General features: G+C 32.2%; 3 protein-coding genes and 1 long non-coding RNA gene across 5 annotated transcripts; 3 read left to right on the top strand and 1 right to left on the bottom strand.

The window, feature by feature from the left end:
- The first annotated feature begins 8,161 nt into the window (after window positions 1-8,161).
- Window positions 8,162-9,618, top strand: LOC148212441 (uncharacterized). Its single transcript, XM_088121425.1, has 2 exons — window positions 8,162-8,388; window positions 8,478-9,618. The coding sequence occupies exons 1-2, from the start codon at window positions 8,362-8,364 to the stop codon at window positions 9,366-9,368; spliced, it is 918 nt and encodes a 305-aa protein (XP_087977551.1). The 5' UTR covers window positions 8,162-8,361; the 3' UTR covers window positions 9,369-9,618.
- A 12,700-nt stretch (window positions 9,619-22,318) lies between these two features.
- On the bottom strand, window positions 22,319-29,618 carry LOC111020495 (interactor of constitutive active ROPs 3). The gene is made up of 4 exons (XM_022297177.2): window positions 29,390-29,618; window positions 27,597-27,701; window positions 26,099-26,270; window positions 22,319-24,073 (listed from the first exon to the last, which is right to left on the bottom strand). The coding sequence occupies exons 2-4, from the start codon at window positions 27,614-27,616 to the stop codon at window positions 22,427-22,429; spliced, it is 1,839 nt and encodes a 612-aa protein (XP_022152869.1). The 5' UTR covers window positions 27,617-27,701; window positions 29,390-29,618; the 3' UTR covers window positions 22,319-22,426.
- A 29,394-nt stretch (window positions 29,619-59,012) lies between these two features.
- On the top strand, window positions 59,013-63,599 carry LOC111020460 (tetraspanin-3-like). The gene is made up of 2 exons (XM_088121359.1): window positions 59,013-59,553; window positions 63,070-63,599. Exons 1-2 carry the CDS (start codon window positions 59,041-59,043, stop codon window positions 63,412-63,414), a joined length of 858 nt encoding a protein of 285 aa, XP_087977485.1. The 5' UTR covers window positions 59,013-59,040; the 3' UTR covers window positions 63,415-63,599.
- A 1,803-nt stretch (window positions 63,600-65,402) lies between these two features.
- LOC148212440 (uncharacterized) lies at window positions 65,403-69,953 on the top strand. 2 transcript variants are annotated; one of them, XR_015789808.1, is made up of 2 exons: window positions 65,403-69,528; window positions 69,698-69,953. It is a non-coding gene; the product is annotated as an uncharacterized LOC148212440 (long non-coding RNA). The 2 variants fall into 2 exon arrangements; XR_015789807.1 differs by having other exon boundaries at window positions 65,403-69,559.
- Window positions 69,954-72,089: the final 2,136 nt, after the last annotated feature.

Raw genomic sequence — 72,089 nt, 5'->3', positions numbered from 1 at the left:
TTGAGAAAAAATTGATATGGTCAGTACCTATACGAATAAGAAAAAATTGATATGGTCAGTACCTATACGAATAAGATGCACCTTCATTTTCGATAACTCAATTGTAACAGCTCTAAAATTAAGTGTGCATGAGTTGGAGCAATCTTCAACTAAGTGACCTCTTAGCGAGTTGCCTTGCTAAGAAGCATGTGAGTAATTAAGGACAAAACATGCTGAAAGCATTCATGTTGATATGTAGGGGAAGGATCCTCCAATTCAATAGGCAGCTGCTTCGCCAAGGAGCTTTTTGCGCAATGATATTTGCTAGGTAAGGAATCATCCACCATTTTCTTCACACTAGCTAGCCAAATGAAGATCATCATATAAACGCGTCCAGAAGGCCACGTATTTAAATTTGTAATCTGACGATTTTATCATGTTGAGAAGTCCCCAGAGACCAAGAATGGATTTGTCCAAAGCCCATGACCCAAACTTCATAATTTTATTGCATGCATCCTTAGAGCCAAACAAGAATAAAAATATTTTTATTTTTGTAAGCAACTTCTTCTCTAGTTTCCAAACTGGTTGAAGAAAGTTACCCAACATCGCGTAGGAAGTAATCGGATTGAAAATGAGTTTTCCTGGTAGACGTCGTCCTATTTGTTCCAATGGACAAAATATCAATATCTTCCATAATCTCATCTTTGAAGAAGGTAGGACTAAATTTGTTTCATTCTTCCAACAGCCTTATATTAGAGAAGTTGAGAAAAATGACAAAAAAAAAATCATAATCAAACAAATTCGAGGAACAACAATTATCGACCGAGGAAAGCTCTCATAATCGAGGCAGAAAAAAACTTTCTTAATAAAACATTTGTCTATTTAGGATATTTAGTAAATGTTTACAACTTAGTTACAATGTTTTCTCAAAAATATAGCTCTATAAATTAGGCAGATACAGAAATTTAAACTTTCTAACATGTAAAAGGACTTGATAATTGAACGAATGACACTCATTATAAATAAATAAATAATTAATAATATATATTGAATGTAATTAAAATGATTAAAAATTAATTGAGAGATGTTGAGATATTTCGGAAATAGATAATTGTTTCAAAATCGTACAATAAATAATTAATTAACGAAAGTATGTGCACCGCAACAGCAATCCCACAACATGCATTTATCACGTTATGTTTATCCAAACGAATTTTGCAGCCGACTGACGTGCGAAACGACACCGTTACGAAATTGCGTAAAGAACAAACCCCGTCACGGGATCACGCGAAAAGAATTCCAGTGCCGTTCCGTTTCGAAGAAACTGTGTAAGACGGGACCCACAGAGTGGCATGACGTGGAATATTGGTCGGGACACGTGGCGAGAGGGAGGGGGGCCCAGGATGTTGGTTTCCTCGTAAAGTGAAATATTCGTGAGGCGGAGTTGAGGTGCCACGTAATCAGTGTTGGATGCTACTGTTAAGCATCTTAGGCGGGGCGGGGGCGGGTCCCATCCCTCACCGACCACTCATCCAGACCTTGTCCCCACCTGGTTTCCATCCTCGTTCTTCCCGCCTTCCAAATTTTTAATTTTTTCAAAAAAAAAAAAACATTTTGATTCTTATATTTTAAAATTAGTTACGATTTATTAATTCCCATCGTAGTCTAAACATAGATGTTAAGTAGGATGCATGTGTACAAATTAAAGAGTCATCGCACCATCACATCAGTACAAATCAATTCAATCTTAATTCAGTTTAGATTATTTCTCTTTAAACGGAAGGATAGTTGATTATATTCCATTCCAATCACATATTTCTTGTCACATGGAAGAATAACAATCAAATTTTTGTTTTGAATAAAACCACCAAATAATTTTATTTTAAGACAAATTTATCAAGTTTACTTCTTGGGAAATTTCAGATATGATTATGGTAATCTAAACATAGCTCAATTAGTTAAAGATATTTATTTATGACTAAAATGTGGTGAGTTCGCATCTCCATCCTTAGATATTGTACTAAGCAATTTTTGGAAATTTAGGCTCAAGTAATTCAAGCTTCGTCTAACTACGACACTACTAATGTTGTGTTACTCTAGTAGCTTAACAAACTTTAAATTTTGTTAATGATATGAATGATCTCAAAACTAATTGATAATGAGAAAAATAACACAGGTTTATTATAAACCTTTATAAAGTCCCTTTTAAAATCCTATTTTTAGATCCATTTGAATTTTTTGAAGTCTAATAACATACTAATATTCATGAGATTTAACTTCAAAACTAATTTATAAATTGATAATGAGAAGAATAAGTAGACTGTGTATTATAAATATTTGTAGGGTGTGTTTTTAAGGTTGGATTTTGGACGGTGAAATTTGACTGGTTGAGCAAATTTAGGAAAGGAGAGATTGTGATGGTCCAAGTAGAAATGGAAATGGGAAAGAAATAAATGAAAAAGCAAAATGCGTCTGTGGAAGAGATGGCAGAAGGAAGCAGATTTCTCGGAATCCAAACAAACAGACGCCAAAAAATCTTCTAAAATTTTGTTTTCTGGTTCCAAAACTCTTTCTTCCCAAAACAAACAACAGATAGACGAAGTTGCTTTTGGCTCTAGTTTTGTCAGATTAAACAAAATTAAAAAAAAAAAAAAAAGAAAATTAAAATCGGCAGATGCGTGTGTCTCCTACGCACACTTCCCCATCATTTTTTACCCCTTCACTTTTTTCTCTTTTTTCTTCTTCGGCATCGGCCCCTCTTTCTCTCTCTCTCTTTGACTGCAAAACTTGTTGACCAGTCAACCCTCCTCTCTCTCTCTTTTTCTTCCTCTAGGCCCCACCGCCACATCCTATCCATTTTCCTTTCCCTTTTCCTTTTTGTTTGTTTCTACACAACCAAGAAAAAAAAAAAAAAAGCCCTCCATTTTTCCCTCACCAATTTACACCATATTTATATATATATGATAAATTTCGTATGGTAGCCCGAATTTAATTACATTCACTTTCCAAAGTATTAACTATTTGGAATATCGAGAAGGTTAAACGGCTTGTGATTGAAGTTAGAGCGTCCACAATTCAACATTTTAGAAGATAATGGCAACAGAACTGCACATGAGCTCGCATGGTGGACTTCGAGAAGGAAACCTCGAATACCAGAGTCATTGGCTTCTTTTAATGGGTTTTGTTAATTCATGTCCTTCTATAAAAAAAAAATTATAATAATATTTAATGATAATGAACAAAATATAGCTTTTAAATATTGCTCATGAACATAGACTCAACGGTTAAAAACGAAAATTTTTAAATACATAAAATTTAAAACAAGATAAGGACAAAATTTGAAAGACTATAATAGGATTATTTAAAGCAATGATAATAGGTATGAAGTTCTATTTAAGCCATTCTTTTTTTCTTTTCCTTGAAGATTTAAAATAATAATGATTCGAGTGAAGAAACTTAGTTTAGTTAACTCAAATATTTCATCCACGTAAAACAATAATAAAATAAAATAGTGTAGACTAGTCTAGACACCAAGTCTAAATTTTATTTATTTATTTATTTTTGTAAAACCAAGGAGAATCTTCACTCAAAAACATATAAACATGCACTCTCACCTCAAAACCCATGATTATCTATTCATAGAAGAAAATATCACAAAAATTAAAAAAAGAAAAAAAAGAGTTAAAATTACATGTGGGAATAGAAATGGATGGATAAAAAAACAACTGATATTAAATTTAAATATTATTTTGGTTAGTTTTTGTTCATTTTAATTTTCTACTTGATTATATCGATCTCTTTATTTTTATTTGATTACAATTTTAACATGAAACTTTTGCTTATTAATTTTTTTTTAATTGTTAGCACAGATTTTAATTATGTTAAAACTTTGTAAAATAGATACAAACATAGTTACCTTTTAAGATTACATGAATCAAAATGAACATTTTTAAAGTATAGAAAAATTGAAACAAAAAAGAGTTGAAGTGTAAATATGAGAATAAACTAAAATCGAAAATGCACGAGTAAAATAATATTTAAACCTTAATATTAATTAAAATGATGGAGATTGAAATGGTAACGACAGCCAAAGTTGGATCCTTCATGATTGCAAGTGTTATTTGGCGATGAAACGACAGCCTTAGAAATATTGTTGGTAAATGGTAATACCCAAATCCAATTCCTTGTTTTTCCCGCTTTGCCCCTCCCCGACATTCTCGGTCTTAGATATTAATATTATTCAATTGTTTTATTTTAAATCATTATATATTAATTAATCTATAATTTCTTTTTTGATTAAACAATGATGAGACAAAGAGCTCTATAATTATAAAGCAACCTCATTATTCACTCTACTCTAAATATTTTTTTTTTTTTGGCCCTGAAACAAGTGCGTAGGTTTATGGATTAAGTTTGAGTAATCCAAAGTTATTATATTGAGCCTATAAATATCGGGGTTTGTTTAATTCAAAGTTTCATGAACGTAGTTTAGCGATAAATGATATCGACTCTTTTTTTTAGTACAACATGTGGGAGTGGGGGATCGAATTTACAATCTCTTTATTGGAGATATATGTATAAATTACCACTGTGCTATACTTGCTTTGACATGATATCGACTCTTATTTCAAAGGAAAACTTCAAATTCTCATACCCTACACTCCTAAACGAGTCCAACACAATTAGATTATATATAAAAAATCAAAATTTTTATAATATATTTATGTGAACGACTGGCACAGAGACTGTCCAAATCTAGACTTTTCATCCACCTATTAAAATCTCACGATAACTATCGCTAAATATTCAAAATTCAAGAGTTATGTCGGTAAATCTTTATCTTTCAACTATATTTCATTTCAACCCTATTATGATAATTAATTATATAACATAATATAATTAATTTGACCAATAAAGTTAAAATATCATTTAATTAAACTCATTTCACATTTGAATATATTATCAAATTTCTCTCCACTATTCTTCTAACTTGTCATATTCAAAATAAACAAGAATAGAACGCCTCAAAATAAATAATTAGTTGTATTTTAATGGTAAAAATTGTGAGACTCTATCAATAATAAAAATAATTTTGTAATTTTATATAAGAGATTCTTATCTATAATTTAGGGTTTGTGGAAATATTTGCCTTTTCTATCTTGTTGATGGGTGCAAAATAGAAACTGAGGGACCTAATTAATGAATTAATGGAATTCTTTTTTTTCTTCTTCTTCTTCTTTTAAATTTTATCTCAAAGTACTGATCATATGGAACCTAAATATGTACAAAGTACAACCCATTTCCCCGTTTAAGTGATTCCCAAAGTAATTGTACTTTTTCTCTCTCACATTTTGAAATTTAATTTTCCGAGAAAATTCCTTCTATATATGATGTGTCGATATATAATAACACATAGGAAATTTAAACGTAAAGAGATCAACAAGAATATATTCTCTCCATTATACGACTTTCTTTCGGATCTTATCTAGAGACTATAGCAAATATATATATATATATATATATATATATATATATATATATATTGTGCTAAGACTCTAAGAGAAAACTTTATTTTATTCCATCGTAGATTCTCATTCATATTTTCAACAACTTCAAATCTCATGACGAGAAGATACTGATAGGAGCAAAAAGTACATCCAGCACTCTTTGACAAAACCATGCATGCCTATATATATAATTTTATTTAATAAATTAATGTAAGTTATATTGGTAGTTTGTTGTACATTTTGGACTATGGTGTAAGCATTTAATTGTTTATGAAGGCATGCTTGAAGATGTACACATTTTGGTACTTGTTTGAAACCCTTAGGTCATTGTTTATATGACAAAAGTTAAAAAAAAAATTAAAATTAAAAAAAATGAATATAAATCTATTTGCTCCCACCACAAAACTCCATGTGTAGAATAAATTGAAAAAAGAAATGTGAGAATGACAACTCATTCAAACTTGTTGGAATTTGGGGACCCCTTTCCTTCCCCATAACCAAAGCAATTTCAATTGTATATATAAAAAAAAACAATTGGGTTACTTTTTTATTATTATTATTATTATTAAAATGGATTTTTTAATGGAAATAGATATGTTTTGATTCTACAATCATTATATATTGAATTTTTTCAAACATATATATATCTTCATATTGTTTATCGCCGTCCTTTTATTTATTTATTTATTTCAGTATATGTATGTTGAAATGTTCTTTTTTTAATGTTTTTTTTAATTAGATCACCAAACATCAAACTTGAGACTTGTGGATTAAAGCATCATTACATGCTACAAAAACGTTTTTCTTTTTTAACTGCGATACCACTGAGATAAAAATTTTATGGAAAGTTATAGTTCAAATCAAAATATTTGATACCATAAGAATCAAAGTTCGGAAATTGAATGAGAGTTTAAATTAATAATAATGAAAAATAGTTTTAAGTACAATCAAATTAGTTTCTTTGTATATATTGAAATGATATTGTATATCTATCGACGTATATATATTATTTTCTCATCAACAACCTACGATTTTTCTGGTCGATGATATATGTCTTTGATGATGCTGATTTCTACTAAAGTGTCGAGGGTGGATGCAAATTGTACTCTAATGAGCTGCTGAAGAGCGAGCTGGAGAAGGAAAATCTACAAAAGCAAGTAGAGCACTTTGACGTTCAACTGTTTGAGTTTGAGTTGGACAATTCAGCTTTAGACAGAAATGTCAACCGTAAACTGTTTCCTAGGTAGGTGAGCTATTTCTAATTACCATTGACAGTACCTAGTGACGTTAGAGCTCATATATGAATTGTCTTCAAGGGAGTTAAGTCTACTACGCTGACTTAAGAGCTCGTTGAAGATTCCAACCACTGAACTCGTTCCACGTGGCTCGTGGCTTCACCTTCCAACAATTTTAATCAGTTGAGTCATGTTTAGGTTAGCTTACGATATTATTTTCAATTATATATATATGAAATTCCTAATCGAATTAAGTCGGCTCGATTTTTAATGCAAGAAGGGCGAGAAAAAAAAAGAAGGAAGAGATGGGGAAGTTGAAAGGAGGGATAGAAATCCATTTTTTGAGATGATAGAGAGAGCGTTTGGCTGCTTTGTCTTTTAACCCCCCACATCCATCGGCCACGTCATCGATTTCAACTAACAAAACAAAACAAAACAAAACAGCAAACAAACTATCGCATTTGCCTCTCCCATCATCAAAATGCCGTGGGGCCCACCCCACCAAAATAATATTAATATATTTATTTATTTATTATTATTATTATTATTATATTCTTACAAATAAAATCCTTCCTTCCTTCCAGTTGGCTTCCTGGAGCCAGAATGTGCGTGATCTTCTTGTCTCCTTTTTTTTTCTGTAAAAAAAAATAAAAGAAAGAAGAGTGGAAAAGTGGGGACCAGAGGGCGGTGGGTCCCACGTATTTAGATTAGTTGCATCCAATCGAGAGAGAGAGGGTGGGACCCACAAGCGACAAAGATTGAAGCGGTTCTTTGGTTTGGTTTTGGGTCCGTATGAAACCGTTGCACAGAAGAAAACTGACATCACCATTCACCACACACATATTAAAAATATAAATAATAATAAAATAAAAAGCAAACTACAAAGCAATATTTTCCAAATTTGTCACTAGCAAGAATTTATCCGCAATCCCTTCTCTCAAATGTTTGACAATTAAGAAAGAAAAATGTAAAAATAAAATTAACTTAAAAATAGTTCAGTTAATCAAAACACATATTTATCAATATTCATAAGATTCCATCTCAAAATCAATTGACTAACTACGAGGGAGTTGTCTACATATATTATTAACATGTATTCTCAAACCCTGAAGATCATGGTTGTTTCATAGCACCGATCTTGGTAATATCTCATTTTTTAGCCAGATGCTAGTTTGAGCGTTCTGCTTTGATACTATCTCAAAACTAATTAACTATGAGAGTGATAGTCATGTTTAACCTTTGTTAGGTCTCTAATCCTTTCAACCTGAGATCCTTAACAATATTCTTATCCTACCTTTTTTTTTTTTCCTTAAGAATAATGAACTCAACTGGCAATTTTAATTTAGATCACAATTGGGTTCTCACCTGTTAAGATCTAAAGTATTGTTTTATAGGCAATAAGAGCACTGCACAAACCCCAAGGCATCATCCTCTTCCCATCATTATTACTCTTCTAATTAATTTCTCCCTCCTCTCTTCAGTTTTCCCTTTGCTTATTTGTATTGGGATTGCTTTATATATTTCCATCCCCCTCCATCCCCTCTCCTCTATCTTCCCCTTCTCTCTCTCTATCTTCATAACCAAAACCCAAATCTTTCTCTCTCTCTGTTAATTTGCTGCTGTTTCTTCAAACCTCAACCATGGATCACCCCACTGCCCAACACCAGGTAAATAAATATCCCAAACAATCTAATTAATTACCATTTTGTTTCAAAAATTGGAACTATTTGTGTTGAATTGTGCAATAATTTTGTAGGAACTTATTGAAACGGATCAGAACATGATGGTGGTGTGTCCAAATAATTCAAAAGCAGATCAAAGAAAGGCGAGGCCACAGCCAGAGCATGCCCTGAAATGCCCAAGATGCGACTCCACAAACACCAAATTCTGCTACTACAACAACTACAGCCTCTCCCAGCCCAGATACTTCTGCAAGTCCTGCCGCCGCTACTGGACCCAAGGCGGCACCCTCCGCAACGTCCCCGTCGGCGGGGGCTGCCGCAAGAACAAACGCTCCTCTTCCTCCTCCTCCTCGTCCTGTAGGAAGTCCCAGGACCACCACTCCTTCCCTGGCGGCCCCTTGTCGACGACCTACGACCACGATCTCAGCCTCGCCTTCGCCAGGCTCCACAAGAACACTAGTTCATGTGGCCCTGCTGCCGCCGCGTTCAACGACTTCGACTTCTCCATACTGGGAATGCCGAACGCGGACGTTATAAACGGCGGCGGCTTCGGCTATAATAACAACAATAGCTCTCAGACTGCCGCCGTGTATTATGCGAACGACGACAACAACAACGTGGGAGGGATCGAACAGAGTAGTCTGATGACGCCGTACGAGTATCAGTACAGCAACAACAGCAGCAGCAACAACAACAGCAATGCGACGACGACGGCAGTGACGGTGACGACGATGAAGCAAGAACTGTTTGGGTGCGGTGGTGACAGAGAAAGCAACGAAAGCAGCAGTAGAATCCTCTGGGGGTACCCGAATTGGCAGATGAATAATAACATTAATAATAATGCAGTTTTAGATTCTTCCAATATGGGGGATTTGGATTTCGATTCTGCAGCTGCTCGACAAAGCTGGAATTCCTTCAATGCTTCTTCTTCTTGGCATGGCCTTCTCAATAGCCCTCTCATGTAGAACCATTGCCAAAATTGGGTGTTCAAATTTCATTTTTTTTTTCCTTTTTTTTTTTTTTTTACTTCAGAAACTAAGAAACCCTTAAACCCCCCATATAATTTTCTTACGTTTTTCCAGGTTACATTTCAAAAAGACCCAAAAAAAAAAGAAGGAAAAAAATATTGGGCTTTTCTAGTTTTTCTTTTCTTTTTTTTTTTTTTGAAATTGTCTCATGTTATTAGTTAATTTAATTTTTGTTCTTCCTCCTTAATTATTGAGAGTTTTTTTTTTCTTTTTTTAGAATGGAAATTTGAATATGTTCCATTTTAAAACGTTTTTATATTGGTTTGGCTATGATTGAAGATGGAATTATGGCCGTCGGATTAATCTGGATGGGAGTGAGACAATGAGAGTATTATTTTATCTGTTTGTTTCGTCAGAAGAGTATCTCTGTGAAGTATCAAATCTGTGTGTGTTTTGTTGCTTATTTAATTCTCCATGCACATAAATGAGAGAAAAAGGGGTTAAATGTGTTTTTTTATTTTTATTTTAATTCCAATATGAGGGGGATGAAAATTCGAACTTATGACCTTTTGGTCAGGGATAAGTGTCTTAACCAGCTATACTTGTTTGACATGTTTTTATCTCGATGGTTACAGTTTTCTTCTCTATTTTTGTTTTTTTCCAATCTTAATTACATTATTTTGAGTAGCGTGGATATATTTTTAAAGATAACAAAAACACAGCTACACTTATATATTATTGTATCTTTTTTCGGTAGGAAATTAAAATTTTAAGTCGATTTGAGTTAAGACATATCTTCAATCAAAAAATTGGATATTTGAATATGTTGTTAAGTTCGATAAAAAGAATGGAAAATTTTAAAAGATCCAACGGGAAAGTAAGTAAAATTTTGAGGGGTAAAAAACCAAACCCTTTTTTAGAAGTTTAAAGGGTAAAATATGTAGAATCATGAAAAATAAAAAGACTAACTCACCCCATACATTTAAACTTTTAAACTTAGTTTCGAGTTGCCTATTTTAATTGTTAAATTAAAAAAAATTATATATATATTACGGCCTCTACTACATTCTACAGCCGTTTTTATCCTACTCGATATCAATTTTTCTTAACCGGTTTGTAGCTTCAATGCATGTCCACATTTGCATGTTAAATATACATATTCAATCCTAGGATGGAACGAGGACCGTAGTAATTGAAATGTATATACAAAATATTTAAGATTGTGTTATTTATTTATTTTTTAATTTGCCAATTCCAAATTTTTAGAATAATTCACGGAAAAATAAAAAGCAAATACTAAAACAATGAAAATGGGTTTATTTTATTTCTAGTTTTGTGTTAGGAAATGGCATGCATTGGGATTTAGAGTGAAGCATGAGCAGCAATTTCGGGATGGATTTTGCTTTAAATCTCTCTCTCTCTCCACAGACACAAAATCCAACCGAGGATTGAGGGGAGAGAATTTGTCAGAATAAAAAAAAACATATTATATTAAGTTTTTAGGATTTAAGAAAAGATAGAGAAAAAAAAAGAATAATAATAATAATAATAAAGATGGATGAATATTCCAATAATTGGGTAGACTGCAAAATTGGTGCTTTTGATAAAAATGAATAAGAAAACAAGGAAACGTCGAGAGTGATGGGGGGAAGTTTTTATTGAAGCATGAGCCATAAATTCACCATTCTTTTAGTTTTTACTTTGAATTCAAACGAATCATCAGAATTCTGAAAAAGGGGAATATTTCCTTCTTTTACCACACAATTTTTTTTTTTTTTTTTTTTTACCTGGGATTAAAATCCTGCTTTTATTCCCTTCTTTTTTTCTTTTTTTACTTTATATATATAATTATAGCTTCCATTTTTAATTTGTTGTTTCTATTAACAATGTAATTTTGTTAGAACTTTTGAAACATTAGGGTTGAAATAGATATCAAATGTGTAGACAAAGGGTAAATATGGAATTAATTAGATTATACAAAATACTCACAAATGTATGTAGTTGCTTTCAATTTTGTCGGTAATATTTTGAGATTTTCGGTTTTACCCTTGCTTTTCTAAACTTTTTAAGGCTTTTTTACTAAAATTGTTAACTGGGGTCTTTTTTAAACAAGTTCTAAGTTTACGGATAAAATTGAAACGGTTAAAATGTCGAAGGAATAAATTAAAATTAGCTTAGATACATTAGTTGTATTTTGTACCATTTAGTCATTTTATTTTACTGCTTTCAACTTTGCATTAAAAAAATATATATTTAAGGTTAGGTCATTTATCATTCATCTTTTTAAGCAAAATTTTATATTAATATTTTTTTTAATACAACAAGTGGGGTGAGTGATTTGAACTCGTAACCTCTTAGTTAATATAGGTACCAATTATCATCGAGCTAAGTTCGTATCGACAATTTTTATAATTAATTAACTATTGACTTAGATATTGATTAAGATAATAATAATTAAATTATTATAATAATAAATATTGAATAAGACATTCATTATACTATATTTAAAATACTTTTTAGTAGCTATTTTTTTGCAACCCTCTCCTTGGGGACAGAATTTTCAAAGTAACTAAAGGCTCCAGCTACCAATTTTACAGATTCAGTGCAAAAATGATTACTCTAATAATTAATATAACAACTTTTTTTTTTATTTGTATTTTATTTTCAATTAAAAAAACAAAAATAAATATATTTGGAAACTAGTTTTGGGTTTTTTATTATTAGTGAGAAATGGAATAATAATAATTAATATATCTCACTGTGTATTCCATTTTATATTTTTGTAAAAAAAATGAAAAATCAAAATTTACATCTTCCAAATTTATAACAAGTTGACTATATTGTGTTAAAAAAAAAAAAACTCAATCCATATATCATAAATTTGTACATGTTAAGTAAAAACTAAGGATAGAGACACCAGAGACACATACACGAGAAAAGAGAGAAGAAATAAATTCTCAAATTGATTGATCAAAGATGAGGAATAGAGACACTATTTATAGGTTACAAGACGAAACAAAATCTAGGAATAACCTCCTAACTTCCCTAACAAAAAAGGAGATTTATTTGCTAAATTTAAACACAAAATCTAAACAACTTTAAAACAACTTCTAACCAAGTCCACATAATCTTAACTTCTAACTAATTCAACACTCCCCCTCAAGCTGGACTACACAGATTGAACAGTTTCAGCTTGATCAACAACCTTTCAAACACAGGTCTCAAGAGTTCTTTTGTTAGGATATCTGCAGCTTGATCTGATGATGGAACATACATCAAATTTATAATTTTCTCTTCAATCTTCTCCTTGATAAAATGCCTGTCAACCTCAACATGTTTAGTACGATCATGATGCACTGGATTGTGTGCAATAGCAATTGCAGCCTTGTTGTCACAATAGACTTCCATGGAACTATCAAACCTGATCTTGAATTCTTGGAGAAGGAGTTTCAGCCACATTATCTCACAAATACCATGAGATAATGCCCTGAATTCAGCCTCAGCACTACTTCTTGCAACAACTGATTGTTTCTTACTCCTCCATGTAACAAGATTACCCCAGACGAAGGTACAATATCTTGTCGTAGATCTCCTATCTTGAATAGAACCTGCCCAATCAGCATCGGTAAACACCTTAATCTTTCTGTCATCATCCTTTCCGAAAAATAATCCAAGCCCAGGAGTTCCTTTAAGATATCTAAGAATATGATACACGGCTTCCATGTGTTCTTCAGTAGGAGCATGCATGTATTGACTTACAACACTCACTGCAAATGCAATATCCGGCATAGTGTGGGATAAATAGATTAATCTTCCAACAAGACGCTAATCCCTTTATCAACGGGTACCCCATCTAGGCTCTCTCCCAACTTATGATTGGGACTTATTGGAGTATCAGATGGTTTACATCCAAGCATTCCAGTTTCCTTCAAGAGGTCTAGTACATATTTTCTTTGACATACAGATATACCAGTTCTGCTCCTTGCAACTTCCATCCCTAGAAAATACCGAAGTGTTCCTAGGTCCTTTATTTCGAACTCCTTTCCAAGTGCTTGTTTTAGTCTCTCTATTTCTTCATGATGGTCATCTGTGACGATAATATCATCGACATAAACAATGAGGATGGTGATCTTACCTTGAGAGTGTCTATAGAACATTGTATGATCAGTTTGAGCTTGGGTATATCCTTGTTTACAAACAGCCTTTGAAAATCGCCCAAACCATGCACGTGGGGATTGTTTTAAACCATAGAGAGATTTCTTCAGCTTACACACCTTTCCATAATACTTATCAATGTCAAATCTAGGAGGAAGGTCCATGTACACCTCTTCTTCCAAATCTCCATTTAGGAATGCATTCTTGACATCCAGTTGTTGTAGTTTCCAATCTAGATTTGCAGCAAGGGACAAGAGGATACGGATTGTGTTTAATTTTGCAACGGGTGCAAATGTCTCCTGATAGTCTACCCCAAAAGTTTGAGAGTATGCTTTGGCCACCAATCTTGCTTTATACCTTTCAATGGACCTATCGGCCTTATATTTGACAGTAAAGATCCATCGGCATCCTACCGTTGGTTTATCTTGAGGACGATCAACTACTGTCCACGTATCATTAAGCTTCAAAGCCTTCATTTCATCATCTACCGTATTTTTCCACTGTGGATTGCTCATAGCCTCTTGAATGGATTTTGGTACCTCATTGGCTTCCAGATTGAGAGCCAAGGTCTGAACTGCTGAAGATAAATGACTATAACCAATACATCGAGCAATTGGATGTTGAGTACACAATCTCACACCCTTCATAAGTGCAATAGGAAGATCAAGATCATTAGTATTGTCTTGAGGCACAAGGGTAGATTGTTCAATACCTAAGGACGAGATGGATTCATGACTTTGCTGTTGAGGCTGTGGTGGCTCCACTCCTCTTTGAACCGTTTGTCGCCGAGAATAAACAAGAGTCTCAGGTTGCTTGTCACTTCGATTTGGGTTGACTTGATCATCTTCATTATTACAGGAAATAATAGGAACTGACTCTTCTATCTGAGTAATTGGGATGATCGGGATAAGTATTTTTGGCTGAGGTGACTCGGTATTTAGACCATCAATCTCAGGTATTTTTGACTGAGGGGACTCAATTCTGGTATTTAGATCGTCAATCTCCCAAAAATTTCCATCAAGACTACTTGTAATAGGCTCAGTCTCCCCCTGAGGGGAATTTAGGGAGAAAAAAAGATTGAGACTCAAAAAATGTGACATCCATGGTAGTGTAAAATTTATTGGTGAATGGACAATAGCATTTATAGCCTTTTTTAGTAGGAGAATAACCAAGGAAGACACACTTTCTGGCTTTTAGCTCCAATTTGTGACGTTCATGATCATAAACATGAGTGAATGCAGTACATCAAAATATTTTGAGGGGAATTGTGAGGACAGATCGGATTTGCGGATAGATAGTGAGTAAGATTTCTAGGGAGTGTTAAATTTCAGAACACGAGAGGGCATCCGATTAATGAGATAACAAGTAGTAAGGACAGCATCACCCCAAAAACGGTTAGGAACAGAATTGGTGAACATGAGAGCACGAGCAGTTTCTAAAAGATGCCTATTTTTCCTTTCAGCTATACCATTTTGTTGGGGGGGGGGGTAATGACACAGGAACTTTGGTGAATGATTCCATTTTGAGATAGGAAAGTTCCCAATGTTTGATTAAAATATTCTGTCCCCTTATTTGTGCGAAAAATTTTGATTCTTGTATTAAATTGATTATGAATGAGAGAATGAAATTGTTGAAAGATTGATGCAGTTTCTGATTTTTCTTTAAGTAAATAGACCCAACAAACCCTAGTGTGGTCATCAGTGAAGGTAAGGAACCAACGTTTACCGAACGTAGTTTTGATGCGAGACGGCCCCCATAAATCACTATGAATCATTGTGAATGGACTGGATGGTATATACTCAACAGAAGGATAAGATGTACGAGAGTGTTTTGCAAGTTGACACACTTCGCAAGTAAAAAGGTCATCTTTATGAAAAAGTGAAGGGTACAAATGTTTAAGATACTGAAAACTCGGGTGCCCTAAACGGCGATGTAAAAGTAGAATTTGTTGTTCCCTAGAATTCGACTCACTACCAACCTGGAGAACTTGTTTATTTCTTAGACTTGGTCCTCTGAAGTAGTAGAGCCCTTCAAAGCCATCAGCATTGCCAATCGTCGTTCCCGTTATCAAGTCCTGAAAAAACACTTAGAGTCAGTGAATAGGGCTTGACACTTTAAATCATGAGTCAACTTCTGAACAAAAATTAGATTGTAACATAATTTAGGCACATGGAGCACTGAGTGCAATGTAATGTTTGGGCTAAGAATAACAGAACCAAAGCCCTTAATAATGGCCGATGACCCATCTGCAAGCTTGACATGTGTCTGAATCGGGTTGGGTGAGTACAGGGTAAACATATCATGAAAAGCGGTCATATGATCAGTTGCACCCGAATCTAAGATCCACTGATCGGAATGCTGCTGACTTGTTAAAGCTGCACTAAAAATACCTCGTTGTGCCACAAAACTTGACGAAGGAGTAGACTCAACCGGCGGTGTTAAGAGGCGATAGAGCTGTTCAAGTTGTGCCTTCGAAAATAGAGGGAGAGATGTGGCCAAATCTTGGGAGTTTGACACACTAGGGCCCACTTGATAGCCGGAGGAGCTGGTTCGAGAAGGTGGAGTATTTGTAGGTGGAGGTGGCCGATAATCCCCTGATAAATTCTTCCGTTGAGGACGACCATGGAGTTCCCAACACCGATCTTTTGTATGGTTGGTGCGCTTACAATGATCACACCATAGGTTGTTCCGACGAGTAGATCGGGATGAAGGTGGTGGTGGACCTCGTGCCTCCAGAGCTAATGATTCCAGTGAGAGGGACAGAGGTTTTGTGGGTGTATCACCCATCATTACACGTTTACGGCTTGACTCCCAGCGAACTTCTGCGAAGATTTCGTCAATGGCTGGGATTGGCTTTGTGGCAAGTAAGCGGCCACGCACATCATCTAATTCCGGACGAAGACCTGCAAGAAAATCATAAATTCGTTCCTTCTCGACGTGTTTGCGAAAGCGTTCAGCATCCTTCGAGTTCTCCCATTCGAGATTGAGACATAAATCAAGTTCAGCCCACAACCTACGTAATGAGCTGTAGTATTGGGTGACATCGGATTCACCTTGTCGTAAGGAACGTGCCTTATTGCGTAATTCAAACAATTGAGTCGAGTTATCAAAATCAGAAAAAGCCATAGTGAGCGCATTCCAAAGATCCTTTGTTGTTGAGTAGAAGATGAAGGATTCTTTAATGTCCTCCTCCATCGAGTTAATGAGCCATGCCATGACCATTGAGTTTTGTGCATCCCACACAGAAAAAGAAGGGTCAGCTTCATCTGGTTCTGCTATCGTGCCATTGATGTACCCGAGTCGACTGCAGCCACGAATAACTAGGAGAGCCGATCGAGACCATTGCAGAAAATTTTTTCAGTTGAGTTTTGGAGAGGTAATTTGGAGCGAAGTGTTTTCAAAGATAGAGATGTGAGGTGTCGTGGATGTGCTTTTAGGGAGAGAAATTGAGGCCGTATTCGATCCGTCGGAACTCTCATCCTTGCGCACATCAGTCACCATGGCTGTTTTAACCATTCTGGTGTCAATCTAAACCTAGCTCTGATACCATAAAAACTAAGGATAGAGACACCAGAGAGGCATACACGAGAAAAGAGAGAAGAAATAAATTTTCAAATTGATTGATCAAAGATGAGGAATAGAGGCACTATTTATAGATTACAAGAGGAAACAAAATCTAGGAATAACCTTCTAACTTCCCTAACAAAAAAGGAGATTTATTTGCTAAATTTAAACACAAAATCTAAACAACTTCGAACTAAGTCCACATAATCTTAACTTCTAACTAATTCAACATTAAGCCTTAAAAGGTTTGGTTATTAGCTTTGTTAGTTATAAATTGAAAATTTGATGGATTGGATTGGTTCATAAATCTCCATAGCTTGTGTTAGAGTAATTGAACCATCCCCAACTTAATGTTAATTTTGATGTTTGTAAATCTACCATAATCTAGATAAATATTACAAAAGTAGCCCATTGTAAAATCTAAGTATGTTTTCAAAATTTAACATAATTTTAAAAATTATTTATAAAAAATGAGAAATGAGAAATGAAAATTGTTATTAATTTTTTTAAAAAGATAACAGAGTGAGTGTCTAGGTTAGCTTGCACACACTTGATTAATTTCACGGACAACCGTGTGACTCTACTACATTGAAAACGAAGGGGGAGTAAGAGTATTTGAAGAATCGATCCGACTGATCAAAATTGACCGAACCGACTGAACATACTTTCTTCGGTCGGTAAATCGACTCCTCATCAGTCGATTTGGTCGTAAGTATTATTTTGGACTGAAATGTACCTACTCCACTAAATTTAAAAAATATATAAATAAATTATTTATATATTAAATGTGCTGTACAAGACCAACGCCAGCTAGTATGCCTCATTTCCCTTTTTTTCCCCTTATCTTCTTCCCCTTTTATCTTCCCGTCTCTTTTCTTCATTCTCACATTTCTCCAAACCGACCGATCATCGATGTAGTTGGTGAATTGGAATTTCGAGTCTTCTACCGACTGATGATCCCCTTATTTGAAACTCGTATGATGTTAAATCATAAGTAGGTCGTCACCATGATTCGAACACATTTCCTCTAAATTGTTTAGAATTTACCATGGTTCCTTTAGACTAATAGGTCAATCCATTAGGATGATTAAGAAAAGAAACGTTTATACTGAAGATTGAAAATAAGAAAGGACAAAGAATATGACCGTTACCCAACAAGCTTTTTCTTTTCTTTTTTTAAGTTACTCGTTAAACATTATTCGTTTAAGAAAAATGTTTTGAACCCAATCCGACTCGAACAAGGAAGGTCTATTATATTCACATAGGTGAGATGGATGGAAAGGAAATCACAGCACGTTTTTATACGTGAATTTAGCAAATTAATTGAAGCAAGGCTGGAATTAGATCAAAATTAAAATGTGGGATTAATTAATTATTGGAATATTTGGGTCAAACCTTGAAGATCTTATTAGCTTAATTTTGTCGAACAAATAGAGATTCTTTTTGTGTTTTATTCCCAACATAGGAAGCCCCAAATGTTGAAATTTCACCTTAATGTCTCCAACCAAATTATATCCAATCTTTTCTTTGTCTCTTTCCATTATTCAATTCTTTTATTTTTAATTGGTTTCATCTTGTCAATGTCTCCCAACCAAATTTTATCCCATTTTATTGTCATTTTCTGAGATCTTTTTAAATATTAAAATTTAAACAAACATTCAAACTTATAAAATCTATAAATATAAGAGTTATAATTTTTTATGAATAAAAATATATATAATAATAGCCAACCTGAGAGTATAGGTATTGGTCAAAATATCTTGCTTATTTTTCTTATACGGTTGAGGTTCAATCTCCTATCTCAACTATTCAAATAAAATAATAATTAATAATAATAATTTGACCCAATAATTATAAATGTTTTTGCAAGAACAATGATAGACTCAATTTTTTTTAGAACAACATTATAGAAGATACTTATAACTAAATATAAAATCTTGTAAATTTCTTCCTTGGTTTTTTTTAAGGAAGTTCTTAATGTCACAGAACTGATAAAATCATTAATAAAATGATTGTTGTGATGCGATCAAAATATGTTTGTTTAATTTAGTTGCAAAATACTCTAAGTTTAAATTGAATGAAAAAAAATATAAATATATATACACACAATAAAAAACATATTCGCTTTATAACTTAATTGCAAAGCTAATTTTTTTTACAAAAATAGAAAATCAATTAAAATGTTATTATACTTCATTGACAATTTCATAAAAGTATATACTTTTAAGATTTAAAATCGTACTTATTTTTAGAACGCTGGATTGAAAACAAAGCATAAAAGTTAATTACATAAAAAAAAAAAAAGTTGAAAACCGTTACTAGGACTAACATTTCCTATAAAATAAAAGTGAATTTTAGGATGATTTGAAAACTGAAAATAGCTTTAAAATGTGGAAATAATTCTTTCATTTTTTAAACCTTTTTCATTGATAAATATTTGTGTTTCAAAAAAAAAAAAAAATCTTTGCATTTCTAGAGTATTTATAAAATTGTCAAGCATATGCTTGGTTGTCTTCTATTATTAAGTTATGGGTAAATGAGAAATTAAATATACTCGTGGTTTTTTTAATGAAAAGTATACTCATGGTGTCAAATTTCAATCAATGGGAATGGAATTAGAATATGTAATATGAAAAGAACTATTCTTTAACTTAATTATGCAATCAATTATTTTTTTTTAGTACAATCAATTAATATTATAAAAGAAATATTGTGGAATTTCTCAAAAGTCAACAAAGTCTAAAGGTTTTGCACACCAAATTTACTTTGTAATCCATTTTTCTTTATTCCTTACTTCTATGTAAAGGGATCTCTTTATCCCCTTTTTACATGGAAAACTAACAACATTTATATTTCTTTCTTTTAATGTTTCTCCATTTCTTTAGAATTCGTTGATTAAAAAAAAAAAACAAAAACTAAATATGGGTTTTAGTTTCTAATATTTGAGTTTTTTTTTTAACTCGATCCGTAATTTTCTAAAAGTATTAATTTTTATTTTTGCTTTCAATAATTAATTCTTTGTTATCCTTAAAAATTAAATCAAATTGACAAAAATGATGATGTAATATCAAAATAACACTTTATACTCTGTTTTAATTTGATGAAATAGACGTATTACTCACCTAGTTAACAATTTATGCATTTCACATGAATTAGAATGTAGCTAGTTACTTGACGTAACATTATTTATTATTGTTGAATGATACATTTTGTCAAATTATCAAGTGTAACTCGTTATTTTAAATAAATGGTATTATTTGTGTGACCAATCACAAATTATTTACACATGTCCTCAAATTAATTTTAAAATCGGCAAAAATCAAATTATGTCACATGTCTTTTTGACCACTGATCAATAACAATGGCTAATTAGATTAGCCCATACTGATATTGGGCTCAATGCTCAGGAGAAGGATGTGCATATAAGGCCCACTAAGACTCTATGAGTAGAATAGGTCACCTCTTATTCGTGGTATTCAGATTCAAAACGGAGATTTAGATTTAGAGCCAAGTAAAGGATTTAGATTCACGTGCTTTTAGAATCATTCACAGCATTCAGAGGGGAGATTCGTAAGAAAAGGATTCACAATCATCCAGGAACAGAGTATCTAGAACCAACAAGAGTGGAAGCCATCGAAGACTATCAAACTTCAAGAATTGGGTGTCTCTTCAAATTGCAAGCTAAAGAACTTCATCAAGCTACAAATCGAAGAACTTCGTCAAGTTTCAAGTCGGAGACTTTAACAAGCTATAGGCCTAAGACTTCATTAAGCTGCAAGTCAGAGAACTTCGCCAAGCTACAAGTCGGAGACTTCATCAAGCTACAAGTCGGAGACCTCAAAAATCTTCAACAAAGCCAAAGACTTCAAAGATCCTTCTACAAACTAGAAGCTAAGAGTGCACTAATCTTCTTAATAAGAACCAGCTCATTAACTCTCAAATCAAGTTTACACTCGATATAAAGTATTAGAAGATTACATATTAAAGATTGTAAAACTTATAAATATATATAAACCACGTTCATTAAATTCTAGTTTCTCTTCCTATAAATTACTCGTGAGCAATTATTATAGAAATGAAGCCATTAAACTGTTGGTATCTTAATGACAGTCAAACTCATAAAAATTACTATGTTTTAAGTTACGGATTGTCATTATTTTGATTTTTAGTTGTAAGGACTTAATTAAAAAAATTCATGCATAATGGATGAAATTGGAACTTTTAAAAGATTAGGGATCAAATTAAAAAAAAAACACCCAAATTTATTCAAATTCAAAAAAGAAGAACAAAATACAAGTTCAATGTAATACTCTTCAAAGGACCAAATTGAAAAAAATTTTGCATTTACAGGTATGGTTTTAATTAATTTTATAGTTTTTTTTACGACATTTCATAATCTATCAAAATTATATTAACCAGAAAAACAATAGTTTATAGTTTAGATGTGGTTTCTGCTCCTGTCAAAAAAAAAGAAAAAAAGTTTTAAAGGTGGTTGGTTTAATTTACCCCATCTCGTTATATGACTTTTTCACAAAACTTCTAATATTTTCTTAACCTTCTACCATTTTTGTCCTTGTCAATTTTTGTTCATCTCGATTCTTATATTTTTAAAATGTTAATTTTGGTTCCGATAGTTTCAACATTGGTTCATTTTAATTACTATACTTTCAAAATGTTTATTTTAATTCCAATACTTTTAAAAAGTGATAATTTTATGTCCCTTAATTTTATTTTTAATCTCATTGTTTCTATTACAATGACATTACGCTCAATATATTTTTTGAAATATAACCCTAACTTTATATTAAAGAGTTTATGTGTGTAGAATTTGTGTTAAAGTTTTGAAACTATGAATCAAAATGATAATTTTTTACAAGTAGAAGTACGAAAACTAACCTTTCGAAAATAAAGAAACTAAAATGAATTATAGGGACCAAAATCAACATTTTGAAATAACAAACGCCAAAATAGTATTTTAACCTAAATTAACTTAAAAAAATTTTATAAAAAAGACAATTTAATTTTTTTAAACCAATAATTTATAAATTCTGGTCTAAAATGGAAAAAAAAAATATATTATATATATATATTATTAAATACAGCGATGTAAAGCAAGCTAACTTTGATCCATTGTTAGAATAAATTTTGTTGGTTTTTACACTTCAATTTTGGAAATATTTTTAATATAATTAGTATCTTATAATTTTAGATATGCCAAAGTTTTGAGGTTATAAAGAGAAACAACATCCCATCATATTAAGAGAAAATACAGCCTAAAAAATATGCAAATATAGTTTTCATAATACAAGGTTAGATTTAGATATGCCAACCTCATTTCATTTCTGTTGCTTCTTCCACAGCACCCCTATCTTTTTCAACACATTCTCATTTTTCTTTTTCAGCAAATCATCATCTATTTCTTCACAATAAGACATGTTCAACTTCCCTGCACCTGAATCATAGCTGCTGTCCAACGATCCCAATCGGTCCATGAACTTCCCGTTACTTCCCGCGGAGAGCATAGCGGCTGCTGCCTCTGCTGCCTTCCTCCATTGGTCCGACTGCACCCTCAGCCGTCTCAACTCTGTCTCTATCTCAGCATTAGCTGCCTGTGCAACCTCCAACTGTTCGCACACTCGAGCGGCCCTCTTGTTGCTTTTGTCTGCCTCCTCCATCACAATCCCAAGTCTTGTGAGAGCCTCTCGCTCAGCAGCCGTTGCATCGTCGACTTCTGTAGTCCCGTCGTTTGCTTTTGCTCGAAGCATTATCCTTTTGTTCATGTCTAGTTTTAGCGTCTCGTTCTCGTCCGAAACATTATGCAATTCTCTCTCCTTATCTGTGAGATTCAACTTCAACTCTGCAAGATGCTCCTTTAATTCCTTAATCTCCTTTTCGAGTTCGTATTCCCTCTGGCTAGATAGGTTCTTCTGAATCTTTGTGTGCAGCTGCTCGTTCTCCTCTGAGATGCCCTGCAATTCAGTCTCCTTATCCATCAAGTCAGCCTTCAGCTCCTCGATATCAGCCTTGCATTTTTTCAGTTCCTGCTCAAGAACAGCCTCCCTAGAATTCATGTTGGATTTAATCTGCTCGACCTGTTCATAAGCTGTTCTTATCTGGACTGCACTCTGAATTTGTTCTTCATGGTATTTGGTCTCAGCCATTTCCAGGGCTGATTTCAGTTGCTCAATCTGTGACTTCATACAACAAACTTCTTCAACATGATCTTCTTCCCTCATTTCCTCGTTTTTAACTGCTGGATGTTGCAAAAGGTTATTGCTAGCATTAGCGATGTCTGTTTCGAGTTTACTAACAAGTTCTTCTAATAAGTTAACACGTGCCTTCGCCTCGTCCAACTCTGAAGCAATGGAGTGGTAAGCTTTCATTGCTTCTATACCATCAGCTCTGAGCTCCTCCACCCGCTTTTTGGCATCTTCAAGTTGTGCTAGAGTTTCACTAGCAAGTAACCGAGCCTGAGCTTCGGATTCTCGGCAAGTACTCAGTTCGTCTTTCATTCTTTCGACAAGACACAGAGTTTCTGCAAGGTTTCTTCTCAAGCTATCGAGTTCATTATTAGCTGAATCTGCATGCTCAGTCTGTTTTGTTTCAGATTTAGCTACCATCTCAAGCTGGGTCTTTAGCTGCTGAATCTCATTCACAGCAGAAGCCAATGCAGCATAGTCGACTTTGTGCTGTTCTTGAATGCCCTCAAGCTCCAATTGCCAGGCTCGATCTCGCTCTTGAGAGATCTTTTGTAGTTCAATAACACGAGCTTCCTCGGAAGCGGATAGCTCAAGTACTTGCTTTTGAGACTCTCGAAGCTCTAAGGTCATGGCTACTAATTGATTCTTGGACAACTCCGCGTCTTGCTCGACTTCCTTCTTCCATGATTCTGATAAACATAACTGGTCCTTTGCTTTCGTCAGATCCTCCTGGAGCTGAGAAATCTGGGATTCCAACTCAGATATCTTGCTCGGACGCTTTTTCTGAAGCAACAAGTAAAAAAGTTTTACAAGTTTCAAAAAACAACTTCGTACTACACTTTCTGAGAAATAAATATCAGAACCAAAAACGAATTTGCATCGAAGACAAAGCACTATGTTGAGACAGATGGAGGGAAATGAGTTATGGAGAGATCGTCTTATGATTTTTTTCTTATAAGAAACCAACCTTTTCAAGACCAATGAAGTGAAGAAGACAGCCAACAAAAGAGCCTGAAGAAGCCAAGCCAACAAATAACAAAAGAAAAAATTAATCGATAAGAGTTGTGGAACGTGCATCTGGATTCCTACTTTATTTTGTAGGAATATAGGATATTTGGGTATTTCAGGATGCCCGATACTAGAGTATCTTAGGATCTCCGTACAGGAGACGTCTGCATTGTTTTGAAATAAAGGTTTTTAAGATTTTCATATCCAGGGCATCCTCTTTTTTGCCCTTAATTCTTTTTTTATATATTTTATTTCATCACTTTTCTTTATTTTTATTTTTAATTTTATTAAATTAATGCACTCATTGACTAATAAACAATTTTATGCAATTGATTATATTTCTATATTACATTTACCCATAAAATAAACTTCAATTAAATTATATAATATCTCAATTTATTTTTAATATTTGGAAGAAATTATTATCAATAATATTTATTATCTTAAATATATAATTTTAAAGCAACATTTTTTTAATGAACGACATACATTTAATTATTTTTTTTAAAAGAATATAATTAGATAATATAATAAATAAATTTCACCTTAGATAGCATTAATTATATAATTGTATTTTTTGGAAAATATTAAAGTTCGAAAATGAAATGTATATTTAATATTAATTACTTTTTTCAAAGATTTTATATTAATATGAATTCTGTAAAATAACATACAAAAATTAATATATACGAAATTAATATAAAAAAAACAACCTACAAAATTAATATAAAAAAATAAAATATTAAATTAGTAAAAACAAATCTTTTATATAAATGTAAATTATATTAAATTAGTTTATAAATTATATGAATATTCGTAACTGCATTTTTGGAACATTTCCAAGAATAAATCTTACAAAACAAACATAACTATCTAAATATTCCCGAAAATCCTTATAAATTTTCCCACGAAACAAACTAGCTATCTAAAAATGTAAGACATCTGACATTGCAGACGTTTGAAATTCTAGGCATTTCAAACGGCTCCTAAGAGGTTGGAGCTATATGCCACAAAAATAATGGATAATTATTAAAAAAAAAAAATTGTGGAGAACACCCAAAGAGAGGCATCAAGTTAGGTACCAAACTAAAGTGCTTCCACCTAATCATGTAAATTAAAGCTGATACAACCAGGAAATAATTATGGGCTTATAGAAACTTACCAACATTTTCTGAGCCTATTTAGAAGTTTGAAATAATAGAGCTTCTACAACTTTTGAGGCCATAAAGTCAAAACTCAAACTAAATTAGCCCAATGCCTCACTATAGATTCTTTGTAAACATTAGAATATATTTTTATAGGAAAAAACATTAAGATTAAACCTATTCCTGGGAGTTAAAAAATATATATATAGCTGTAAACATGCTTTTTCAACCATTCATCAAAAGGAAGCCTAGTAATACTTAAACCATAAATGCTTCACTTCAATATCAAAACTTTTAACTTTCAAAAATATGAACGCAAAACATTAAGTATATGTATATATATATTTTTAATAACTGGGAGTTGGAGCTTTGCTACCTATACCTAGGATACCCGCTCCCGCTCCAAGATCTGGACCCGGAAGACATCAATGATTTTTGGTATTAAGCTCATCAGAAGCTTCGAACTTGAGACATCTAAACCAGTATGACCAAGAGACCCAAAACCTTTGTCAACTGGACTACCTCTTTAAGGGCACAAAACATAAGTATATTGGATGTTGACTCTTAAAAAATGTGTAAAGGATTGGCTATAGAGGTTGAAACACTAATTTGAAGCTCAACTTTCAACCAAAACCAAGCGAACTATTAAGATTACCTCGCATGCAGGGCTTCTGGGTGACTTTCGATCAATAACTTTAGGGCTTCGTTCTTTAATGGTTTTATTTGCTTGGTTTGAGGAGGAAGCAGAATCACATTCCAGAGCGGTGGGCCGAAGTTTCCGAGCAACTCGTGGAGTAACCTTTTGAGGAGCTTCTGCCGAGGAATTTCTGTAGACAAAAGAAGTAATATGACAATCAAGTTTTACAGCTGACAGACTTAACATTACATGTCTACCATGGCACATTAAATTCACATCGAGCTATAAATTAACTTCTCATGAATTATAATTGATGAGTATATAGAAAATCTGGTCTATAAAGCTATGCAATAGAAACTAGAAAGTACAAGTCAGTTTTCTATTATCACCATCAACTCCCAGCGCTGCAAAAAATTAAAATTTATATTTAATCATAATTACTTGTTCTTCACAATTTTTTATATCCCAAAATCTTCTGGCCTTTCTTTGCAAAGTTTGGAACCAAATTCTATCGTTACCTATGATTTTGATGGTTCAGAAATTCATAAAAACACCATGTCTTGGATCAGTGCCAGCATGGACATACTTGTCTCTCACAAATGAATGTTTATTTAAGACAGCAACTATATGGTAATACCAAAATACTGTGTCATGTTTGTGGTAACCTACTACACAGCTTTCCACTTCATTTGCCTCCGTATGCCCAAAAAGGATAACCATTGGAGAAGGAAAGATGGCTTTTCCTCTTTCATTACATGGAACTCAAAATCCCAAAAGTGCCCCACTTATATCCAGATGACGGTATAAGATGTAAAAACAATATTAATGACAAAGAAAACACCAAGAACATAGAATAAAAGGTCTTTAATGAATGGTTTGTCAATGGAGCATGGATTGTGGTTAACGTCATATGGCCACTGCTTCACCATATAGCAAAATACAACGGCTTTGACAACCGACCGACCGAATTAAATGTTCATTTGTTAAAGCAAAACAAGTCTTATTTGTAGTCATAGTACATTCCATTCGAGAGTAAGTAAAACTGATAAAGAAAAAGAGATTTCTAAATGTAAATGGAAGAACAAGCAATGAAGCCTGCATCATATAAAACCATATAGTCCCCTTACCGGGAGGCAAGGACCAAGACATAAAATTTCTCATCACTCAGATAGAAAAACAATATCCCAAAAATCAACAGAGCATGGGCATTAACCGAACTTCAAAAGAGATATATATGTATTATATTAGAAAATGTGAACATTTAGAAAATTCAAATATAGAGGACGGACTAGACTAAAAAGTACACAAAGTATGAGTGCTCAGTTCTTTATCACTTTAACAATTAGAGTCAAGAGTGAGCAGGTGAAAACTGAAACCTAATCAACAACTACTTCTTGACATAAGTTACCAAACCAAATCAATCGGTGTTAAATAAAATAATAAAGCTCAACCCTTTACATTTTGTACAAGCTAAATAGAAATACCAAAGGGAAATGATGCTGAAGGTGAAAGCTACCTTGATTTTGGGGTCTGCATAGCTACCCTTTCGAAAAGGAAGTAAACGAAAGCTTAGTCTATGCTATCCTCCTTCAATGCTTCCTGACCCACCAAACCTGCAACTCTGCAATAAAAATAAAAATAAAAAAATCACAAGGGATGGGTAGGAATCCAATGGGAGTGTCCTCAGGGAAATAAATGTGATTCATGAACAGCATGTGGTCCTTATCATCACATTTTAAGCCACAATGAGAAAAGAAGTGATAGCATTTATTTCGTACTTTGTTTCAGAAAGAAAAATCTTACCCAGTAATGAATGCATATATTCACACGCCAAGTTAAGATTAAATGGAAGAACTGTTAAAGAAAATAGTAAATAATGAAAAACTAAAGGAGTTGTCAAAGGACAAATTTAGAAGTTGTTTGTCTTTTACAGATAGGAAACAATATTAAAAAACAAAATTTAAGAAGATAACAAGTATAAGATTTATATTTTATTGTCTTTAGGTGTTCTCATGCCCTTCTTCTTAACATGATCATTTTTTCTTTTTTGGATTCGAATCTGCCGACCCATAAAGAAAGGTACTAATACCTTAATCACTTGAGCAATGAAGTCAGGAGAGAGAGAGTTTTAAGTTTACATTGTCTCTAATTTGAGGTTATATGTGAATAAGAACTTTGAGCAAAATTCAACTTTCCAACAAAACTGAAAATCATAAAGACAAACAGTTGTAGAAAATAGCTTTTAGCAGTTCCACTCAAGCATACCCAAAAAGTTCAAACCAAAACTCAGAAACACTGGAGAGAACCAGCACTTAAGATTGAGGTAAAGGACTGGAGATGGGTATATTTCATTTGCTTCAAGCAATGAAGATTATTTCCTTACAATGGGAATTCTCGCCAAGACAGGTTTAATTATAGTTGTCGAAAGTTGTTCCTCCGGTTTGGCCGTGAAATAAGGGCAGTAGGCACGCACAGTCTACTGTGTGGTTTTGACATTTAAGACAAGCAAGCCGACAAAAAACCATCAAGATTTTAATAACCATCATAAAGGCTGTTAACTTTTTAATTACACCAAATTCTAAGAAACAATCATTAAGTTCAACTCAGTGTCCCAAATAAGACTCCAAAAAACAACGATTTTCATGGTGTGGGAAAAATGGGACTTCTCCCAGCCCTTCATTCTATATGTCCTGTAATCAATTTTCCCAGGAAACAAACAGAAATAGTTGAAAAGTAAATGGTCAAAGCATAAAATCGAAAATGGGGAATGGGTAGAAATGGTCAAATCTCCAGTCAAATCGAGTTTTGAGGTAGAAAGAAAGCAGTAGGTAATTTTGTTTCACTTTTTGGACCAAAAAAAAGTAGAAGTAAAAAAGCCCTGCAGACTAGAAAATAACAAAACCCTGAGATCTCCACGTCTCGAGCTCCAAATAGGCTTATCACTTTGCAGAAGACCGCTTGTACGAACTCATACTCGTTCAAAAAGAAAAAGCAATTGAAAAGAAGCAGAAAAACCAGTAAATCACGAAAAACAGAAGTAGCCAAGAGGGGGAAAAGTAGTGAAACTTGCTCTGATTTTAATCTGTTTGGCTGCCCAGAAAATTAGGGACAGAAAAAAGCAAAAACCGAACAAAAAACAAAACAAATCGTTTCTTCACCACAATGCAGTCGCGATTTCTTGTTCCAAACGAAGAATCACAAAAGCCACTGTTAACTCAAACTCTCTCTCTAAGTGGGAAGTGATAGACATTGAAATGGCTCATGAGACAGCAAAGAAATCGTGGAATAATCGGAAATGCAGTAGTTTACCTGGGAAGGGTCGTCTTGTTCGTCGTCTTCTTCCGGTTCTGGTTTCTGATGGTGAAGGAATATTCTGAGTGGCAATAAAGGGACATTAATGGATAATGGGAGCTTCGTTTTTCTTCTGGTTCGCCCGATTTCCGATGATTTTTCTATCCCTATTTATCGATTGGGAGAGACGCAATTTTCAAAGAGAGAGAAAGCAGTGGAATTAGCGGCTTGTCGTTTCCAGTTAATAAATTGTAGTCTTCAAGTACGGTGGTGAGCTATAATTATGAATTATTACTTCACTAGATTTACGCTATAGTCCCTAATCTTTAAGTTAATTGTGAATTTGCCCTTTTAATCTTTTATAATTTTCAATTTTGCTCTTTGACTCTGTTTACTTTTCGAGAATCAGAATGACGAGTGATCAGAATGAAATATATCGAACTATTGAAATGAGAATGTTATTTTTGTTTACTAGAATCAGATTTAGAATTAGAAACCTATTGATGCTACAACTGTTTGAAATCGACGTATCATAATTAATAGTGTGTCGTTTGGTAACGTTTTCGTTTATTGTTTTTGTTTCTTAAAAAATAAAATTGTATGGTCCAACACTCATGGATACAAAAATGATAAAACAATATTTTCATTTATGTATTGCAACAAATTGAAAATAGGAACAAAGAAAAAAAAACTTGGGCCTATTTGGTAATTTTTCCCTTCTTTTGTTTTTGTTTCTCTTTTTTAATAAAGAAAAGTAGAATCCCAACACCAATAAATTCAAGAATGATAAAATAATATTTATGTTTATGTTTTTGGAACAAATTAGAAATGAAAATAAGAAATGATAAACTTGTTTTTATTGTTTCTAAAATTTCTGTACAATTTTAAGAATGTTTTTAAAACGTGAGAAATAAGAAACATAAATAGTTTTTTTAAAAAAAAACCTTAAATTTCTTAATAAAATTGGAAACAATAAATAAAAATGTTACTAAACGGGTGTTGTTTCTAAAATTGCTATACAGTTATAAATGTATCTAAAAGAAGATAAGTAACAAATATAAATAGTTAACAAATGCTTAAGTTTTTTAATAAAATTTAAAATGAAAAACAAGAAACTAAACACGTTACAAAACGAATCCTAGAACACTCCTTTCTTATTTCTAACTACTTACTAATATATTATTTAAAAATGTGTTAATATTATATTAAATTAAAATAATAATAGATTTTAATTTGTTATTATTATGTAATAAAAAGTTTTATTATAATAATTTATTTAGTATTAACAAATAATAATAAAATAAAATCACATCAATTAAAGCCAAAGAGAACATAGCTCAGCGGTAATTTGACATATATCTCCAATGAGTTCGATCCCCTACAACCACGAAGAAAGCATAGAAGAAGAAGAAGAACCCAAATTTTATATGGCAAAGCATGGATGGTGGGGAAGATTTGGGCAATAAAAAAGGTAAAGAACATGTTTATTGACACTGTTACACTATGAGCTGCTGATCGGATTTCAAGCGGAAGATTTTGCTAGGAACTAGCCATCCAAGAGGTCCCGAAGACCATGCAAACGTTTGAACATATATGCAAATCAGCAACACTACAACATTAACATACCACTTGGGTAAATAAGCTTTAACTTCACAGAGACTTCAAATTTCCATACCATGAATACAGCCACCAAAACCTACAAATGAAAATCAATCATCATTATTCGAACCATTTGTGAAAGTTGAAAGTTATTTTATGCTATCTTAACTAAAAACAAATAGCCTATGTTATCAATGGTTCAAAAGGAAACCTAACAAAATTAAAAATAATTAATCACCTGAAAAATGAACATTATGGTTCCACCAAACAAAAAAAAAAATTCTTCTTCCCGATTTATCAGTACTGTACGGAGATACAAAAGTTGTCAAAGCATCCACCCATCATGACAGATGAAAGAAGAGAAGTGTTGTCTCCAAATCCAATAGTGTTTTGAACAGCACCGGAGCATAGAACATGACCACATTGATTCCTATTAACTGTTGAAAAAATGGAATTAAAACCAACATTATCAATTGTGGTTTGTTTTGCCTCTCCCTCAAATTCCTCTATGGATGTGTCACTCTGCTTTAGCAGTGATACTTGCTACCATACTACAGATGTCTTGAAATTCTGTATCTACATCCTTCAAAGACACACCGCGGATGCTTTGGAGCATGGCTCTTGCTTTCTCGATTTCGCCTCTCTCCAACATTGATGTTGGGTATAAGGAAGAAACAAAGTTGAGATTGTGATGAATAATTCAAGGTACTACCGCACCGCCTAGACTCACACGCCACCCCCATCCGCCATGAATCTTGGCAGTACCATAGTTGATGAAATTAGCCACTAGAATACCAATAGTGATCGATAGTTGGAAAAACAACATTTAGAGAGCTTTGTATTTAGAATGGGCCATCTCCAAGACATAAAGTGGAATAAAATGAATTGAGAATCCAACACCAATGCCCAAACAAATACGACCGATAATCAACATTGTAATGTTCTGAGCAACGGCATTAACGGTAGCACCAACCAAGAACACAAAGCCACCAAGAAGCATAGACTTTTACGGGCGAAGGTTTTGGTGACCCAAGATGCTACAAAAGAAGCCAAACATGCAGCCAAATAAAGAGAAGTAAACATGGTGAGGGCAAGACTATCAAACTTATAGTATTGATTGGTAGAAGTGTTCAAAGCTTCTTTCAGATACACAGATGGGAAAAATCTCTGTAGAAACAGAGCCATGGACATGACACCACTTAATCACCAAAAACAAAATAAAATAATGAATTGCTTCTCAAGAGGGATACTAAGGACTCGTTTAATAACAAGTAACGATCTTATTTTTTGTTTTTGTTTCTTCATTTTTAATAAAGAAAAATTAGTTGTATGACCCCAACATCCATAAATCCAAGTATGATAAAATAATCTTTTTATTCCCGTTTTGAAACAAATAGGAAATGAGAACAAGAAAGAACAAATTTGTTCAAGTTGTTTCCAAATTTTTTATACAATTTTGAGAATGTTCTGAAAAAGGGAAAACAAGAAACATAGTTAATTGCAAAATGCTTAGATTTCTTAAGTAAATTGGAAACAATAAACAATAAACAATAAATGAAAGTGTTACCAAACGAGCCATAGGAGTTTACAAAAAAAAAATTAAATAATAATAATAATAATAACAAAAAATAAAAACCATAGACAGACCGACTTGTTAAACTCTTTTTATTGATTTTAGTGAACCATATTTGTTTTTCATAACAAATTTATCAAAGTAATTAAATTATCTAATATATATGGTTTAAAAAAAGTATATTTCAAATGGCACGAGCACTCTCTTTCCTATACTTTAAGTTTGCCCTATATAAACGTCACTAAACAACCTTTTAATTACTTGAGATATCGATGTCGTAACCAAAGATGAGTCCACCCGTGGCGGCAACAATGCAAGTATCAACACATAAGAAGTGAGCTCTCCAGGATAGTTCTTGATCGAACCACCTTGATTACCATTTAGCTCGAAATTACCGCCAACCATCTTAATTGGCCAGCCAAGACCCAAAAGTGGAAGAGAAGAAGAAAAGTAAGTAGCAAATATAATTGATGGAGAGAAGAAATTGAACATCGTGAAGAGAAAAGAAAAGATGAGAGAATGAAAGAAGTGATTGAGGAACATGAAGAAAGATAAGCTAAATGGGAGAATATATAGGCAAATATTTTCCCAAAGATAATTAGGAATGAGTTTCCTGCTTAATTATCAAAATCCGTGTGTAGGTAGAAGACTAGACAATCAAGGGCGGATTCACGAAGGGGCCGGGGGGCACGTGCCCCCCTGTATTTAAAATAAATATTATTTAGTAAGTCATTCTAGTTAGAAAGTGTTGGGTTTTTCGTGGGATAGGATACTAGCCTCTTGTACCATCACAGCGGAATCCACGAGAACCAAGTCACGATTGGAGATTGATCACGAATGGAAAAATCTCACGATTCACCGTCTGAATTCTTCAAGTGGTGAAGAATTTTGAGACCAAGAACTCTAAGTTATTTTTCTGTATTTTTTTAGGAATCTCTCTCTCTGTTAACAGGAGTAACTCACACACCCGTATAACATCCACACACAGTGAGAGAGAGTGGAGAACTTTAGGGGGAGAAGCAGTTACATAGCTGCTTCTTCATTTTCAAATTCAAATTGATTTGAATTTTGTGGATTTTATTAAATCATACATCTCCCATTTGCACATAATGTACTTTCATTATGGGCGGACCACAAAAAAAAAGTCTCATCTTCTTATGAGGCTCTTTTAATATCTCAAAAACAGGAAACACATTCCAGTGCACCAACATAAAAAATCATACAAGAAAAACAACTTTAATTTCAAGATCGAGTCACTTTACAACTGTTAAGTATGTAAGTTAACTTGAATGAGTGAGTAGAGTCAGTATGAAGTATCGTAGAGTCATTTAGTCACACTTGTCACAACTCATGATCTATATCGAAATATTAATTTCATATATGTGTGTATTCACAATTATATTACAAAAATATAATTGGTTGACCTGTGAATACCTATAATGTGACATTCGAAATGATCTTCCATTTCTTAAAAGATTTCCATTCCCAAACAATTGCTTTCTAGGTAAGTTCCATTAGATCGAATCATTCATGACCATTGGCAACCTCCCTAAGAAAGCTAACATTGCAATAGAACTTCCAAATTTTAGTCAAAAAGGTCAAAAGGGTGCTTGTCGAGATTTCTTAATCTCACGGGTCTCACACAACAATGAAGTAGAGATCAATTAACTTCTACTACCCTTGGTGGTCAAATTGTGCACACGTGGTATGAAACACATGTTACAGTATTTTACTCCATCTCGTTAGAGTGTATGTCTCAACTAAATACTATACAGATGATAGTTCAGATATACTCAATATCTAACTTGAGTCCACAACTCTACCTTAATAATTTATCAACTAATGATAACAGGACTTCCGTCTAGCATTCAAAGATAATTTAAAGTAAATAATGGGATTTGTCACCTTCGACATAATATGATCTCATCTTGATCACATATCAAGGCGATATCTCATTTTAAGCTACCACTAGCTCTCATATTTTATTGTACCACTACAACAATAAGATTGCTTAAAATTATCTCATTTCTAACAGACACGCAAGTCATAGAAGCGATTGCTCGTGTGAAAGAGCCAATCTACTGTTCGACATACTTCTCATTAAATGTACTAAACATTTTGTGTGTATGCATAATAATGTACAAAACTTTATTCTATAGTTTTAAAATACACAATACAATTTATTCAGAAATACAAACTTAAAGCCTTCACAATCCTAAAGATTTAATGTGGCTATTAAATACATCTCTAGGAATAGGCTTAGTAAAGGGGTCCGCAACCATGTTGCTCGTTGATATATATTGCACATTTATTTCCTTTTGTGCAATCATATCTCTAACAAAATTGTATTTGATATCGATGTGCTTTGTCTTAGAGTGATATTTGGGATCCTTTGTGAAAGCTATAGCAGCCTGACTATCACAGTTTACCAATACTGAGTTAGACGCACTTTCTTTAAATCCCAAATGACTTAAGAATCTCTCAAGCCATATTGCTTCTTGTACCGCCGTTGAAAGTGCCACAAATTCAGATTCCATTGTAAACAAGGCTATACAAATTTGTTTCTTGCTACTCCAAGATATTGCTCCAGAGTAAGAAGACATATCCCAAAGTAGATTTTCTTTCATCCATATCCCCTCCCCAATCAGAGTTCGAGTAGCCTTCTAATTCTGAATTGTTTACTTTGTAGCACAGCGAATAATTCATAGTGCCTTTGAGATACTGAAGTATTCTCTTAACAGCCTTCCAATGGGGTTGGCCATAGTTTGACTGGTATCTGCTTACCATGCCAACGACAAAGCAGATATCTTGTCTCGTACACATCATAGCATACATGAGACTTCCAATAGCACTCTGGTAAGGAACTTTTTTCATGAGCTCTATTTTCTCAAAAGTCGTAGGACACATTCTTTGACTCAAATTTTTGTCTTTTGCAATAGGAGTATCAATGGGTTTGCAGTCTTGCATATTAAACCTTACAATAATTTTCTTCATGTATTGGCCTTGTGACAGGGCTAACATAATTTTGGAGCGATCTCTTTCAATCTTAACTCCAAGTATATAAGCTATCTTACTTATATGTTTCATTTGAAAGTTTGTGGATAACCATTCCTTAATGGCTAACACATACTCCTTATCCTTTCCATCCAACAGTATGTCATCCACATATAGTGAAAGAATCACAAACTTATCTTTGTTTGTTTTGACATACACAGTGGTCCTCATCGATCATATGAAAATCATATGAGATGATTACTTGGTGAAATCTGATGTATCACTGTCTTGAAGATTGTTTAAGGCCATAAATTAACCTCATTAATTTACATACTTTATTTTCTTGTCATTAGACCAACAAAATCGATAGGTTGCTGCATGTAAATTTCTTCTTATAATTCACCATTTAGAAAATGCTATTTTTACATCCATTTGATGTAATTCCAAATCTAAATCGACGACTATAGCTGGAATGAGTCTTATAGAGGTAAACCTCACAATAGGCGAGAAAGTCTCATCATAGTCTATTCCTTCCTATTGTGTGAATCATTTTGCTACAAGTCTGGCTTTATATCTTTCAATAGAGTCGTCAGTCTAGCGCTTAACCTTAAGAATCCACTTGTTACCAATTATTTTACGTTCTTTTGTGAGATCAAATCCACTTGTTACCAATTATTTTACGTCCTTTTGGGATATCGACTAACTCCCAAACATTATTAACTTTCATTGACTTCATTTCTTCTTCTATTGCTTTCATCCATTTTTCTCTATTTGGACATTGAAGAGCTTCCTGAACACTTCTCGGCTCTTCATCATCATCGGGTGTAATCATATAAATTTCATCTTCAAAATGACGTTTCGATATTCTACGACGATTACTACGACTTATTTGTGGTTATGTTGATTGTTCACGTGTTGATTTCATTGAATCATGTGACAACTGATCAATTGAGTCACGATTGGTTTGTGGCCGTCCAAATCACACGTAGTATTTAGATATCTCCCACTTGGATGAGATACTATTGGTATAGTACTGAGACTGTCCCACGATGGATTTGATGAAAGCAAATCATTATGATTATAATTTTCATATAGGAATATCTCATCACTGATCTCACCTCTCCTTAGAAAATCATTCTCCAAGAAAGTGGCATCTCGTGATTCAAATTCAGTTACATTCCCACTTTCTTGTTCACCAATGAGCACATATCCTTTTGAGTGTTCTGAATATCTTATAAATATACTCTTTTTACCTCTTGGACCTAAGTTTTCATATGGATGTGATGACTCATGTAAATAAGCAGTACAACCCCATGGCCTTAGACCACTAAGGTCGGGTTTTCTTTCAGTCCAGAACTCATAAGGTGTGGAAGCAACAGATTTGGAAGACACATGATTAAGGATATAAGCAGTGGTCAATAGAGCATCACCCAAAAAGGTGATTGGCAATTTCGCTTGAGCCATCATTGACCTGACCATTTCAAGAAGAGTTCTATTTTTCTTTCAGCTACTCCATTCTGTTGTGGTGTTCTAAGAGTAGTTAGTTGTCTAACTATACCATTTTCATCACATAGCTGTCTCAACTGAGTAGAAAGATATTCACGCCCTCAGTCAGTTTTTAAGGCTTTAACCTTTTTATCTAATTGATTCCAATGCTACAAACTTGTGGGAAATCAAATAAACCTGACCATAACGTGTGAAATCATCTATAAAAGTGATAAAATATTCACTTCCATGTCTAGCCTTTATACTCATGGGTTCACAAATATCATAATGAATTAATTGCAATGGAGTTTCAGCTCTAGTTCCCTTACCAAATTGTTTTCTTGTCATTTTTCCCGCTAGACAGCTTTCATATAAAGGTAATTCTATTTTGTCAAATTGACCTAATAAACCTTCCTTTGCCAATCTAGTCATTCTATGTTGACCTATATGACCTAATCTAGCATGCCACATAATCATGTCAACATTCGCATCAACAGATGATGTTATTGTTGGGTTTTATGCCCTAAACTCGTGGTTTGTAAACATAAAACAAATATCCATTCAATAAAGTTGTTATTGATAGAATTGCATTAACCCAAATCCAATAAACTAACATCCTAAGTTATGTGATGTAACTGGAATATTATATAACAGATATACAGTATATATTTAATATACAACATATATATTTAATATACAGTGTATATATATACAATATATATTTGATATACAGGTGGATAATGTTCCAGTAGTAACATAAAGGTTATATAGTATATGGATAAGGTTGGGTACCTTATCCTGGTAACACTATGAATATGGCTCACTTTGTAATAGTTACAAATGACTTGATCCAGGTCATTCATGTGGAGAAATTCGAGTGGAAGTATCCTATACAATGAGTTTGTATAAGACCGGACCACGAAATAATTAATGTTTAGCTGTAACATCGTTAGCTAATAGATTTAAATTTCAATAGGATGACCAAGCAACTCAATCTCAATCCTGAGTGAGTTATGGACTTCTTCCTGTTAAGGCTCGTCCTTTGATTTGTTTGGGTGAGAGTGGCTTGAGTCACCGACTCAATATGTCTGCCATTTTAGGGACGAGACCGAGTGGGGAGCTGGGAACATAACTACATAAGATGGAATTCACTCCTTCCCGACTTTATGGTTAGTAGATGAGTGTTCTCTTAAGTGCTGACTTCGGGACTTGAACAAGGGGCCCCACCTTCTCGCTGGCCCTAGAGGGACTTCCGGTTATTGGTTGGATCATAACCGGGTTGTTCATTAGAGGATCAGCGGTACTTAAGGTACAAGATGTAACACAGGGGTAAAACGGTAATTTGACCCAACGGTGGTTACGAACACTCGTGAAGGATTGCGGGTCTTTAGTGGAGTGACTGACAGTTAACGAATGCTGATTAATATGGTTAATGAGTTTAATCAATTAATCTCGTATCGTTGGAGCTTCCGATCTGTAGGTCCATTAGGTCCCCTTGCTAGCTCGTAAAGGACAGTTAAGAACGGTTAGTCTTGAAAAGAATTTGAATTGTTCAAATTAGTTAAAGGGAATTAAGGTTAATTGTATGAGTGCAATTAATATAATGTATGTTGATACATTATAATATAAAGTTAATGTTGAATTGAATTCAAAATTATTTTGAATTGAATTCAAAATTATGAGAGAGATGTATATTGGAATTTGATTCTAATATGGTTAATTAATTTAAGTTTAATTTTATTAAATATGATTTAATTAATTAATGACTTATGTTAATTTGGTTAAGTTAAGTTAAATTTAATTTAATTTAATTAAATTAATACTTTTTTTTGGTAATTAATTAAATATGATTTAATTAATTATTAATTTAATTAAAACTATTTTAATTAAATTAAAATAAAAAGGAAAAGAAAAATGGAAAATGAAAATGAGAGGTTTTCCCACTTCCCACCATTGGGGAAGTGGCAAGTGACTTCCCCTCTACTGTTCCTTCCTTATAAAAGGGAGGCTCTCCCCTTCTGTTTTCTTTCCCGGTTCTCGAGAAAATTTCTCTCGTTCTCTTGATTTCCCTTCCAATTATAAGACGGTTCCCACAAACCGAGTTCTTAACGTCCAAAGGATAGCGATGAAGACTTTGTGATGGCGTTGATATCTACATTGAAGAGGTGTCTTCAAAGGTATGTATCACTAACTTCTTGTTATTCATGTTTATGTGGCTTTTCTTTGTTGTAATTCTAAGACAAGATCGAAGCACACGCATTCGCGCGCTTCTGCTGCGGGATCCGATACCTTCAGTTATAAGGGAAAAACTTGCATAATTGTAAGATATCGTCTCAACAACATCCAATACAATAAAACCATTAAAAATAAAACCATAACCATAATGTATATTGTTCAAAGATAGAGTTAACGAGTTTTCAGTCAAAGTAAAAGTGTAACCAAGTTTGAAAAGGACAGTAACAGAAAGCAAATTTCGCCAAATATCAGGTGCATACAACACATCATGCAGAAGTAGAGTGCATTCATTCCGCATGTTCAACTTGCAGGAACCAATGTCCTTTACAGGCACTCGAGCATTGGTTCCTACATACAGCCACCTAGCTCTTGATGGAATTCGACGAAATTTCACATACACCCCACGATCCTTAGCTACGTGGTCGGTTGCTCCTGAGTCTACAACCCACAGAGAATAAGAGTCAGTCAACAAAACAAAGTTGGAAACACAACTTTCAGAAGTAAAAGAACAAATCTTAAACGTTTTGAAAGTCTGTACCTTTTTGGGTTCAGTACACTCACGAGCATAATGACCCTTTTGGTGACATTTATAGCACCTGATGTTTGCTTTCTTATATTTAGGACGAACCATGAGACGTTTCCCTTTACTTTTATTATTTTGACCTTGCTTGCGTTTCTTAATCCTGTGATCTCTTTTCCCCTTAAAAACTTCTTGATGTTTACGCTTGTACCCATTGTTCCCATAAGAACTTGGGCCAGCCACATAGGTTTCAACATTGTCAAGCCGCATTGCCTCCATACGGTCTTCTTTCCATCCAAGATGACACGTAACATCATTAAGAGGTTTAATTACCTCATCACGAGTAAAATGCACCTTCATGTGCTCTTCGTCATAGGAAAGAGATCGAATATCAGGTTTAACATGTTGTTCATCAGTCAAGACATGATCAGGTTCTTTCAGCTCACTAATCGCAATAGTGTCAAGCTTGAAGATAAGTCGACTAACATTGATGATAGAAGTTTCACCAAATTTAAACTTTAACGCTTCTCACATGTCCTAGGCAAGGTTATAAGAGCGAAACTCACGGATGACATCATTGTTCATGCTGCTCAGCAAAGTTATGTGAACAAATGAGTTTTTCTTCTTCTAGGCGTCATAAGCCTCTTTGTCCCTCCTATGTTGAGCACTATTGTCCTTCTCAGACTCAGTTAACACATTGCTTAATACTTCTAGAGCCTCTTGCTTTTCCAGTACATACTGGATTTTCAAGGCCTAGATCTCATAATTATCCCCATTAAACTTCTCCCCTTTATTCAATTCCGCAATTATATTTTTTGAAGCAGATGCTATATTTTCAGAGTCTACAGGCCATATCAGCACATATATCAATCCACATGCATAACACACTACCCCTTAATATTTTACAATTTTCAAATAAATTTTATCATTAATATTTTGTTCAACATCGAGCCGAAATTTCACTAAGTTTCCAAATCATCGTCAATTAAAATAAACAAAATAATTATAGACAAACTTATCAAATTGTAAAATAAATAAATACTTTACCCAAAAAAGTATACGAGAATAAGGAGACACAATCATCATTCAACTACCCATAATAAAACCTCGAAAACTGGCACAATTTTTCATTTAGTATATATATCAGCAACAATATATACATAAACATGTACATGAAAACATTTACAATTGCATCTAACGAATAGGAAATTAATTTTTAAAAATTTCATAAAGAACTGTTGGAATTTTGTGGTTGTAAACAACCACTCCACGTTTGTTTTGGTTGAGACGGATCCTTTCTCTATAGACTGAAGTGTTCTGCCTTTCAAAAGCAGCTCGTATACCGAGCTTATAAACAAAAGCTTTGGTCACTATTTCGTAAAGGTCACCTCCACTGTGTCGACTTCAGACATTATCTAAGAAGGTCTTAAGGCACTTGAGAGGTAAGAGTGATCTTAACTCGGCCTTTGATCATGTAACAGTAAACCTCCTCCCAAATAATCATTTGAAGCTGATTATTAACTTGGATTATATACTGAACTAAGTATATTAAATCCAATTCGTGACCCAGTTCAAAATTTATAAGAGATAAGTTTTCTATCATCTTATTCACTACAATCCTCCTAACTTTTGTCCTAGGGACCTTTGGTGCCTTTATCATCCTTGTCATATTTTCTGTAACAAATATAGACAAATAAATGACGAAGTTGATTATGACACAAAAAAAAAGACAAAATCATCAAAAAAACAAAAATAAAAACAGATTGTTTTTAAATATTAAAATAGAAAATTACGTAGCAATGAGATGATTTGCAAAGGTGGTAAAGGTATACTTTTTAAGTAAGAGGTCAAAGGGACCAATTCCTATATATCCCGTGTTCCCAAACCATTCATCCCATATCCCTTTTATCTTTTCTTTTATTTTTTTTCCTGATAAAATATTTGCCTCATGTCTATGATCGAATCGTGCCGTCTGCATTTTTTATTTGTTAAATTTTTCATTTCTTTTTAATTTTTTTTTAACTAAACTATGTCAATCCTTTAAATAATTAAATGTTTTTTTTAACGGATAATGTCTAATTCTTTGAAATAAGTGTTTTTTTCTTTTTTACAAAATATGTCTAATCATTTTCATTTAAAAAAGTAATTTTAAATTTTTTTTTTACCAAATAGTTAAATTTATATCGTAGAATGTATTTCTTTTAATAAATTTAAGTACATAACCCTAAACTTAGATAGACGTTATAGTTTTTATCTTTCTATTAAATTTATGTTAGTTCATCCATTAAGTTTAAAAATCTACAAAAACTTACTAATTTAACAAAAATCAAGTTTCTCAAATGAAGTTTGATTAAGGCATAAAATTTAATGTCAAATAACTCACTCAAAACTTTCAAACTTAGAACAACTCTAATTTCGATTTTCTCTAAATCAGGTCAATTATTTTTATATCAAAACACCTGTGTTTTCTAATTCATTTGACACATGATATGGTAGATTTTGTGACATAATTTAAAGTTCAAGGTGAAAATTACAACATTATCCAATTGTAAGATGAAAATCAATACACATTGTCAAGTTCTAGTATAAGATTGATATTTTTTCAATCTTTATATGCATTTGTGCCTCGACCTAGAATCTTGGATCTGCCACTGTAGACAATAGATAATGAGATAATTAAGGTGATAATTCTAAAAATATAAGGGGTATTTGTTTGTGTGATAAGCTATTGAGTGAAATAAGTAAATATTTATTTTCAAATAATGTTTGAAGTTTTATAAAAAATAGCATAATTCCAACTAAATCAAATTCAAATGTAAATAAATAATAATTAAAATTTAAAAATGTTTAAAAATAATTGTAATAAATAAACTTTAAAAAAAAACGTCTTAAAATAAATAATAATTTTACTTATTTTCTAAATAAAAAATATTTGAAAAGAAATTAATATTACTTAAAAGTTATTAAAGAAATAATTGCCGTAAATTTTAGTTTTGAATTAAAAAAAAAAAGCAATTACACAGCACAAAATAAACATGTAATTTAAATATAGCACAAAGTTAGAATATTTATAAAAAAAACCGGTAATTCAAATCAAATTCAAACTCAATACAATGTGGCATGAGTAGGAAAAAGTTACGGTTTCTCCCATTTGAATTTCTATTATCTAAAAAATTCAAATTACCCATATCTAAAAAATTTGAATCCTACTTTAGAATTTGAATTTGTCTAATCAATCTAAGGAATTAAAAAAGAAGATATCGTGTAACTTTGGTTTCTTCCTTTATAAATAGATGAAAAAGTACGTTACAAAACTCTACTTTTTGATATGCTTCACGTAAATTGTCATGATTTATGACTTAAATATTAAATTGTGTGAGGCTAGCAACACGTGTATGTATTTTTTTATTTTGCAAATTGCAAGTTCCACCGAATCTTTATTCTATTATTTTAGGAGAGTTGTGCAAATTTGATAGTTCTGCTTGGGCCAAATTTATGCGTCAACCCAATGTAAAACGAATACTAAAAGATGCAAACTTATGTTACATTTAAAATTGAAAAACTATGACATTTTTTAAAAATATACATTAAAATTATTCTATGTGGTGTAATTTGTCTTTAAAAGAAGAAAAAAAAAGGCCAGGCTACCTTGAATAAAATCTGATGAGTTGTTTAAAGTATTTGATATTATTTATCTTGCCTTGTTTTCAAATTAGTAAGAGTGGAGAAAAGAATATTAATCGTCCATAATTTTGTTTTTTTCGGGTATGTCCTTGACTTGGTTGGTAAGGTACGTATTACCATTATAGACCCCTAAATTTGCCCGATATTCAATTTCATCATTTTTTTCCTTTGATTTATAGTAATTTTCTTGTAAAAACTTTTGTTTTTATTTTATGCTCAATATTTCACTTTTTTTGTGTTTTATCAAAAAAGTAAATAAATAATATAAAAAAAGTATTTGATTTCGAAAAATCAAATCATTTAAATAAAATAAAAAAATAAAAAAATCATAAATATTTCTTTTATTAAATATGAATTTCCATGTTTTCTCAAAATAAAATCTTTTCAATAAAATAAAACAAAATCCTACTCATATGGAAAAATTTTAAAATTGATTTAACATAATTTGGGTAAAAATAAAAAATTTGTAATAAAATCATAAGATTTGATTGTGTGATGAATGAAAATATTTTTTCCATTTGTAAATTAGAGTTTTGAAACACTATAAATACGAGTTAGGTGGCTAGGTTTAGGGGATGGAGAAACACATCAAAGAAAGTCTACTACTCTCATCTTTTGCTTTCTCTTAAGGTTTGCTTCCTTTTTGTTTTTTTTTTTCTTCTTAGTTTGTTACTTTATCATTCTTCTACAAATTCTCCTCACAACTTCTCATTCGTTCCTCACAATCCACCACACGGTCTCTCTCTCGTTTTCTATTTTTATTTATTTATTTTTTCTCTTCCACTTACCATAACTTTTTCATCTTGTTCCTTTCTTTTTTTTGTTACCACTTTTGTTTTATTTTTTTTCCCTTCTGCTTATTCATTTTCTCTCAATTTTTACTCTATCACTATTTTCTCCAAATTTTCTTCTTCATCGTTTGACTCACACCGCATTTGAATGAGGAGGTAAGAATCGGAGTTTGCTTGTAAAACGGTAAGTTTCCATGTTCTTTCCGAATAAAGTAGGTTGATGTACTTCGTCATATATTTTTTGTGCCTACCTATGTTCCAAGTACAACTTTAATTCTTTCGACATTATTTTCGGGATATATTTCTTATCTTGTTTTATTTCGTCTTGTTTTTCCTTTTCCTTATTGCAAATTTCATATTATGGTTGCTTGAACTATTTGTAAAATGAAATTTTATTGATTATATTTCTAACCATGTTCATTTAGATTATGTGTATGATATTTGGCAAATGTATATATTATGTAATATTATAGAATAAATGTTGTTTTTCTTGATTTTATTAAATATCTTCAACTCAAATTTTACAAAAGGGAACCTTCCCGACGAGAGAACCTTGAAATGTTCGGGAGGCCGATGTTCTTAGATTCTTGAGGCTAAAGATCAATATTTCGGGAGGCCGAGATTTGATCTTAAATATATTTTCCTAAAAAAATGTGTTTTCGTTTAAATAAATATTTTTATCAATGTGTTTTTCTTTGTTTTGTCTAAAAATAATTTATTGTTTTTTTTAAAGGAAAATTTTTCCGACGAGAGAACCATGAAATGTTCGGGAGGCCGATATTCTTGGATTCAAGATCAATATTTTGGGAGGCCGAGATTTGATTTTTATTATCTTTCCCTAAAGAAACGTTTTTTTAAATAAATTTTATTTTTATCTATGTCTTTTCTAAATAAAATAATCCACTAAATGCAAATTGTTCTCATTTTTTATCATTTTGAAGTAAATAAATTCTTTAAAAAATATGTCTTCATTGTTTCGCGTAAGACTTTCCCTTATAAGGAAAATTTTGTCGTGGAAAAAAACATTTAAAAAATGAACATTTCATAAAGGTATTTCCTTCGTGATATTTCTAAAATTTAACAAATCAAATCTTGTCATTAATATTTTTCCTAAAAAAATTCCTTGATGGAAATTGGGGGAATGGGAAAGGTATATTCTCGAGGTGATGAATTTATTTTGGAAGCTCAAATTAAATTCAAATAATTAAAATTTTTTTAATGGCTTTAAGCCACCCATAATTATTTATTCCTTATTTATCTTAAGAATAAGGACCAATTAAGCATGGGACATTTAAAAATAAAATAAAACACTTTTTCATTGAGGGCCATTTTTCTTGAAAATAATATAAAAATAAATTATCGTTAAGGGAACGAGTGTTGTAGGGTGCTAATACCTTCCCCATACACAAAAGACCCCCGAACCTAAATCTTTTTGTGCAGATCAACTTATCCATGCATTTCAGGTCGCCACTCACACCCTATAAATAAAAACTGGTGGCGACTCCATTTTTCTCCTCTTGGGAAGAAAGTCGGCCGTCCCACATAAGGTAGTTTAGTGTTTAACCCTGGCTGTCTTTAAATTACGGTTTAGCGTTTACCCCTAGTCGTCCCACATTCGACAGTTTAGCGTTTACTCCTGGCTGTCTTTAAATTACGGTTTAGTGTTTACCCCTGGCCGTCCGGCATCAGGCAGTTTAGCGTTTACCCCTAGCTATCTTTAAATTACGGTTTAGCGTTTACCCCTTGCTGTCCCACATTCGACAGTTTAGCATTTACCCCCAGCTGTCTTTAAATTACGGTTTAGTATTTACCACTGGTCGTCCCACACTGGCTGTCTTTAAATTACATTTTAACATTTATCCCTTGCCATCCCACATTCGACAGTTTAGCGTTTACCGTCACACATCCGACAGTTTAGTGTTTACCCCTGGCTGTCTTTAAATTATAGTTTAGTGTTTACCCCTAGCCGTCCCACATCAGGCAGTTTAGCGTTTACCCCTGGTTGTTTTTAAATTATGGTTTAGTGTTTACCCCTGGTCGTCCCGCATCCGACAGTTTAGCATTTACCCCTAGCTATTTTTAAACTACGGTTAAGGTTTACCCCTGGTCGTCCCACATTCGACAGTTTAGCGTTTACCCCTGGCTGTCATTAAATTACGGTTTAGCCTTTACCCCTGGTCGTCCCACATCAAACACTTTAGCATTTACCTCTTGCTGTCTTTAAATTACAGTTTAGTGTTTATCTCTGGTCATCCCACATAAAGCAGTTTAGCGTTACCCCTGGCTGTCTTTAAATTACGGTTTAGCGTTTACCCCTGGTTATCCCGCATCAGGCAGTTTAGCGTTTACCCCTGGTTGTCTTTAAATTACGGTTTAGCATTTACCCTTGGCCGTCTCGTGTTAGGCAGTTTAGCGTTTAGCCCTGGCTGTCTTTAAATTACGGTTTAGCGTTTACCCCTAACTGACTTTAAATTACGGTTTAGTGTTACCCCTAGCCGTCCCGCATCAGGCAGTTTAGTGTTTACCCCTGGCTGTCTTTAAATTATGGTTTAGCGTTTACCCCTGGTCGTCCTGCATCAGGCAGTTTAGCGTTTACCCCTAGCTGTCTTTAAATTACGGTTTAGCATTTACCCTTGGTCGTCCCACATCAGCAGTTTAGCGTTTACCCCTGACTGTCTTTAAATTACGATTTAGCGTTTACCCCTAACCATTTTTCTTCTTCTTACTTTTAAATTTTATTCTCATATATTATTCGATGAAATTATAATATCGAACAAATTAAGGTCTACGCCTTTGTCCACCTTTTAATTCTATAAGGATGAACAAAGGGGGGCAAACTGTAGACCCCTAAATTTGTCCAGTATTCAATTTCATCATTCTTTTTTATTTGATTTGTAATAGTTTTCTTGTAAAAATTTTGTTTTTATTTTATGGTCAATATTTTCCCTTTTTTGTGTGTTTTATAAAAAAATAATATAACAAAAAGTATTCGATTTCAATATTGATTTTCTTTTCAAAATCAAATCATTTAAATAAAATAAGAAAAGTAATAAAATCAAAAAGATTTTTTGGATGAAATGTGAATTTCCATATTTTCTCAAAATAAAATATTTCAATAAAAAGAAAATAAAATCTTACTCATATGGAAAAGTTTTAATTCTTATTTAGCATAATTTGGGTAAAAATCAAAATTTGAAACAAAATCATAAGATTTGATTGATTGTATAAAGAATGAAAATATATTTTCCATTTGTCAATTAGGGTTTTGAAGCACCATATAGGAGCTAGGTGGCTAGGTTTAGGGGATGGAGAAACACATCAAAGAAAGGCTACTACTCTCATTTTTTGCTGGTTTGCTTCCTTTTTGTTTTTTTTTTCCCTCTTGGTTCATTACTTTATCGTTCTTCCACAAATTCTCTCTCATCACTTCCCACTCATTTCTCACAATCCATCACACAGTCTCTCTCGTTCTCTATTTTTATGTATTTATTTTCTCTCTTCCACTCACCATAACTTTTTCATCATCTTCCTTTCTTTTTTTTGGTTATTACTTTTGTTTTATTTTTTTTTCCTCTCTCCTTATTCACTTTCTCTCAATTTTTGCTCTATCGCTATTTTCTCCACAATTTTCTTTTTCACCGTTTGACTCGCGCCGCATTTGAAGGAGGAGGTAAGAATCGGAATTTTCTTGCAAAACGGTAAGTTTTCATGTTCTTGCCGAATAAAGTAGGTTGATGTACTTCGTCACATATTTTTGTGCCTACCTATGTTCCAAGTACAACTTTAATTCATTCGACATCATTTTCGGGATATATTTCTTATCTTGTTTTTCGTTTTCCCCATTGCAAATTTCATATTATGATTGCTTGAACTATTTGTAAGATGAGATTTTATTGATTATATTTCTAACATGTTCATTTAGATTATGTGTATGATATTTGACAAATGTATATATTATGTAATATTATACAATAAATGTTATTTTTCTTGATTTTATTAAATATCTTCAACTCAAATTTTACAAAAGGGAACCTCCCAGCGATGGAACCTTGAAATGTTCGGGAGGTCGATGTTCTTGGATTCTTGAGGCTAAAGATCAATATTCCGGGAGGCCAAGATTTGATTTTTAATATGCTTCTTAATGGAATGATGTATTTTTAGCTGTTTTCTCCTATATTGTTTGGTTTTAAAAAGTAATTGAAATACTAATATAGACTTGTTTGCATTTCCTTTTCCAAAAAATAAAAATAAAAAATCATATTTTGAAACAAATAAATATCTTTTCTTTAAAAAATAAAAATATATTTCGTTTTTTTTTTTTTTTTGTAAATCTTCTTTTATAAGAAAAATTTTGCTAAAAAAAACATTTAAATGATAAAAAAAACATCTTTATAAAGATATTTCTTCCTAAGAAGTTGACATTTTTTAAAGCACTCATGATTTTCTAAAAGTCAAAAATAAAATCTTTTTCTAAATCTTATTTTAATATTTTCCTAAAAAAGTTCCTATGAGGGAGATTGGAGAATTCGAGAGGTCGATTCCCTAATATTCTTGAGGTGATCAATTTATTTTGGGATGCCAATTTAAATTCAAATAAACAAAATTTTCTTAATGGCTTTAGGTCACTCATAATTATTGTCCATTAAATAATGATCAATAAAACGTGGGACATTTAAAAATAAAAATAAAATCTTTTTTTAAAGGTCATTTTCTTGAAAATAATGTGAAAAAATAAATTATCGTTCATTGAACGAGTGTTGTGGGGTACTAATACTTTCCCCATACACAAAAGACCCCCAAACCTAAATCTTTTTGTACAGATCAAATTATCCATGCATTTGGTCTTAGAACCAGAAATAAATAAACTTACTCTTCAATTGAATTAAAATTCTAATCCGATTGATACTTTGTTCGAAAAATCTAAAAATCTAGATTTGATTGTCATGGCATAAGAAAAAAAATAGGGGAAGAAGAATAAATCTTTTTTATTGAACATATTTGCTCATTTTGACCACTTTATCATATTACCATATTTTATGATACTACTCTACCTTCTCGAAGTTCATTCTCCAGAGAACTCCATTTTAAGCATTCCGCTGGATTCTTTTCAGTCTTCTTATTTTATGATCTCATTGAAAATCATATAAAGACGGTTCATATTTAATATAGCAATTTTGGCAAGTATTTTACGGTTAAGAAGCAACTGCTATACTTTCAACTTTGGTCGCTCAATCTTCTTAATTTTTTACTACGGTGGACGCAATTTAAACAATTATGTAAACTTTTTATGAACAAATGATTTTTACACAAAATTAAACAACAAATTAGAAATACAAACACCCTAATTAATTTCACCACCCAAATAATTCAAATATAAATATTGACCATAAACATGATTAACAAATTCGAACAATTAATTTCATGCAATTTTTAATAAAGAAAATTAAATAGAGTAGGGTTAGAGAAAATGACACCGGAAATTTTATAGTGGTTCGGCAATATCGACCTGCTCCACTTCCCAAGCTCCTCTTGGGTGTTCCACTAGGAAACTTGACTCTTTCCACGATAGGAGTCAAACCGGTACAAAGTCATCTTTTTCTGGGAGCAAGAAGAAACTCGATCCTTTCCACGGTTTAGGATCAAACCATTACAACACTCTTTTTCAGGCTCAAGAGCAACCCTTACAAGATTTGAAATTTGAGAACAAACTTACAAACTTTCTCAAAGAGTGGGTGTACAAATTCTTGCTCACAAATTTGTAAGAAAAATTCTTACAAATAAAACCCTCAATTTGGCTTGGAAGCTCAAATATCTCTCAAATAAAATCTCCCTCAAGAATTTAAAAGAAAAATTTAAGCTTTCAAGAGAGATTAACAATGTAAAAATTGGAGAGAAAATTGGGGAGAAAAAGATATCAAAGTTTGGGAGAAGAATGATATTTAAATAGAGGAGGAAAAATTGAAGAGAATTTTGAAATTAGATTTAGATTTAGACCATTGGATTTGAAATGATTAAAAATCAAATGTTGTGATTTAATTGAATAAAATAATAATAATAATATAATATATATTTTTAAATCTCTCAAACGGGCTAGTTAAGAATCTCTTTTTTTTTCTTTTGTTTTTAAACTGACCCATGCATCAGTTGCATTAAATGATTTTTTTTATGCTTCTAAGTCACCGTGGTAACTTTTATATATATATATATATATATATATATATATATATATATATATTATTTTCTTTTCCTTTCCTTTCAATTTTTCTATTTATTTTTTTATATCCCTTTTTTAATAACAATACAACTTGCACACGTCACTTTTCTATTTGTCTATGTAGGATTCAATTGTCACATCATCCACTTCCACAATTTATCCTTCTAACTTCATTCGGCTATAACTTCTTCGTTTGAGCTTCGATTTGTGTAATTCAAAATCGATTGGAATCATCATATGGAACTCTACGTTGTGGACACTTTAAAACACTAAAATTATCAATAAACAAAATATGTATTATCAGTAAATTATATAATATTATTGAAGCTCATAATAAATTTATGCTTTATAACAATAATTCTTACACACAAAAAACAATTAATACTATGTGCGTTTGTTATCATCAAAACATTAATTAATTTAATTAATTAACCGAGATTAAGGGCAAAAAAGCCAACACATTCTAGTCCCTATACTTTTAAAATGTGACTATTTTGGTCCCTCAATTTTACTTTTAATCTCATTTTTTCTATCAAAATTTCAACACGACACACACTTAATATATTTTTTAAAATGTAACCCTTACTTGATATTAAAGGATTTCCGTTATGTGTAGAATTTGTGTTAAAATTTTACAAATAGACTTTCCATTATATTAAATTTAACCTTTTTAAATTATAATATATATCATAAATTTAATATGTAGGTATGTATGTATGTATATATATATATATATATTTTATTACCCACGAGTTGGCGGCCCTTTGGCCTTTTTGTCCCTATACCTGGGAGGTATGCACACCGTGTCCATACCCGTACATACGCAAGAGGTCATTGTTGGGTGAAATTACATTCCACCGTGCCCATACTCGTACATACGCAAGAGATCATTGGTGGGTGGAGTTGTGTTCCTTGTGACTTGAATCCGAGACCTCAAAGATATTCCTTGAAGTTCCAAGCTACCCAAACTATCCCTTGGACTTTTAATATGCATTTTTAAAAAGGTCAATTTTTTTCATTTTTTAAAAATAGCATAAATTAGACTTTTCTTAATGTATTTTATATTCAAAGGGACTAAAAGATATGTGAGTTTGGATAATCTGTGCCTTGTTTTATGTTTCATAATTTGGTTATTTTTTTCATCATGTATTTCTGATCTTGCATATTTATTTCGTAATAAAGAAACTCATTATTGTATAATGTAACTATTTGTTATTATTGCTATATATATATTTATACACACGGGGGAATTTATATCGACATGTCAACATTTCAATCGATATTTTTATTATATAGTAAAAATATTGATGATATAAAAAAAATATCAACTAATTATCATTCATATAAACATAAAAATTAATAATAAAACTAAAATTTATTTAAAAAAAGATAACAAGCTTATTTTATCATTTAAATATCTTCAAAATTTTTGTATTTGTATTATTTTTTAGAAATATCCATCGACATTAACGTGTTAAAATTATTTTATTGAAATTTCCATAAAATCGACTCACCAAAATTTCCATTAACATCGACCTTTAAAACTAAAACTATACTATTGGGATGAACTCAACTTAATAAAATACATGTCTCATGCTCATGCTTAGGCTGAACTCAATAAAACAAGTATAAGATATTGTTGCCAAAGTGAGTATAGTTTAGTGGTAATTGACATATGTCTCACAGTTAAAAGATTGTGAGTTCAATCTCTAACCTCACACGTTGTACTAAAAAAAAGTATAAAATATTGTTTGGTCCAAGCCGGATGCCATTCCAAGCTAAACTCAAACTCATGTTTGTCGTATGAATTTGAAAAACCTAGATTTCCAGACTTTAACTCATGGTCAACTCCATGAGTTACACACTTCTTTATTTCTTTATTTATTTCTTTTTTTTCTTTTGGTTGTTTTATTTCTTTATTATTCTCTTTTATTAAAAAAACATTCTCCTCGCAGCATTTTATTTAAACTATTTTTTTTTACAACAAATAATAATATTATCTTTTTGTAAAAAAAATCTTATTCTCTTCCTTTATATCTATCTAAATAACAATGGTTCAAAATATATATTTAATTTTCAATAAACAATTTCAAGATAAGAATATTAGCTTTTTATGGACTTTTTTTAGGGATTTATTCATATTAAAATCAAAATATACATATTTAATTTGCTATTAAAATTAAAAAAAATAATCAATTTTAAAATTAGCTATATTCAAATTATAAAAGTGATGATATTTTATTTTGAACTTATAAAATTAAATAATATTTTATTTTAAATCATTCACGTTAAAAAGATTATTTGATTTTTAACAATATGCAAAATAACAAAACTATTATATTTGAAGTCAATTAATATTCAAATAAAAGCTTACCGTATATTTTATATTTTCAAAATTTTAAAGTAAATAATTAAAATTGAGTAGATTTCCCAGTTTGATCGGAAAAAAAGTTAGAAAAAAAACCTGCTTTAAAAAATGATTTGATGAAATTTACTCCCAATATAATTTTTCTTAACACATACCTCTAATATAATTGTGGAAACTAGTTTCTCTATTCCAATGACTCTTAAAACTATGATATCAATATTAAATTTTGCTCCAAATTATTGTGAACAATTTTGATTGAGTTTAATATTTAATTTGTGTTGAGATATGTGAATAAAAAATAAAGAAAGTAATGGTTAGAAAATATATAAATTAAGAAATACAAAATTCAAAATAAATTGAGTCATACAAAATCGTCTACAAAAATCAATTAGAGATATAGTAAACTTTTCACCTCAAATACAACATCCCAGTATCAAACCTTCAAACATAACAAATCCAGACTACTCATGTCGTGGGTCAAATGCTCCCTAAGGGATTTTTAGATTTATAAATATATTTCCACCAATTAAAAAATTTGACTCTTTTATTGGTTATCTTATATAATTGTTTTTTTTTAATAAAATATCTCTCAAGCTCTCCCCTCAAGGTCATTGAACTGCTATTCTTTCAAGCTTTCCCCTTTGCAACTATGATTTAATTGGATTGACAATATTACTCAAGGTTGGTTTGTCACTCATTCTTTAACTAACGAAAAGAAAGTTTTGTGCTTATCGTTGTTCAGGAATGGTGTAAACAACCATGTTATTATTAGGCTATAAATGTGACATGAGTTTTAACGATTCTGTCAAATGAGTTGGGGAACAATTGTTGCATCGTTGACGATACTTCTTTTATAGATACCAACATTGGCCGCAGGGATGGGAGAGCGACACTAATGTAAACCTCTGTAGATATTGACATTGACCTTGGAAATGGAAGTGCGACACAACTGCAGTCCCTATGAATACTCATATTGATTCCATAAATGGAACTGCGACACCCAATGCAGACGATGATAGATACTCATATTGACCCCATAGATGGATGTACGACATCAGTGTAAACCACGACTATAGATACTTATATTACTTACAAGCATTGATATTTTTTCCTTAGTAGATATGGATATTGACGTTAGATAAATGGGAGCGCGACACCACCACTGTAAGTACTGACATTAACCACAGGAATGGAAATCCAACCACTGCACCACCCATTCTAGATACCGACATTGATCCCATAAATGAGAGTACGATACCAGTGCAGACACACTGTAGATAGTGCAATTGACCCTATAAATGGAAGTGCAACACCAGTATCGACCACAACTCACATTAACCTAAAAGGAATTTAAAGTAATGGATCAAATCACATTCATTATTTTTCATCTCGCTTTACACTAAAAAAATATATGCTTTGCAAAGCGGAAGAGGAAGAGAGAAGGCCTCAGAATCAATTATGGGGTTACCAGAACAGTCATATGCACTCATTTCGTCCTTAACAACAAAGTTGATTGAGAAGACTCCAGGTACCGAATATACATTCATTGATACTTTATAATTTCGGTATATGTGCATATTTACCAAACATTATCCTTCATGGACGTATACAACTCGTGAAGTTGACGCCAAATGTAGATTCAAATATTTTTTTGTATGTGAGCTGCTCTTTGTGTCATTTGTCGTAGAAAAAGAAGAATGAGAAGAATAGGGAAAAAAACATTCAAATTGACAAGGTTAGAAACCAATAAACGTATTTACTCTAATTTTAAATTTTAAAGGTTAGAAAAACTATAAATTTCAGAATCTACCTTAACAAAAACTTACTAATTTTTTATTTGTCTACTCTAAAAATTTTGATTCAAAATATAGAACAACAATTTACGTTACAATTGATTCCCTATCTGTTTTTATTCATCTAATTTTTAAATTAGATTCTAGTGGTTTAAAATCCTAAAATTAAGCATATATACTAATTTGTTATAGGCATATATTTCTCTAAAATATTATTCAGGATTCTAAAGAAATCTTCACTTATTCATTTGTGCGATGTGATACGGCCATTTTTTAAAACGCCTTAGCCATTCCAAAGCTACTTTCGTTATGATTTTATGTCCTAAATTCAATATAAGATTATAACCTATTACTTTTATTTTTGTTTTTCTTAATTTTCTTATCTATTTTTCCAAAAACATCTTTAAAACCTAAACTAAATTTTAAGATTTTTTTTTAAAATCCTACTGTACTAAATTTTAAGAATTAGAAAAATATTTTTCAAAAAAGTATTATTATTATTTTGTGAAATTTGACTAAAAATTTACATATGTTTGTAAATTCTAAAGTTTTTGACAACTCTCCAAGCCTACCCTAGCGGGCAAGTGGACATCTTCAGCACTTTCAACAATTTGGGCTGTGGGCCTTTTTTTCTGTCTAACATTCAGATGCATTTTGGGCCTATTTCAATTAGGCCCATGTTGATGCCTTTGTATCTTTTTCTACCTCAAGTTGACCTTTTTGTCCTTTTTCAAATAGAGATAATATTTCGGGATTGACTATTTTATAAACTTATTTAGATAGGATTTTATTTTAATTTCGAATTTAGATTGTATTTACATTTATTATAGTTATTTGCTTTTTTTTGAAATATAAAAGGTTTAATTCCATAAATGATTATAATAATCTTTTAACTATTGTGGGTCCCATATCAATTTCCAATTCAAATCTCTTAATTCACTCCTTCAACACCTTAATTTACTCATGCAAAAAGATTGATTTTCTTTATTTACCAATATTATTAATTAAAAAATATCCAAATCTTAATTATTGTGGGCCCAACATCTTCTCATCATTCTCATTTCTGCTACTGCTTGGCTAGTACGGTTCTTCTTTATACCCATTTTTTAGTTTTAGCTTTTTATTTGATTGCTTGAATATTTCAACAGGTACAGTTCATTCATTCCTTCATTCATATCCATATTGCTTGAATATTTGCACCGTCGTTCACATTGTTTTATTGTGTTGTTTGAATGCAAGGTTTGTTTTAATGAAATCAATTTTATGAGGTTTAGATGCTAATTAATTTGGCAAGCTCTTATTTCTACTGTGTTTGAGATCATCTATGGCTCTCGCTAGTTTTCAAATGTCTAATTTTTTTTTGTGTGTTATTTATCCTTTAACAAAAGATAATTAACGGGAAGCACGTATTGATAGACGCCAATATTCAAAGGAGAAGAAAAACACATTTTATCTATACATCGGAGGAAATATGGGTATGAATGAATGTTATTTTCTTTTTTTAAGTTATAGTTTAGCTATTTCTATACATGACTATAAATTATGTTCATATTGTTTCTCTACTGTAACATATATTCTACTTGTACATTTTAAAATCTACTATTAACATTATGTATAAACGCCTTTTAAGTAAGATATAATTTATACCAACGTTAGTAAATGTACTTTTATCACTATATCCATGAAATTCTATAAGATAGGGTAGTAAGTATAACATATTGAATATACAATATATTCGGTATAATATAGACTAAACTTTTCGAGATACAAAATTTATTCAGATATAATCTAAATCTCATATAAACTTCAATATCTTACAACTTTCTCCTTTAGTTATTGCTCTAATTCAAACTAGTTAATACTTAGAGCTATATAGCTACCATAAGACATTTTCAGTATTTAGGCAGTATGTAAATATTGTAGGCAGTATGTAAATCACCATCAGTATATATCACAATCAGTATATATCCACCAGAATAATATTGTAGACAGCCAAGATGTAAATCACTATCAGTAATATATCCACAAAATAACAAGAACATCAAAAAGCCAAGATGTAAATCACTAACGGTATATATCCACCAGTATAATAATGTAGGCAGTATATATCCATGAGATTTTTAGTTTTAAATCACCATCAGTATATATCCAGATATATAAAACTTGAGTTATAATATATATCCCAATCTAATCACTATACTATATATCATCACATATACAGTATTTCAAACAAACGAAATCAGAAATTGAAACTTATCAAGTGGAGTGCAAACCCTTCAAATTGAAGATGAACTGCTCTGGCTACTGAGAAAAATGGAGGACGTCGGCCGAAGACGAATGCAGGCAGAAACTACCGGAGAATAGGAACCGACAGAATGTAATGCTCTTGTGAAGACGGCCGAAGATGAAATACTCATGCAAAGGCAGTCGGAGATGAAATAATCTGCGACAAAGAAAAGCGGAGCCGTCGGAGAGGAAGGGAGATAGCGACGACGGTCGGAGAAGAGGAACAGAGGTTCGGATGAGGGAAACCCGACAGTCAGAGGAAGGAAAGAAAGACCAGGAAGAAGAACGGAGGTTTCGAAAATTTGGGGATTTAGATATTTTTCAATTTTGGAAAGTGTAAATTTAAAGGGATTTAATGGATTTAGCACGTTTTAAGCGATTGCCTCCCAATTTACCAATTATATATTTTAATAATTATTTAATATTGAGATGAATCTTATGGATATATTAATAATTTGTGTTATTGGTACCATCTAATTGGGATTGTTTCATGACAAAAATGTAAATTCTATACTTTTTCATTCTTTTAGATTCTTAAATAGACCATCTATTTACTAATCCTTATCTTACAAATTTACGTGTTATATTCTCCATCGTCTCCTTTACTATCAAACTCAAAAACAAAATATTCCAACTTGATTAAAAAACATAATTGTGCAATGAGAATAACCTAAAATTCATTAATAATAATACCTAGGGTAAAATACCCTTTTAGTCTCTAAATTTGAGGATGAATTTCTATTTAATCTCTGAAATTAAAAAAATGACAACCTTTAAAAAATAGTTCTAAAAAGATTTCTAAAATAAAAAATTTTGTTAGTCTACGTGATCATGAGTCGATAATTTTAATAATATTAATGATTTTTAGTTGGAATTTTTTTTTTTACTTTTTATTTCTCTCTCTTCCTTCCTCATTCCTAAGCAGGGGTGGATGCATATTGGGTTGGCCCAGTGGTTGGTGTGGCGTCTGGCCCCTTCAAAATGTATTAATGGAAATTTATTTATTTTTGGTTATTTAACCTCAACACGCCAAAGTCTGAGCAGTACTCACCCTTTTTTTCCGATTCCACAATACGCCTAAACCTCAACATGGATATTTTATTTATTTATGTTTATCTAATTCATTTTTTTCCCTATTCAAATTTTCATGACTTGAAAAGCATAAATTATTTCAATTTAAGAAAATGAAAAAAAAAAGAAAAATATAAATTTTGTAAATTTGTTTTAAAAGAAAAATAAGAGAATATATAAGTTGGTGGAAAATTTAAAACCTAATTTTAAATTGTGCTACCACTTACTCTTTTAAACCTACTAAAAATTCTTTTCAATTATTTGTCGTTTAGTCCAATTATTGACGTCAATTTTTAATTCTAAAGTAGATTTTTATTAACTTTACGTATCATATACTATGAGTTTGATTATCTGAGGTTATTTTAAAATATAACCATTAGTAAAAATTTGGACTAAATAAAATTCTCATGTTTCAACTATGCTTATACATATAATTCTTATCATTATTATATTACGTTTTAATTTTTATTAATGTTATTGTAGATTTAATTTGAAATCTAAATAAGAGATACTATTGATGAGTTATCATCTCCGTGAATAAAAGTAATACTAGTTTTGATAGATATTTTATATAATTAATTTAGAAAAATTTATCTACAAATCTAGGTATAAGAACAAGTGGTTGATTATAATTATAATATTCAAAATTAAATTTATAGAGTAAATTAAAAAAAAAAATCTTATTTTATAAATTAGTATCAAGTTTCCCTCAACAAAATTTCTACATCTGTATTCGTCCCCTTCAAAACCATTTTTATTTTTATTAAATCAATTGTTTTCAAATTTATATTTTAGAGTCACCGATCAAACTCACCCAAACTTTTACATTGACAAGTGAGCTATAATATTTAAAATGAATATTTTTCTAAAAACTAAGTTGACTATCATATTAAAATAAAAATCCTCAAGTCCGAGGAGTGTGAAATGGGTAGCAAAAGGACAGATTAGTAATTTCACATAGCTTAAAGGGCAAATCCGTCCCATGGGAGTCCCAAAAATAAAAATACAAATATAAGCTTCCGTTCTTCTTCTTCTGATTCCATTTGCATTTTAACGATGAGAAGCAGCAACCACTTAATCGGGCTTCTAAATTTCCTGACCTTCCTCCTGTCCCTCCCCATCATCGGCGGCGGCGTGTGGCTGAGCAGCCGCGCCAACACCACCGACTGCGTCAAGTTCCTCCAGTGGCCCCTCATCGGGATCGGCGTCGCCCTCCTCGTCGTCTCCCTCGCCGGCTTCGGCGGCGCCTGCTACCGCAACACATTCCTGATGTGGTTCTACCTCTTCCTCATGTTCTTCGTCATCGGCGCCCTCGTCGGCTTCATCATCTTCGCCTACGCCGCCACCGAACGCGGCTCCGGCCGCCCCCAGCCCAACCGCGCCTACTTCGACTACTATCTCCACGACTACTCCGGCTGGCTCCGCGACCGCGTCGCCGACGACGCCTACTGGCCCAAGATCGCCTCCTGCGTTAGAGACTCCAAAGTCTGCCGGAACATCGCCAGAACCGCCGGTGGCCTGCCGGAGACCGTCGACATGTTTTATCTCAGGCACCTCACCCCGCTCGAGGTACGTACTTTCTTTCTTTCAAAACTCATTATTTTTTTAAAAAAAAAAAATATTTTTATTTTTATATTCTTTTATCAAAAAATATTTGTTTTTTTTTAACTAATCACCCCTGTTAAAAAAAATAATTAGCGGTGAATTTTTCAAGGATGATGAAGATAAAATTTGATCCTCATCGATAAAGAGCCAATTATTTTCTTGTCAAAACGGCTATTTAAGGATAGTATTTACCGGTAAGAACTTAAATATTTTGTTTTATTCGATTTAACTTTTAAAAATTTGAAAAATATTAAATTTGTTATTTATGGACTATATAATTACATTTTTTACAGACAAGAAATAATAATCACAAAATAAGTGTTTCTTTTAGTCTGGATTGATAGATATACGAGTATTGTAATTCTAAATATTCCCTCGTTAATGGAAGTTTAGTTTTAGTTGGTTGTAATCAAGAAATTCTTGATTTCACTTGGTGGAGAAGGAAGAAATTACCACCCCTTTTCGTTTTAGATTTAAAATATTATATTAAAAGAAGCTTTTTTCTAAACAATGTATTAAAAGAAGCTGAAACTTTATAGAATTGAAAAATTATATATACAAAAATTTGATTTGACCCCGGTGACTAGTTATGAATTGAGGTGTACTTGAACAAACCTGAATATTTACATTATATAAGAAAAAAAACTTTTTTAGATAAATTATACATTTTAACAAGTAATTCTAAATTTATGATCTCAAGTCTAAAAATATGGATTTTGAAACTTTGGGATCCAGTGGAAAATCAAGTTCAATACAATATATTTGCCTAAATATGTTTTAAATCTTTAGAAAATGATGAAGTTGGATTATTTATTTATTTATTACTATTTGGTATTTCTAAAACATAAAATAATTAAAAACTGTTTGAGTAAAAAATAATTTAAAAAAAAAAAGATTGCTTTATGAAGTGGTTTTTGAAAAAGCAGTTTTATGTGATTACTTAAAAGAAGGCAGATCTGATTTTAAGGAGAGTTTTAATTGCATGTGGAGTGTCATTATTAGTCATGGGCTGGAATACAAGGCCCATGCAATTCCCCCATTAAGCCCTCCTGCGGGCCCACTTATCTACTGACACCTCAATTTTTCATTTATTTTTAAATCCAATTCCTCTTATATACCCTTTCTTTTTTTATTTAAAACAATTCTAATTTTGTTTATTGGATTTTAATATAAAAGCAATAACAAATTAATGTGTCAAAAGAGCTCGTACGTTATTAAGTTTAAATTCTTATCTTAGTACTTTCAAATATTTGTTTTGATTTTCTTAAAAAAGAAAATTTTGCTTCTTTTTCTTTTCTTTATTGCATTCGGAAGTTGAACTTATTTGATTAGTAAAAGAAAATAAAAATGAGTCAAACTGAACATATCTCAACGAGTTAAAACACCAATCTCTGACCAAAAATTAGATGATGAGTTCGAATTCCTAATCCACAAAAAGAAAATTTACTTTAAAATTTAAGAGATTGTTTGAAAGTTACGTCTAAAACCGATTAGTATAATTCTTAAAAACAATAGATAGGAAAAAAATATATTGAGAAATTTTATTCACAGGCATAAAATAAATTTGTATTTTTTAAAATGTCACCATTTTTTATTTCTTAAAAAATATAGCATAATTTCGACTCTTCTCAGTATACTTTATATCACATTTAAATTAAATTGGATTGAATTATATTTAAAAATGTATTTATTCTATGCTATTTACGTAATTACTTAAAAAATATATTTGTTTTTTGTTTTAATGTTAAATTAGTTTTATATGAAATTATATTTTAATATATAATTTAATTTAAACGTGTTGTTTATATTAACGTCCAGAAAAAAAGAGATGAAAACTAGAGTGAAAGGTATTTTTTCAGACATTTTCTTAAATTTAGATAATGGAAAACAATTTAAATTTAATCTAGCTCATATTTTCGATTTCGATACACGTGGCGTAAATCTAGCTCGCGGGCGGTGGCGTTTCCCAAATAACCGCCATGCTTTAGATTCTGTTTCACTTTCTTAAATGCAATGAACTTTTTTTTTAATTTTCAGTTTTTTTCCCCTTTATTTCGTGTTTCTTTCCATTAGTATATATTATAAACCTTCGATTTAAACATACTTCGACCTTTTCAATTAATTAGTTAATTTGGTATAACTCAACTGATTAGATATGTTATTTCTATATAATTGTTACGTATGTGAATACGAATCTATTTTCCTTTTTCAAACAAAAATATATGAATTCAATCCATATCTCCTTAAGTTGTTGTACTAAAAAAGAAATTTATTTAGATCATTTATATGATCAAATATTTACCTTCTTTGAACTAAAATAAGAAAAGAAGAAAAAATATTGGAAGAATACTTCTTACCTAGTTGAGACTTTCCTCAGTTAATTCTTTGTCACATCCTAACAAGATTTTTACATAAATAAATGCCAAAAAAAACTTGATATTTAAGATTAAAAAAAAGGAAAAGTGACAATCTAGAATATTTTAAAATGATCCAAAGTGAATATGGAGATCCAATATGAAAGGGAGTGAGAAGATAATAACATACATATAGAAAAAAAAAAAAGCTCAAAACTTTATTGAATTCCTCTCTTTGTAAAGTAGAAAAGTGCCTTTTTTCTCATGTCAATAGGCTCAAGTTGTAGAAATATTCAATTTTTTCCCCTCCCATTGTTTTTGCTTGCAAAAGCTATCCTTTTTCTTTCTTTCTTTTTTTTTTTCTTTTCTTTTTTTCCTCTCATTCTAAGTTATAGCTAGAAGGTGATCCTTTAGGACCATTAAATGAGAATCTTATCCATGGTAGACATGGTAGAAGACAAAAAAGTGGGACCTTCCAAAAACTATAGCATCAACCAAGATTCTTAGGGTTTTTTTTTTTTTTTGCCTAGAATAAAAGTACTTTGATTTTAAGATATAATCTTATCCAGATAGGCTTCATTCAATTTACAAGGGCTTTGAATAAAAGTTTGTAACTTGTGTTATAAAGGTTTAATGGGACGAAAATCCAATAGTTTTTTTTGGCTGATGGCATTTGAGAATAGGAATGATTTGAGTTACTTAGATCCTTAAATTCTAATACTTTGAAAACTGTGTCAAATTAACCTTGAAACTTTAGAAGATTTCAATTGAGTATTTAGATTTTGAAATGTGTCAATCTGTAGTCCCCACTCTTGTTAGAATAGACGTGACGTTCACCTTTTTAAAATTTAAATGAAGTGACATGCTACGATACATTGGTTTGAGAGATTGATTTGACATATAATTGTATTCTATTTAAAACTAAATTCGTCCACAATAGTACCTAACACAAACTATAGCGGTCGTGGAGACCATTTAAACTTACTTTTGGAAATTTAAGATTTAAATAATAAGCAATTTTCTCTTCAACTTTTTAATCTTATTTTACTTGATTCCAAGAATCTCAAAAGAAAAAAATGTCGAATAATTTCCTCAACTTTAACTTATTTCTTTCTTTATTTGGCAGTCGGGTTGCTGCAAGCCTCCCACAGTGTGTGGGTATGTGTATGTGAATGAGACAATGTGGGATGTGGGAGGAGGCCTTGTGGGGGGTGAACCTGACTGTGGGAGGTGGAGCAATGACCAATCTCAACTTTGTTATGCTTGTGACTCTTGCAAGGCTGGGGTTCTGGCCAGCCTCAAGAAGAGTTGGAGGAAGGTCTCGGTCGTCAACGTCATTGTTCTCATCATTCTCGTCATCTGCTACGTTGTCGGTTATGCAGCCTTTCGAAACAATCGCCGTATCGACAATGATGAACCTGCTAGCTCTGCACGTATGACTAAGGCGAAACCTGGATGGTTTAACTTTTGATGACAGATTTCAAGTATTTGTTTAGAAATAATTGGTAATCTTTTCCTAAGATAGAACTTGGGTTTTGATTTTTGGTTGCTTGTTTTTTTATTTCCTTTGAATTTGACATGTGTATAGAATGAATTTATAATTATGTATGGGATGTACTTCCAAGGTTAAATAATACTAAAATATTTTATAATTAATTTTTTCTTTTAAAATAAGTAAGTAGATGTGAATAAAAGGTTCAAAATTATAACTTTTTTATATTCACTTTGGTAAAATAATCAACAAAACACTTTGGATATTTGGTAAAATTTCTTTTTAAGTACTCCTTAATTAAGTAATTAGGTTGGAACACTTTACAAGTTTTTTCTCACATAAAAAACTTTTGACTGTTTTTTTAATAAAAAAATACACTTTTTTAGTTACTTTCAAATTAATGAGTTTTCATCGCGTTACAACTAAAACTCCCAAACATGTGTCCTTTTTTCAAACATAGCCTAGGAATATTTGAGAAAGTAAATGTATAATAAGTGTTTGAAAGAAATTCCAGATGATTTTGGTGATTTTAACCGTGACAAAAGTGATTTTTAAACCAAACATTATAAATATTATATGAAACAATTTTCATACGTAATTTTTTCAATTTAATTTTTATGTTTTAACATTTTTTTAATTATACAATTCCTATTGGTGAGTCTTGACTATAAATTTACCTGACATATTGATGCTTAAGTGTATTTGGATGAACTTCCTAAAGAAAGTATGAGGAAGAATGTATTGGATTTCATTATGGTTATTGATGGACTATTTAGAAATCGTAATTACATAGCAGCATTGAAAGATATAGAATTTACACTTTTGTTATGAAACAACTCTAATTAGAATGGTATCATCACATAATTTACTAGTATATCCTTTTGTAATATTAAATAATTTTTAAAATCACAAATTGGTAAATTGAGAGGTTACAATTTAAATCCCTTATATTTTGCTTAATTGTACTTTCCAAAAATAAAAAAAATACCAAAACGACAAAAATCCCCAAAATCATCCATTTTTGAAAATTTTGAAACCTCTCCTCCGACTCTTTTGCTTCCTTTGTTTTCTGTCTCTGGCCGATCGTCTCTGCATTCCTTCGCCTCCGTCATCGTCTGGGTGCCTCCTTCTCCACCCGTTGTATCCATTCTTCTTATCTCGCTGTCGTCTCCTTTATTCTTATTCAAAAACTTATCGTTTCCGTCCGCTTCTTCATCTCTGATCACCGTTCCTTCGTCTCCAGTCCCCCCCATTGCCGGAGCAGTTCGTGTCCGTTTATCCCGATCAAAAGATTTACATTCCAATATATCTTAATAGTTTTATCTTTCAGATTTGTACAATGTTGAAAACGCTGATTTATTTATTTATTTTGTATTGTTAAACCATTTCAATGTTCCTTCCATGCCCAAGTAGTCTCTAACGGTTGTTTTCGATTTCTGATTTTGTGTGAACTATTGTATATATGTGATATAAGAAAGTTTATATGAAATTTAGTTTATATTCGGATATATCCGAGTGTTGTAGTTGGAGAGTGTGTTGCTAATAGTGATTTTATTTTAGAAGCCTAAAAAATTCGAATATATCCGAGGGTTGTAGTTGGAGAGTGAGTTGGTTTATATGAAATTTAGTTTATATCCGAGGGTTGTAGTTGGAGAGTGAGTAATTAATAATATTGATAAATCAAGAGAATCAAATTTTTGAATGAGTAAATTAAGGTTTTGAAGGGGTGAATTAAGAGATTGGTATTCAAAATTTATACGAGTTTCACAATAATTAAAGGATTATAATAATAATTTATGGAATTAAATCTTTTATATTAGAAAAAAATAATTATAATAAATGTAAATGCAATAAATAATGATAACAATCATAATTAAAATAAAATATTACGGACAGAAATCTAAAAAGTCTAAAATTAGAAAATTTTATACATATGTACAATGGGCTTTATATTGGAAAACCCATGAAACAAAATACTAAATTAGTTTACAATTTAGTTCTAGGCCCAAAGCTCAAACCTATCAATGGTTACATTTAACACCCTCTACAAAGCCTATGTTCTCTGGTGTGTGAACATTGAGCTTGAGTTTCAGCTGCTGAAAATGAAAAGATGAGAGGTGTTTGGTTAGGGCATGGGCAATCTGAGCAATAGATGGAAGGTGTTGATTCCCTGAGAGCACAAGATCACGAGCAAAGTAGATATCAATTTCGACATGATTTGTTCGTGAATGGAGAACCGGATTCGCGCTGAAATGTATCGAGCTAAGATTATCACACCAAAGAGTGGGTGGCTGAAGAATAAGGACATGTAGCTCGCGAAATAGAGTGTTCAACCAGACAGGCTCCGAGGCAGCAAGAGCAAGAGAATGATATTCTGCTTCCGTACTAGATCGTGAAATAATTGCTTGTTTCTTAGATCCTCACGTTATAGGATTGTACCTAGGTAGATACAAAAGCCAGACGTATATTTGCGATCATCTGGGTCTGATGCCTAATCTGCATCAACATAGCCTTGAATTTGTATTTTTGTAGTTTTAGTAAGAAGCAAACCATGAGTAAACGAACCCCTTAGTTAGCGTAGAATACGTTTTACCATCTGCCAGTGAACTGTCGTTGGTGAATGCATGAATTGACATGCTTTATTTACTGAGAATGAAATCTCTGGTCTGGTAAGCGTGACATACTGTAGGGCTCCCACAACGCTTTTGTAAAGAAAAGGTTCAGACAAATGATCTCCCTGTCTTGCCGAAAGTAAGGAGCCACTGACCATTGGAGTAGCTATGGGATTTGATTCGAACATTTTAGCTCTTTGTAGTAAATCAGTAATATATTTTGACTGGGATGGGAATATACTTTCATTGTTGGGATAAGACACCTCAATCTCCAAGAAGTAGCTAAGTTTTCCCAAGTCTTTAAGTGAAAACTTATTATGAAGTATAAAAATTAGATTTTGGATGTCTTGTAAAGAACTACCCGTTATTATAATGTCATCTACATAGATCAAGATGTAGCAACACTGTCCATTTTTGTGTCTGTAGAAAAGAGAAGGATCAGCTTTGGAGCCAAAAAAGCCAAGTGTCATGAGCAATGTGCTGAGTCTCTCAAACCACGCCCTAGGTACTTGCTTTAAGCTATATAAAGCCTTTTTCAGCCAGCAAACAAGATGCTTGGAATTGGATTTAGTAAATCCCGTAGGTTGTTTCATGAGCACAGTTTCACTTAACAGCCCATGTAAAAATGCATTATTTATAGGTCCCAACCATGATTTAAAGCCAATGTAAATAGAACGTGGATAGTTACAGGTTTTACAACTGGGCTGAATGTCTTGGAGTAGTCGATATCTGTTGTTTGGTGAAATCCCTTGGCCACTAGTCGTGCCTTATACCAAGAAATGGGAACCATCAGTATTTCTTTTTATTTTGAATACCCATTTACAACCGATAACTTTCTGATTTGTGTGAGGGGATACCAATTTCCAAGTATCATTCTTGATGAGTGCAGTATACTCTTCTTCCATGGCCTGTCGCCAATGGGATGCTTTACAGCTTCTTTGGTAGTTGTAGGCTCCACTTCTTTATAGTCAACAAGAAAAGCCTTTGGTCTAAAATACCATTTTTGGCTCTAGTGACCATCAAATGGGTATTCTGAACATTGGATTTGGGTACTCTATTGGGAATAGTAGCACTAATAGAAGCATCTGTAGATGGTGGAGTATCACCAATAAGAGCATGAGTAGCTAGTTGAGGATCAGCAGGTGCAGCACGAAGAGCAGTGTCACTGGATAAGGTGAGGTTAAGGAGTGGAGGTTCAATAGGGGAATGTGAGGGGGATGGTAAATTTGGAGAGGAAAATGTGGGAAGAGTCTGGGAATATGGGGCAGTTTCAGAAGGTTGAGATACAATAGGGTTATAAGGATTTGGAAAAATTGTAGATGATACAGGTGAAGGTGAAAAGATAGGTAATGAAGAACTAACATGAGGTACAGATGTAGGTGTGTTTTGTAGGAGAGAAGGTAGATTAGTGAAGGGAAAGTTGGTTTCATCAGATAGAACACGACGATAAATATTTAAACGACCCTCTAGAGAGAGACATTTATAACCCTTATGGATATTACTATATCCTAGAAATATGCATGAAGTAGAACGAGGTTGTAGTTTATGGCTGTTGTAGGGACGACGTAGGGACGGAATGCAAAGACAACCAAAAGTCTTGAGGAAAGTGCAATTAGGCTTTTGGTTAAAAAGTTTCTCAAAGGGACTACTCCAATCAAGAATTTGTGAGGGTAACCTATTTATGAGGTAGATGGCAGTAGAGAATGCATCATCCCAATGGGTAAGAGATATTGAAAAGTGAGAAAGTAGGGTAAGGCCAGTATCTACGATATGTCGATGTTTTCTTTCGGCTATCCCATTTTGTTGGGATGTATAAGGACAAGAAACTCGATGTTGAATACCATTGGCTTTTAGATAGTTTGTAAATGGTTTGAATTCCCCTCCCCCATCTGATTGGAAAGTTAGAATATGAGTGCCAAACAATTTTTCAATCAGAGTTTTGAATTAAATGAAAGCTGAAAAAGCTCGTGCCTTGGATTCTAGAAAGTAGATCCAGGTGAATCTTGAGTAAGCATCAATAAAAGATATGTAATATTTATAGCCATTTCGTGAAGTTTTATAAGATGGCCCCCATAGATCAGAAACTATAAGTTGTAGAGGTATTGTATATGTAGTGGAGGAGGTGGGAAAAGGAAGGGAATGATTCTTTTCTATCGCACAAGCTTGACAGAATGAAAGATTTTTATTGAATTGAGAGGAAATAGTATATTGTTTTAGAACTTGAGTAATAACCAGGGTAGAAGGATGTCCTAGTCTATTATGCCAAATATCAAGATTTGATTTACAATGAAGAGATGAATTTGTTGTTGAAGAAGAAGAGCTCGGATTAGAGACATGATATACTGAGGATTGACTTTGAGATGATGATGTAGATGCATTCAGCTTGAAGGAATAAAGTCCATCTTGGAGTAACCCTTTGAGAAGGATGTTACCAGTAGCTTGGTCCTTAACAAGACAAAAAGATGGGTGAAATTCAAAATAAATATTGTTATCATGTGCAAACTGACTTACAGTTAGAAGGTTTTTGGTTACTGAAGGAACATGGAGAAGATTTTTAAGATGGAAAACATGGTTAGATGGTGAGATAAAAGAGGATTGTTCAGTATGGGTTATGGACAAACCTGCTCCATTTGCTGCGTGTATTTGCTGTCCACTTGGGGTTTCATTGCTGATTGCAAGATTACTCATCATTAGTGATATGATTTGTTGCGCCAAAATCAGAGTACCAGTTAGTATCCCTATTTAAGTTTGGAGTTATTACCATCGCTGTCATTTTATGGGAATAGTTCTGTGATGCTCTATCATTAGTGTTCTGTCCTGGATGAGTTTTATTAGTTATTATGTAATAACATCTGTCTGCAGTGTGCCCGAATTTGTGACAGATTTGACACTGTATTCGGTTTCTTGAATTCCAATGGCGTCCTCATCCTCTATTTGTTCTGTATCTCATTCTATTACTGTCATAATGCTGCTGATTATTTTGAGTTCTCTTACCTTCATTTGATTTTGTATAGTATTTGCCTGTCGTGCAAGATCAACAGATGGTAAAGTGGGATCTTTAGCCATTGATGCGGCTGTTTCTTTTCCATTCTGCTCTCATGAGATAAAAACAGATATGTGACTTCTTGAATTGAAATCTAGTGTGTTTTGGCTGTAATAACAAAGATTGTGGACTCATAATCAGAGCCTAGGCCAGACAGAATATGAAGGATGTGATCTTCTGTAGTAATTGATTTTCCAGCGATCAATGAGATTCTTTATTTGTCTCATGTAATCGTTTAGGCTCAAATTGCCCTTTTTCATATTCTGCAGCTTTGTTCTCAACTCCATAGTTCTTGCAATACTTTCAGTTGCAAACATCTGATGTAAATTGTTCCATACCTCCTTTGTTGTCGTACAGTGAAGAAGATCAGAAAGAGTTTCTTCTGACATACTGCCAAGAAGCCAAGACATGATTAGTCGATCTTGCCTCTTCCAAGAAGTATAGACGCTGTTAACCTGCTGTGTATTTGGCAAGAATTGTGAAGTTATTTCAGAATCTTCATTAATATGTTCTTCTAGCCCATTTATGTCCAGTGCGGCTAGTACTTGGAATTTCCATAACAAAAAATTGTCATCTCCAAATTTGACGGTTGTAATCTTATTTTCAGGGTATATCAATTGATTACCTCAACTCCCTGTGACTTCCGAATTTGCTTCCATGGAATCTGTCATTATTTTTCTGATGAGGAGGAAGAAGACGCTTGAAGAAGCTTCAGTCGGTTAGACATATGTGCTCTAATACGAAGAAAACATAATGGAGAATGTATTGGATTTCATTATTCATTCTTAACTTTCATCATATGTACTATGGGCTTTATATGGGAAAATCCATGAAACAGAATACTAGAATTAGTTTACAGTTCAGCTCTAGGCCCAAAGCCCAAACCTATCAATGGTTACATTTAACAGTGATTTTTGGTCCTCTAAAATCATTTTGCCATAATAAAATTGGTCTTTAAAGTTGATTGTCCAAAAAGTGATTCTAAAATGATTGACTCGAAAGTGCTTTAGAATAAGTAACAAACTCGTGATTAAAATCGCTTTTAAGTATAAGTAACAAAACATACCAATATTTTAAATAAAATTATTTTATTGAAATTGTTTAAAAAAATAATATTTTTTAATAAGCACTCAAATTAGAAAGTACGTTAAACTCACCCTTAGTGGTGGCAGTGGAAGGGGTGGGTATTCCTGATCGGGATGGTTTCCGAACTTATCCCGATATATATATTATTATTATTTTAATTTTGTTTTTTAAAAAGACTATTTTATTGGACTAACAAATATAAGAAAGAAAGAAAATTTGCTAAATTTGGCTATTTTATTCGGCTTGAGCTTCTTTAAAAAAAAATAAAAAAATATTTATAAAAAGTAATATATATTTTATTATTATCATACATAAAAATAATAGAATAATAAAATTAAACAGGGCGAGGTCAGGGACGAAGATGGGGTTGGGAGACCTCCCTTCATCCGATCGGGTTATCGAGTCCTGCGGGTATTTTTGCCATTTTGCCTTACTTTTGAAAACCAAAGTTTTCTAACCTATTGACGACATTATTTTTATGTAAGATTACTCATTACCCCTTCATTCCAAATCTTCTTCTCACCCTCCTTAATCTTCCCTCCAATTGAAAAACTTTTTTTTTGGTCTTACTTTCTCTCTCTCCTTTACTCACTACAAAAACGGCTTTTTTTAATAATATTTTATTTAAAAATTATTTTCAAAATAATATTCGTTTAAATAAAATTTAAATAAGAAATGCGTTTTTTCAAACTTATTCCAAAAATAATGCTTTTGAAATTATTTCGCCACATGAACACTTGATACCATAAGAGACGTGGTGCTATCTTGGCACCATGTTTGATTTTTTTTCTTTTTAATCAAGAGATGATCGTCTCTTCTATTGACGCACATTTGTGGTCGTCTCTTGGAGAGATAACTATCGAATGTTGATTTTTATAAAAAACAAATATTATTATATATTAAATATTATTCAATAGTTCAAAATACAATATAGTTGTTAGTCGCGTAGTGGATGAGATGTCAACTCCTCATCCTTGCTTTCACAAGTGTAAGATGGAGATCAAGTGTTTTTTTTTATATATTATTAATTGTTAAAAACAGAAAAAATGCACGAACTCTAACTCAAATCCAAGATGGAAAGGATATAGGATGAATGTTGCACTCAATACACCACTAACAGTTATCTTGCTTTTAAAACTATTGGATCATATTTAATACAACATAATATTTTATTTTATTTAAAAAAAATACACCCTCTCTCTTCTTTACTCCAAAAATCCGTCATCTTAGCTCCATCTTCCTGTTGCAATTTCTCATTCATATTCATCGGTGTAGTTGCAGGCTTGCAATTAAGCATGTTGAACTTGTTGAGAAGATTTGTGGCATACTTTCTTTGCTATATGAAAATTTTTCCTTCAACTTGATGTACTTCAAGACCAAGAAAGAAATGCAATAAACCCATATCTGTCATCTCGAACTCATTCTTCATATGTGACTTAAACTCAGCGATAAGGGATTCCGAAGAACTAGTATAAATAATATCATCAACGTAAAGGCAACCAATGATGAAATCATTTTTACCTCTCTTTTTCATATATAAGGTAGACTCGTTTTCACTTCTTATGAATTCATTTTGTTGAAAATAACCATCAATCTTGCTATACCACACCCGAGGAGCTTGCTTCAACCCGTACAACGCCTTCTTCAACTTGTACACCTTCTCTTCTTTGCCTTCTTTTATGAATCCTTTTGGTTATGCTACATAGACCTCTTCTTGTAAATCCATTTAGAAATGCCGATTTCACATCAAACTGATAAACCGGCCACTGCAGTTGTGCTGCCAATGCTAGAACTATTCTCACAATTTCAAAACGAGTTACTGGAGAAAAAAATTCTTCAAAATCAATCTCGTGTTTCTGTGCCTATCCTTTCGCCACAAGCCGTGCTTTGTGCTTCTAGATGCTTCCATCTGC

This window comes from Momordica charantia, assembly GCF_013281855.1.
Source record: "Momordica charantia cultivar OHB3-1 chromosome 3 unlocalized genomic scaffold, Mcharantia_2.0 BLBB01000003.1, whole genome shotgun sequence".
Lineage (NCBI taxonomy): Eukaryota > Viridiplantae > Streptophyta > Magnoliopsida > Cucurbitales > Cucurbitaceae > Momordica > Momordica charantia.
This window is presented reverse-complemented; position numbering and strand designations above follow the sequence as displayed.

What these genes read in the sequence shown, in the direction of transcription:
- LOC148212441 (XM_088121425.1), top strand. Translation starts at nt 8,362, where the DNA reads ATGGATCACCCCACTGCCCAACACCAG. An exon ending in ACCCCACTGCCCAACACCAG is followed by an intron (nt 8,389 to 8,477) that starts GTAAATAAATAT and finishes ATAATTTTGTAG; the next exon opens with GAACTTATTGAAACGGATCA.
- LOC111020495 (XM_022297177.2), bottom strand. Translation starts at nt 27,616, where the DNA reads ATGCAGACCCCAAAATCAAG. An exon ending in ATGCAGACCCCAAAATCAAG is followed by an intron (nt 26,271 to 27,596) that starts GTAGCTTTCACC and finishes TTTTGTCTACAG; the next exon opens with AAATTCCTCGGCAGAAGCTC. An exon ending in CCAGAAGCCCTGCATGCGAG is followed by an intron (nt 24,074 to 26,098) that starts GTAATCTTAATA and finishes TTGTTGCTTCAG; the next exon opens with AAAAAGCGTCCGAGCAAGAT.
- LOC111020460 (XM_088121359.1), top strand. Translation starts at nt 59,041, where the DNA reads ATGAGAAGCAGCAACCACTTAATCGGGCTTCTAAATTTCCTGACCTTC. An exon ending in GGCACCTCACCCCGCTCGAG is followed by an intron (nt 59,554 to 63,069) that starts GTACGTACTTTC and finishes TTTATTTGGCAG; the next exon opens with TCGGGTTGCTGCAAGCCTCC.